Genomic DNA, 72,089 nt, shown 5'->3' on the forward strand with positions numbered 1-72,089 from the left:
ATTCCATGTCTGAAGACGAGCTGCAGGAGCTCAAGGAGTTCATAGACCTCAACTTAAAGCGCGGTTTCATCCGGGAGTCGAAAGCAGCGGGTGGCAGCCCTGTATTCTTTGTGAAGAAAAAGGACACGCCCCAAAAGAGGCTTGTAGTGGATTTCAGGCTCTTAAATTCAAAGACCAAGCCCACAGCCTTTCCAATGCCCAAAATAGATGACCTGCTTGCAACGGTGAGGAAAGGACGCGTTTTTACAAAGTTGGATCTGCGAGGGGCGTACAACCTGATTCGCATACGGGAGGGGGACGAGTGGAAGACTGCCATGTTCACGCCCCTGGGCACCTATGAATACAGAGTTATGCCCTTCGGTTTACAAAATGGCGCCCACTGTTTTCAAGCCTTCATGCATCACGTCCTGGCGGGTCTCCTCTACAAGAAATGCGTCTGCTTCTTGGACGACATCCTGATATTCTCAGAATCGGAGGAGACCCACGAGGGGGACGTCAAGGAGGTTCTGCAGCGACTGCAGGAGCATCGGCTATACGCCAAGCTGGAGAAGTGCCAGTTCGACAGGAAAGAGGTGGATTTCCTGGGCTACAAGCTGTCGGACAAGGGGCTCGCCATGGACAGCGCCAAGGTTCGCGCAGTGTTGGACTGGAAGAGCCCGCGCAATCGGAAGGAGGTCCAACGGTTTGTGGGGTTTGCCAACTTTTACCGCAAGTTCATCAAGGGGTTCGCAATGCACACAGCGGCCATTACCGACACGCTCAGCTCCAAGAAGAAGAAGTTCATCTGGACGGAGCAAGCGGAGCAGTCCTTCCAGAACCTTAAGCGTCTCTTCTCGTCCGAAGGGCAGCTATTGCATGTGAATCCCAGCAAACCGCTGAGAGTTGAGACGGACGCCTCAGACAGAGCCGTGGGCGCCGTACTGTTGCAGGAGGACCCACATGGGGACTGGAGACCGTGTGCCTTCTACTCTAGGAAGCTCAGCAAGTCAGAGCAGAACTACACCATCTGGGACAGGGAGTTGCTGGCCATTCATGCAGCATTCAAGGCGTGGCGGCACTTCCTCATCGGGGCCAAGCACACAGTGCAGGTTCGCACGGATCATAAGAACCTGGAGTACTGGCGCACGGCAAGGTTCCTGAACCAGCGGCACATCAGATGGGCAGAGTTCTTTGCAGATTTCGACTTCAGGATAGAATACATCCCGGGCGACAACAACATAATGGCAGATGCACTGTCCAGAAAGCCGCAATACCTCGAAGAAGCGGCACCAGCAGCAGCCAAGCACATTTTCACCCCGAAAGCGTGGGCGTGCGCTTCCGCAACCGTGGACCTGGAGGCGGTCCGTCGAGCACTGCAGGAGGACTCCTTCGCACTGGCCAAGATGGAGGAGGTGCGCAAGGGCACGGCGAAAGACGACGAGTTCCAAATATGGGACGGATTGCTCATCCGCAGAGGAGCACTCTATGTACCGGGAGACTACCTCCGTGCGAAAGTACTGCAGCAGTTGCACGACGCGCCCACCGCCGGGCACTTCGGCAAGGAGAAGACGGCAGAACTCGTTGCCAGAGATTTCTGGTGGCCCAAGATGAGGGGGGAAGTCGCGGAGTACGTCTCGAGGTGTGACACCTGCCAAAGGGCCAAGTCAGTGCACAAACCTCCGGCAGGACTGCTCGAACCGCTTCAGACCCCAAGCGAACCGTGGGAGAGGGTGGCCCTGGACTTTGTCACGGATTTACCCAGCTCAAGGGGTAAAACGGCAGTGCTAGTGGTGGTGGACATGTTCACCAAAATGGCCCACTTCATTCCGTGCGCGAAGGTGGCCACGGCAGAACAGACCGCCAAACTGTTCATAGACCACGTCTTCAGGGTGCACGGACTGCCACGGTCTATCTTGTCCGACAGGGGGCGCCAGTTCATTTCGAGCTTCTGGCAGAAGCTGATGGGTTTCCTGAACGTCAAGATCAACCTAGCGTCGGCGAGACACCCGCAGACCAACGGACAAGCGGAGCGCGTCAACGCCATCATGCAGCAGTACCTGAGATGCTATGCAAATCAACAGCCGACGACATGGGTGGACTACCTGCCGCTCGCTGAGTTCGCTTACAACAACACGAAGCACGTGTCCACAGGGGTGACGCCGTTCTTCGCCAACAACGGGAGGCATCCCAGAACCTTCCCGGGATTAGAGAGACTGGGGGAGGGGGAACCACAGGCAGCGGAAGTCTTGGCGGCAGAATTGCAGGAAGTTCACGAACAGCTTAGGAGGCAGTTAGAGCTTGCAAAGCACGCATACAAACTGCAGGCTGACAAGCACAGAAGGGTTGGGGAAGACATACAGGTGGGAGACTGGGTGTGGTTAGCGGCCCACGCAGTGCCGACCAGATCCTTAGCTAAGAAGAAACTCGGACATAAGCAGCTAGGACCTTACCTAGTTGAGGCACAGATCAATCCGGTGGCCTTCCGGTTGACACTTCCGGAGGGATCCCGAATGCACCCAGTATTCCATAGGTCGGTGCTCACGCCCTACAAAGCACCTCACCGATTTCAGGCGCAGGGCACGGCACCAGACCCGTATAGAGAGACCCCCCCAAGGAGGGAGTCGCCAAGAAGGGAACCCATCAACCAGGTCACAGAGATTTTAGACTCGAGATGGGGGGAAGAGGGAGTAGAATATTTTCTCGCAAGGGAAGGTACCCCGGCCAGCGCCAACAGTTGGGTGCCGGACTATGCCCTGGACGAGCCTCTCCTCAAAGAGGAGTTTCATGCCTTGTTCCCACACAGGCCCATGCCAGCCGAGTATTTCGACGACTGGCTTTTCACACCCACGCTTTCTACCAGCACGTTCCAGGGATTCACCTCGGACGAGGAACCAGCAATAGAAACACGTTCACCGGAGGGCTCGCCCTCGGGGTTTGCCTCAGACCGCTCGTTTTGGTGGGACAATCGAGGAGAGGAGAGGTGGCTGAGGGGCCCTTGGCAGGCAACGGACCCAGAGGGGAACGAGGGTGTGATGGACACGGACGTGATGGGGGAGGACGTTGGCTTCGAGCATGGCGGCACGGAGATGGAAGCAGAGGAGAACGAGGTCGACGAAGACATGGAGGACGAGCCGGATTTATCTAACTGGATGCACGCCACGGGGGACGAACTGTATCCACCATTCACCCCCACAACGACGGAGCACCCAGCACCCCCGCCGGAGGAAGGGGAGGGGGGAAGGGGGGGCTTCGAGGGGGGGATGGATGTCAGGGGTTCAGGAGCAGAGTCACAGGAGAGGGAGGAAACGGAGAGCGAGGGGGAGGAGTCCGAAGGAAATGTCAGCTACGACAGTAGTCCGAGGTCTCTGAGTCTCTCCAGTGACTCGGAGGATTCACAGAAAGGAGCCCCCATAGTCAGGGCAAGGGGAGTGCCCAGGGGGACACCTCGGGAAGAAGGGGCCAGAGGGGACTCAGAGAGTAGCAGCTGGAAATCCGGACCAGCGTCCCCCCCAGAGGGCAGTAGGGGGGAGGAGTCCAAGGCATCGGGATCAGGGAGCGCGCAGGCAGAGGGAGAACGTGAGGCAGGAGTGGCCACACCCTCGTCAGGGAGCGAGGAAACGGTCATCAGGAAAGTTAAACGCGCGCGCGCGCCAAGTTCAAATGTACAGGAGGGCGGCAAGGTGGGCAGCCCGGGTAGGGAGCCAGGTCCTAAAGCCCGCCGAAGAGAGGGGGAGGAGTCAGAGGGGTCAACGTCTGCGTCAGAAGAGTCCAGGAGGGAAGAGACCCCGGGGGGTAGTAAGACCCAGAGGAAGAGAGAGAGAAGGAAGAGGTGGAGTAAGATTAGAGTCTTAAACTGGTGCACAGGGGGCGGAGACTCAGACAGAGCTTCGCCGGTCTAAAGTCCAGACGTAGAGCTGGGACGCTGAGACTTGGAAATGGAGACTATTCTTCAATAAAGACTTTGATACTGTACTACCGGCTAGCGTGGGTCCTTGGTGAGCTGGGACCCGGAGCCAGCTCTGACAGCACCATTGACATTCTAAGAGAATGAGGGAGGTGTTCATGGTGAGTTCTGGCACCTCTTTTTATAGAAAAACATCACTGCTCAATGTCATTTCTTATAGTTGGCAGGCGAGCACTATAAAACTATTTACTCAGCTCTGGTTGTTGAAAAGCATCAGTCTGTATCTGAAAGGGAGCACTGTACAACTTTCAACCCTCAGCCGATACGGCAATGGATCTCAATGAACCTTTGCAGCATGGTCCTTCTAGGTTTTTTGGTTTTTTTAGGAGGTCATATGGTTTGTTAATGTTTCATAAGTCATTGGCATGCCCAGGGTGAGAGAGGTAGATCCACCTGCTATCAGTAATCCTCAGATATTATTGCAAGGTTGAGGAAGCTTAGGCTCAGGACCAAATATGGCGCTCCGTCTCTCAGCCTGGCCCTCAGAAGTCTCCCCAGCCACACTCACTCACCCCAGGCTATGCTCCTCACTGACCCTGAACTACATCCTCCTCAAGTGTTTTTGCCTGGCTGAAATGTGTCCTTGAATTCTGATTATGCCTCTGGCTTGCCTGGATAAAGGATACAGGGAGGACTGTGGGAGTGTGAGTAGAAACCAGCCTACAGTACCAAGGTAAAACTGGCACTCATTGCTCCACCTACCTTCATCTCTGGCCCTGCCCACCACTGGCAGGTGATAGCTCCCCAAAGGTTGCTCAGAAACGTATGTGACCATCAGATCTCACTGCATGATCACCTTAAGAGTGGGCAGAGTAGAGCTGTGGGCACATTCAGTAATAATAATAATAATAATAATAATAATAATAATAATAATAATAATAATAAAAAATAATAATAATAAATTTATTCATACCCTGCCCATCTGGCTGGGTTTCCCCAGCCACTCTGGACGGCTCCCAACAGAATATTAAAAACACGATAAAACATCAAACATTAAAATATTAAAAACACGATAAAACATCAAACAGGGCTGCCTTCAGATGTCTTCTAAAAGTCAGATAGTAGTTTATTTCCTTGACATCTGATGGCAGGGCATTCCACACGGTGGGTTCCACTACCAAGAAGGCCCTTTCCCTAACACTGCCCCCTCTAGGCCACACAACGCCTCCTTGTTCCTTATGTGACTAAACCTCTGCAGTGGGGAGCCTTGTGTATCTGTGAAATCACCATCTGGAGGAGATGGACTAGTAGTTTCTTGCAGACGCATATATTATGTACTTTCAGACTTCGATTATTTATTCACAATGCCAGTCGGTGGCCTACGAAGCACCTCATTAGTTGATAGTTGGGAAGCAACAATTAATCTACCCAGTGGCCTCGTGGCTTCAGCTTATTTCCCCAAACTGTTTCTCAATCTCAGTTTGTCAAAACCTGTCCTGTTCACTGCTCATCACTAGCCTGTGAATTCCCTTTCACATTTGAACACACATCCCCAAATCCCTCGACTTTGCCTGCTCAAGAATGCTTGTTTGTCCATTCTATAAGCAAGCCTTAAAAAAAAAAAATCACATCTCAATTGCCCAGATTATTTCGTCTGTGCTTAGGCTTGTAATATCCTGTCATCATTATCAGAATCTCTTGGCTAGCGCTGGGTGTTATGTCAATTAGGTACCAAGTGGCTTACCTAGGCTGGTAGTAAAATCAATGTGTTATAGCAGTTTCTATATATGATAATTTATGCATCTATGAACTTTATGCCAATAATTACTGCATATGTTATATGATTATTTCATAAAATTACATGGCACCATAAAATAACTGCACATGATGTATTTAATTTTCAACTTATACAGAGAAAAAATGGAAGTAGCTACAATAATCATTATTTTCAATTTTATGTAGTTAAGTGGTTTTACAAAAAAAAAAATTACCCTTCCAAATTACATAGTTATAATGTGTTAATGGTAGCATAACATGTCATTACATTATGCAACATAATTTCAGGGATATTATAGATGGCTAGACTTTAAAAATTTCTTGTCCTTATACTTATTAGAAGGCATTCATATTTCAAGCCACAGTTTGCTTAATGCACCTATTTAACCTTGATATTTCTACTTACCCCTGTGGATACTTGCAGAAGTTCATGTCCGAGGCCTGAGCCCAGAATCCATTTACTGGAATGCTAACTGAGACATTACTAGGGCTCCATCTCCTTGCAGTTTCTTCATGCAGCACCTAAGGTCTTCCCATTAAACAAGTCTGAAAATCCCATTCATTATTTTTAAAAAATGCATTGAAATATTCAGTCCTTATGGTTGTGGAAACAGATTTGGAAACAAAAGGCTCTGGGTGCTTCCATATCGGGACTTAATACTGTAAATGGACTGTTGGAATATCACAAACAAGTTGTCCACAACAGGTCTTATTAACTTATTGGATTTTCTTTGGAAAGGCTAAATCCAGCTTAAATGTGGGGGGAAATATGTGGACTGGCATTCTGATGCTAAACATATAATGTGGACACTACCAAAGATTTGCATGCATGAGGAGCATCTTCTGGAATCACCCATAAATAAAATTCAGATTCATCTCTTTAAAATCTAATGGATTTCTTTTGAAGAGATCATTTCAGGTTTCTTCAGGAGCTAACTCCAGATGTAACTTTGGAGTTTAGCTCTCCAGTTTGAATATATCATGAAATGGCATCCCATAATACGAAAAGCGGATCTTCAGTTGCAACTTGGCAAGTGAATCATAGAATCAAAGAATTGTAGAATTGGAAGGGAACATGAAGATCATCATGAATAAAGTTAATTACAGCTGTGTGCACACCACACGTTTAAAGCACATGGTTTAACCCAAAGAATTCTGGGAACTGTAGTTTACCACCTCACAGAGCTACAGTTCCCAGAAACCTTAGCAAGCTATGGCTTCTGAGAATCCTTGGGGGAAGCAATATGTTTTACATGTTTGGTACATATGCAAGTCAGGTATGGGTTCTTTTCATCTAAGAAGTCATACTCAGAGATCCAGTGAAATTAATGGGAATTGCTTACCTACGCCTATTGATTTTAATGGGTCTGCTCTAAATATGACTTAGATACACTCCTATGCACCTACAACAAATGCCATAAAATTTGTAAAATGTTTATACTCCTGATGCAAACAAGTTTAACCTGTTTATCCTCTTACTATGGATCAAAGCTTACTTCAGGTTTCTGTGGGTCCTGGGCAAGAAACCTTTAGCGGGCCTAAAAGACCCATAGGGTCATGGAAATGGGGTAGCCTTCTTAATCTTTATGGTGTTCAAAACTCAAGCTTCTGCCATACCCTGCTGGTACTCTGCCTTTCATGCCTTGGGCTCATCAGAGTAAGGAGACGAAACCATGTTACAGGCAGTGCAAGCTCCCTCTCGCAGTCAGCATTGGCTAAGGCAAGAAGGAAGGAAGGAAGTGTTGACATGCAGAGGGCCGGGAGGCCAGCTGGCAAGCCCCAGCTGTGCTGTCTCCATCCATTGGCCCGTGCTCTGACGTAAATCAGCGACCCGGGCTTCTCAGCCAGGGCAGGCTATCAGCAGATAGAACTGTGCACACAGAATAGGCGTGAGGCTTGTGAAAGCATACTACAACTACAGATTTATTCATCGTAAATCAGGACAAAGAAACGTGTCGTTGCTCTCTCATGTCATCTCAGAGAGAACAGGAAAAGCAAAAGCTATACACAAACGGAAGTTTCCAGCATACTGTGCTGGAATGCAAACAGACATGTGACACACAACAATTCCACATGCCTGTTCCTTAAGGTGGAACAGAATTCTCAACAGGAAGGAAGGAAGGAAGGAAGGAAGGAAGGAAGGAAGGAAGTGGCAGCTCACCCAGTCAGCACCATTTGGGAAGAAAGGAAGGGCAGTGGAGGAGATGGAAGCAGCAGTGACATTAGAGAAAGAGGAGGGCATTCATAGCCCCCCGCCAGCCACATAGGTTACTGGTACAATCCCAGTGACCTCAACTGCTGGTGCTTGGTAAATCACAACAACATTGGATTTGAGAAATATGTTATACCGGTCCTCCATCTTCTGTGCTATCTTGGAAACCAGAGGAAAATCACTGTCCGTAAAGGGAAAAAATAACATATTTTTCTAACGCCCTCTCCCTACCAGATATTCTTCTCTGATATATTATTTGTACATTTTTCTTTATATAAACTTAATCTTTCTTCGATCCACCCAGTGCCTTAAACTATCTGGATGCTGCTGCATCTCTAATTCGCCATCTTCTCTATTTATCCTCCCTCCCTATTTGGTGTCGTCTGCAAATTTTAATCAGTGTTGAATTAATTTTATCCCCAAGGTCAGTAATGAATATGTTGAATAATGCTGATTCTAGTACCAAACCCCACTGACCTCTCCTCCTAGTCAGATGCAGCTATATTCATAATCCCCTGTTGTTTTCTAAATGTTTGCCGGTAGTTTTCAATTTTATTATTGATTATTATCCAGAAAAAAATACCTTGGATAGCCGAACGATTTTCTTCCCCATAGCAAAAACATTGCTGACATCCAGATAAACTATCATTTGTCTGCTTCATTTCCCTTATCTATACCACCTTGATAATGCTGATGTATTAAAAAAAAAAGAGAGACTATCACATTACTATGATGCTAGTAACGCTTCTTAGTGCTTTCGGTGCCATAGCAGCCCTGGGTACAAGAGACCTGCAAAATGTGGGAACTTTTGAAGCCAAACTGAACCAATGTGGCTAGATTGTATCTTCATTTAGCTGCACATTGAAACCCACATTTTCTAGAAGTGCATCCTATTTATGCCTGCAGTGTGATAGATGTATCCAGAAGTTTCCACGTTGCTTGCATGCATGGATCTTCTTAGATCATGGTGACAGTCCTGAACCTTGGATTGCATGCATAAATGAATGCACCTGATTTAGCTGAAAAACCTCTTTGATAGCACCATCACCCCCAATCTACCCTCTCGTGAAATTTAGAACATGAAATCTGGCCCACAGCAATGGCCAGCAAGAAAAGGACAATCAAAAGCACAGGTGGCCTACTACATGAAGACTGGATTTTGCCCTGGGCGCTCATTAATGCCCACCATATTAAAGGCAAACCCTTATGGCGGCAGCCAGGAATGCATAAATGTGCTGCCAGAAATTCAAGCAGCGTTGCAGCATGTGTATAATTTCTTTGAAATCTGCCCAGTCCTCCAATATTATCATTTTTGGGACTGTTAACTTTCATGCTGCCCATGAAAGAGGCCTGACAGGCTCCATAAAGGACTGCTGCTGCTGCTTAACAGAGAGGGCTCCTTTTTTTAAACATTGTTTTTATTTTTTTATCTATGTCATTTCAAATTGTTATTGATACTAATGTTGTATTTTTAGTTTTAGATTTTATGATTTATGCGGAAATTGTTTTCCATTTGGTTGTGTACCTTTCGATGTCTTTTATTTATTGTTTATGACTTTTGTTATGTTGGTAATTACGTAAATCTTGCCATGTTGTAAGCCGCCTTGAGCATTGTTTTAACTATGGAAAGGTGGCATACAAATAAAATGATGACGATGATGATGCAAACAAATAAATAAGAACAACAAAATGAGTAAAGCCTCATAGTAGCAAATAAAAATCTCAACACGGTAAAATCTGAAAACAGCAGAAAACCTGTTGAGATGTGACAGGGCTGTGCACATTGGGCTGGGCTGCTGAACACAATGTCCCTATGTACACATCCCTGCAAATTATTATGAATCACTACTGTCTTCATAGGAATGCAATAATCTTTTTTGATCTGTACTTTCTGGAAACAATTGAATGCGTTTTTGCTTTGACAAGCTTTTCCAGCTAGATGAGAGGTATTAATTTTGTATTGTTCTTAGACCCATCCTCTCTTGTTTTTAAAACTATTTTTAGCTGTTTTTACTTTATGTTTGTTAATTACCTTGAGACATGAAATGGGCAATTCATTAATAATAATAATAATAATAATAATAATAATAATAATAATAATAATAATAGGTGGTAGTTAGATAAGTTTTACTCAGAGTAGCCCCACTGAAATCAATGAAGCTGACTCAATTAGATCCATTAATTGCCTCAAGTCTACTCCAAAACTTAGCTGAATGCCAACAACAACAACAACAAATGTTATATAACCAAATCATAGCCTCAAAAAGTGTATGCGTCTGCATGTGATAGAAATATGTTCAGAAACTAGACAAGGGTCCATATAGGAGATAAATGGGGACTACGGTGGCCTTTTGATTCCGTCCCCCCAATGGTAAAGTCATAAAAGTTTCTGTCGAAATTTTTATCCAGCTAGCTTCAATATTAATAATACACCGTGCCTCTAAATGCTTTAGAACTCCCACACTTCAAAACTCCCTCTTAATTATAAAGGAATGATAATTATAGTAATTAGCATCTGCACATCTATATTATCTTTCATCGGATGGCCTCAATCCCCACTGTTTATCTGTTGCATCTTGGGTTTTCAATGAAAAAGAGGGCATATTCGCAGAACTCCGGATACTGACAGTTGCAACCATAGATGAAATGTAGTAGATTTCCAAGTACATGCTCCATCCTTCCAGACTAAAGCCATGGCAATACTCCACAAGAGAATCCATAGTGAAGGCCATAATGCTAGGTTGGGGGTCTCTGCCCTTTGGAAGGTTCTACCTGTAGAAATTCAGCAGGAACCGCCCCCTGCCTTCTCCTAGACGTGTCTTGGAAACTATACTTTTAAGACAAACCCTCACAATATGATGTTTCCCCCCCTTTTTAGCCAACCAGTGTCTACTGCTGTCTTATTCATACTTTTCTGATTTTTTAAAACAGAGGTATCGATTGACTGATTTAATTGTATTTTATGTCATAAGCCAACGTGACCTATTTTATGAGAGTCATCAATATTCAGATACAATAAAACGTTGTTGTTGTTTTTTTTTAAATGTGAGAAAGTGAAGAAATACCTGCAGATGTGCTCAGAGCTGGGGGGGGGGGAGACATTGGGTGGCAGGAAACGAGTGACTGAGGAGAGGGACAACAAACAAACAAATACACCCAGAAACGTCCTGTCAAAGTCAGTCCACCGGTGTGGACAGGAGGAGCTAGGAAAGCAATCAGTATCCATGACTGAACACATGGATGTGTGGAAGCTCACAGAGAAGATTGGATGTGAGTCTCCCATTTGTGACATAAGGCCCCTGTTTGGAAGCACCCAAAGCAGTGAATGAGCAAAAAAGGCTGCTCCACAGAAAATTGGCTTCCTCTGGACAAAGTTGGCTTGGGAGAAAATGTTCCTAGAGAAGTTTCCTTCACTAATTAGGAGGCCTCTGTGTCACTGAGCCTCTTGCTGATCAGAAGGTCGGCAGTTCGAATCCCCACAACGGGGTGAGCTCCCGTTGCTCGGTCCCTGCTCCTGCCAACCTAGCAGTTTGAAAGCATGTCAAAGTGTAAGTAGATAAATAGGTACTGCTCCAGTGGGAAGGTAAATGGCATTTCCGTGCACTGCTCTGGTTTCGCCGGAAGAGGCTTAGTCATGCTGGCCACATGACCCAGAAAAACTGTCTGCGGACAGGCCGGCTCCCTCAGCCTATAAAGTGAGATGAGTGCTGCAACCCCAGAGTTGTCTGTGACTGGACTTAACTGTCAGGGGTCCTTTACCTTCACCTTTTAGTGTCCAGTTTATGGGGATTTTCTTACCCCCACACTCAGCTCTGCAAAGCCTACATACAAGGCCAGAGCTGCTAAGAGCCGTTTTATTTTGCAAACAATTCCCTTATAGTTTATTGATGGCTCTTTATTTAATGAAGTTGTTCAATCTGAAAAATTCCTCGCTGCTTACATTGACAAATATTTCTTATTTTGCCATTTGTAGCTTTGATCCTGCTCACAGCCGTGGCTTCTCTTTGGAGCTTCCGTAATCATCTCTATATGTGGTCCAAAATTGCAGGTCTATGTTGTTAAGGAAAAACATGAAAGAAGTTGCTTATTCAAATATTCCCGGCCTTCTGTTTCCTCCGTTTGTTTTGCTCACAAAAACTTGACGAATTATAGACATGAAACAGTTTCGGAAAAAGAAAGAAAATGGTTGGAGACCTGCACTTCTGTTTTTGGATTAAGTAAGAACTTGTCAGCTCAGGAACCGTAGGCAGATCATCTCGTTCGTGTATTCATGGGTTTGTCACAGGAGGTGGCAAAACTGACTTGTTTCTCACAAGTGAACCTCAGATGAACAAAAACTCTGCTGTGCTATCCGCCTTTTCTCTTTACTGTTCTAATGGGGTATAAAATGAAAGCAAACTCCGCCAACCCCTTTAATGATGTGCGATAATCTATGTACCCATGATCATTGATACAATCCACAAGATCATAGCAACAGCACTGCCTATCAATTTATCTCTGGCAGTGGCGTAGCGTGGGGGGTGCAGGGGGGCCCGGCCGCACCAAGCGCAACATCTGGGGGTTAGGGTTAGGGGGCGCAAATCCATGGGTTAGGGGGCGCAAATTACTTGCCTTACCCCGGGTGCTGACAACCCACGCTATGTCACTGATCCCTGGAACATTTTTGCACTGCCTAACACCAGAAAAGATTGCATGTTATGCTCTGCTTCGTCAGCCATACAATCCTCTTACAGATGTGGACATTCAGAAAAGCTCAAGGAAAAAGCGAGGTGAATTTATTCCAAACATTTGCACGTGGATTATGGCACACTCCTTCGGCACCATCCCTGGTGCAAAGCACCCTTGCGACATGAAGGGAGTCCTTTTTCTAATGCTCTGTCTGCTTCAGGACTTTTCTATCCAAACAGACTTTGGAATGAAGAATCAAAAAGCATATCTCAGCTGGTAAATGCACTTGTGGTTGGGAAGCCTTGCAATGAGCATTGTATGCATCAAGCAAAGATAGATTTTCTGGAAAGAAAGGGGTACAAAGAGAAAACATGGAATTGACTTTTTTTTAAAGGAAGGGAAATGAGGAACTTTCTGGATTCAGCCCTGGCACTGAAACCAGATTCCTTGGATGAGTGCTGGCATAATATAACGCTGAATGAGAGCCTGATCAGGGTGCTCCAGAGGATAGAAGAAAAAACAGATATGAAGAAGGATTGGGTCCCCTGCGCTGTAAATTTTGTAATGTTAGTTTTCCAAATGGCTGCTTCAGCATTCCATGGCATCAACTGTGGTTCATTACTGTTCATTAACAGTGCAATCTTATGTGTGTCTACTCAGAAGTAAGTTCCATTGAGTTCAGTAGGCTCACTCTCAAGTAAGTGGGCATAGGATTGTGGCCTCAGCCTTCTTAGATTTCATCCATTTGATCCCGCTTCATTTTATATTCCCATCACCTTGTCTATCTATAATATATTAGATTCTGAAAGAGCCCCTCCAAAATCCAAGCAAGAAATTAAAATGAAATATTAAGTATTTTTTTTTGCAAGATTACCAGAATCACCATTATGCCTTGAAGTGCCTTTATAGTACCTACTAAGATTTTTATTAGATTATGATAAAGCGTCTTCAATATTTCAAAGGGGACTCCTAGAAAAGTTAACTCTGTTTAAGATGAAGTATAAACTTCACATTACAGGGCTGCTTTTTCTTAGGGCAGGAAAAGTTGAGGTGCTAAAAATCTAGTACACAGAGGAAGTGAAGCCGCGTTAATGGGAGAATTGGGCAGGAGGGACTCTTTCTGAAGCAGCGCTGGGATTCCTTCTGCTGTGCTCCTCTCCCTTCTCAATGCCTCACCCACTTTCTAACTCCCCACTGTCATCCCCTCGTATGGAGAGGGGGCAACTCAGTGGCGTGTGTCCTCAGCAGGATGGCTCGACTACCAGCGCCATTGCTGTTGCTGTTGTTGCTACTGAGGCCACTGCCACTGCCTCCGCCTCCTCCTCCCACTCAGAGATGCAGGATTCCACTGCGCAAACATGTGAGCATCGCCCGGCTTCCTCACGCCTTGCGAAACACAAGTGTGCCTGCATGCTCCTTTCTCTCCTTGTCGTTGTCGCCACAAACTCCTTCACCATCTCTGTCGGAGCAGCACCAGAAACAGGACATTCCCAAATCCAATCGGAAGCCAGGGTGGCTTCTGTAATACCGGGATGTCCTGCTTAAATTGGGACGGCTGAAGGGTATGCAGGACTTTGGGATTGTGGCCTATGATTTCAGTTGGCTGACAATCCTCTATGAAATTAACTTTCTCGTGAAGTTTATATTTCATTCTGATGAGACGTACTTGGAATTTTGATGATCTAGTACAATGATTGGAAGGTGAAGACCTCATGAGTTGAGATGGGACAGGGTGGAAGGAATTGTTCTCACAGGAATTTATTTTTAAAATATCTACCATTGACTGCAATCTGGTACACATACCAAGTTTAATTTTATATATATATATATATACACTCTTCAGAATCATCCTCGTGTGCTTTAGTCACCTCAGTCAAGAATAATTATCAACAGCCAGAAAGGGCTGAACTGCTTTGAAGGGAAGGGAATAATTGTCTGATGGGTGGCAGGATTTTAACAAGGGTCTTTGGCAAGGCCTCCTGAAGCATAACACGGCTGTGCTCTCTGAAAAATTCCTTTTTATATGCTGAATTATAGACAACTCCTGTAATCCTGCCAAAATCTGAATAAGGAATAAAAATAAAATGTTAACTTGAAATGTGTGAATAATTTTGATTTGCTGATAACACCTTGTGCAATTGAAGCCACGTTCAGCTCTGACTTATAACACATTCATTTGATGAACTTCCACTGTCTTAAAGTTATCTTAAAACTTTTTAGGGGACATTCTGCTGTGGCGAAATGAGTTGATATTACTAGCCAAACTGAACTTTCCTTTTCATTTAACAGACACAAAAAGAGGAAATGAATGAGGGCTGTCAAATACACAATTAACTAAAATAAATGATTCCTAAAGAATGATTCTGTGGATTTGGATTCCGTTATATTGAACTGGTTTGATTTTCTAAAAAGCTAAGTGAACTCCCAAAGCACTTCAAAAAGCAAATCTGTCAATTTTGAAATTTCAAGGAAATTATACGCCCTGAAATGTGTGACCACGTGCAGTCAGTTGCAAATTGTTACCACAACCCAAGTATCTCCCAAGGGCATCGAACATGGATGTGACCACAGAGGTCTTGTGGTTCCAACAGCTTTTGCAGCAATGGGAAGCAAAAAGAGATGCTCCCTCTGTTGAATTGTGGATGGGGAAGTTTGTTCTTCCAAGAGCCCAATATAATTGCAATGCACTCTGCACTGCCCCTCTTTGCTCTGTTTGCCTCTTTGGTATGGCAAATTCAATATATATTTTCAAAACATTTTAAAGGAAAGCATTTTCACAACGTTGTTTTTTTAATAGGTGTCTAGATTCCACCATAGAAGAAGTTGTTGAAGTTTCAGAGGAATTCTCTAGCTTCTATCAAAGGATGGACACCAGCTTTTTCAGGCAACCCAAATTATTTGTTTTTCAATGTATCTCTGGAAGCAAAGGAAGGGCCCTGCTGAAGCTATCTAATCCAACAATCCGTTTCACACCGTAGTCCATCTGACACTTATGGAAAAACCAACGGACAGAATATCAGCACAAGACTTCTCTTCGCTGTTGTTCTACAGTGGCTGGTATTCAGAGACAAACTGCCTTTGATTTTGGAGGATAGATATGCAAAGAAAGAGAAAGAGAGGAAGGCATTGGATGCAAGGGATTGGTGGTGGCTGGCTGTATAAACACCACACATTCAAAGCACATGCCTTTCCCCAAAGAATTCTGGGAACTGTACTTTACTCTTCACAAAGATATAATTCCTAGCACGACAGGCTACAGTTCCCATGATGTTTTTTGGGGGACGCCATGCTCTTTGAATGTATGGTGTGTACGCAGCCATAGAAAACAAGAGCACCAAACTATACCGTTATGCTCTACGTGTTTCAGGATTAATAACTTCTTTCTACTGAAGTCAGCAAAGGAGAAAACACTGGCTCCCTGCACCACCAGGGCTGTCAATCAGGAGAGGGACTTACGACCAGTTTCAGCCATGCATAGTCACACTATCTGTAATCCTCCTGGACTGGGAAGGGAGGTGCTGGGCAGCCAATCCAGCTCAGCTAAGGGATATATAAATACTTGCATGCTTGCCGACTTCTCTCAGTCTGGAAATACTCATTGCTGAGGGAGACCACCCATTGTCTTCCCATCAGCTAGTCTGTCTTTGGCATGTCTGCCTGCAAAGCATCTGCCTCCAAGCTACCTGCTAGGCCCACCCTCAGGCCTGATTGCCTGGCACTTGTTTGCAAAGCCAGTTCAAAGACTGCATCTCAAGTAGGGCCACCCTTGATTTTCTCTAGTCACTTCTGAATCACAGGTGCCAAAGGGTAAGGGTGAGGGGCCAGCCTCAAGCTCTGTCCCCTGCTTGTGATGCTGTCGTCACTGCAGCCACCACTACAGTGCTCAAGTGTTTGTTTACACTCTTGGGAGAGTGAAGTAGGCTATCTTTCTCCCCTCTTTTAATCATGCCGTTGTACCTGTTCGTGAACTCTTGACAATAAAAGCCACTTAATGACAACAGTGCTGCCAGTGGAACAACTGCACGTTGCTTTACGTGACCTATAAAACTGTGATCAAACACTGTGGTCAGGAGAAACAGAGTGAAAGTTGATGGCGACGGGGCCTTTTAGCAAGATAAACTCTGGGAAAGAAAGACAGCCGCCTTCACCGCAACTATGAAGCTCAGCACCACTCTGTTTCGCATTATGTGCAGATGATGAACGTTGGCATAGACTTCTACGTATAGTATTACTTGTTCTGACCACAGGGAGTTTGTTCATTTTCTCTCACTTTCCCCAATGTACAGTTAAGGTCTCCTTAATTATTAGCTCAAGGTGGATCAGCAAAGTGATAACTAGAGGAAATGACAGATAACTTACATTGAATACAGACCTCTGGTTAGAGAACCATCGTTTACTCTGCTGTGTAAAGTATCATATACAGTGACATACTATGTGACTGACTACTAGTTTAGTAGGGGACACGGGTGGCGCTGTGGGTTAAACCACAGAGCTTAGGGCTTGCCGATCAGAAGGTCGGCGGTTCCAATCCCGCAACGGGGTGAGCTCCCGTTGCTTGGTCCCTGCTCCTGCCAACCCAGCAGTTCGAAAGCACGTCAAAGTGCAAGTAGATAAATAGGTACCACTCCAGCAGGAAGGTAAACAGTGTTTCTGTGTGCTGCTCTGGTTCGCCAGAAGCAGCTTAGTCATGCTGGCCACATGACCTGGAAGCTGTACGCCGGCTCCCTCGGCCAATAAAGTGAGATGAGCACCGCAACCCCAGAGTCGGTCACGACTGGACCTAATGGTCAGGGGTCCCTTTACCTTTTACTAGTTTGGTACTAGCAGTGTTCTATGCTGAAAATGTCACCTGCCCCCACTTAAAAAAACACAAATCCAAACCCATTCTCCATCAATTATTGAGAAAATAAATTGCATTCAAAACTTACAAAGTTGAGAGAAAATGTTGGAGAAGTTCTCTTGGGTGGGGTGGAGGGCTTCTTGTGCTTCCATTCCTTCTGAGGTTGCTAAGAGATGCTGGTGAGAGTCCTTTCTTTCATTCTGCAGATCATCACACTGCAGCCTTCCTGGGTGCCCACTCTTTCTTAAAACCCCATGGCATAGTCAGCCAGGCTATGCACATGGAAGCAGCTCATTGTTGTTTTTTAAAAATCTTTTTTTAAAAACTTTAAATGAAATTAGTGTGGCAATACTTTTTTAGAGTATAAAGAGAAGAACTTCTCTTGCTCGTGAGCTTCACATAGGCATCGAGTTGGCCCCTATGAGAGCAGGATGATGGGATAGGCCTCCTAAGGAGGAGGGAACTGATAGGCAGGGCCACTCTCTGGACTGGATATAAGCAAGAAGGCAGGCAGGTGGGGCTGGTTGAGGGCAGACTGAAGGTTGGTGGTACACTTCCCCATTTACCTGAATGGATTGGCCTCATGCACTGGTTGGAGAACAGAGCTGTGAGTGCTGTGTGGACACTCTGCTCAGCCTAAGCTAAATCACTGTCCTTAGATGTGGTGGAGAACTCTGTCCCATCACCACCTTCTGTGTGGATTTTTTTTGGGGGGGGGCAAAAGAGAAGCCATTTTTGTTCCTTGTAACCTGCCTAAAATGCTGCTTTCTTGTAAAGTGGGGGGGGGGGTGCAACATGGAATTGGCCCTTGGTCATTTGACAGACACCTTCAACTTGCTCAGGGCACTAAGAAAGTGCCAAGCTGCAACCTGAATTGTTCTCAACCGGGATGTAGGTGACGCTCAGGAGTTCATATTGACTCCTCCTCCAGCCCCTCCTTGGGCTCCTGCTATTATTATTTTCTAAAGGTTCTTTTCCTGCATTCTCTAACCCCTCTTAGTACCTCAGGTGCATACACCTCTGTTTTTGAAGAGAAAGATGGAATTGTTTTATTTCTTAGTCTGAAGCTCCGTGTCGTTTTTCAGCACCTGCCCACAGGGCGAGTTCAGCCTGGTAAAGAATATCAAGCCTAAAGAGGCAGATGATCATTAGCGCACAAAACTTGAGATGCCGTTCGCCTCGAGACGTTTGTTTGCCAGAGTCCGGAATATGAATGTTGTATAATCCTTGTATTGTTTTTAAAGGAGGCTTAAGGCCAGATGAGTAACATATATATTGTGTTATAGGCAGAAAAATAAAGGCTAAATGAGGCACTGCGGGCCTTATTCTGTTAGCATGCGAGCCCACTTTATATGCAATTTAAATGAGAGAGGTTTAAATTGGCTCCCTGGTTTGTATGGCTCTGCTCTGCTAGTCTCCTTTTCCCCATACATACATACATGCTGATTTCAGGCCCGTCCTGCTGAAACGTTGAGCATAGATCATGCAAAACAAGGGAGGGTTGAGGAGGGAACATTCAAGGTAGCAGGAGTGGGTGTGCTGCGGCTTCTCCCAGTAATGCAATGCTTATGTCTACTTCTATCCACAAAAGTAGCTTGCAGTTTTAAGCTGAGACGTGGATTCCATCCGACTAAGTTTTTAAGCTTTGCTTCCTTGCTTTGGCCCTGATCTTCCTTCTTGAGTGGTGCCAGCAGGAAAATAACAATAATAATAATGGGATGGGAAGTTCAGTAGGAGAAGCTTTTTTCACAACCACAGGATGGAAAGGTTCATCTGTGGAATTCCTGCAGGTGATGTAGCTGTTAAAAGATGCCAGAGCTCTGCTGGGGTCAAAGGTATCAAACCCAATTGTAGCAGAGGCGCTTTGGGAAATAGTTTGGCGCAGAGCTAAAAGGAATTTCTGCGAAATTCAAATGTTGACATCGGGAATCAATGTTCATCTGTTTAGATTGCTTAATATTTGGGCTAATATTTTGATTGGTTTATGAGTGAAGATAATATAGCATTTGCTACATGGCAAGTCATCTATCCAATGCTGTCAAATTTTTACAGCTATTGCTTATCACCTATCAAATATGTTCAGACATCGCAAAGTCAGAAGGTAAATGAAGATGCACAGTACCAAATACACTCCAGATATTTAGAGAATGTTTAAAGAGCTAGAAAAATAGCTGGAAAATATTCACTGAACAGTTTTTTTAAAAAATAGCCAATTTGGTTGTTGTTGTTGTTGTTGTTGTTGTTATTATTATTATTATTATTATTATTATTATTATTATTTCTAGTGCAATAAAATGGTCCTAATCATTCACTTAAGTGATGAAGCAAGGGAATGAATCAATCAGCACTCCTAAATACAATGTCAGGGTTTAAGGGCATCTTTGACATAATATGTCTAAACTGGAGAGATGAAGAAAGACAAGAATATGTATTTAAAAGCATCAAATGAGAGCATGAAAAGGGATGAGAATCCACCTCCAAGCAAGATTATATCCTTCTGCCCTGTACCTTGCCAGTATATTGGTGAATCACAGGTTTACTAGCTAGTCTTCCTTTTTTCAAAAATCTCTAGGCACTGTGAATTGCTTTTGAGAATTAGGGTGCTCTAGAGCACCCCCAGCCTACAAAACAGCCAGACCCAAAATACTAGAGGTGGGGGAAGTAGCACTGGCAGACTTGAGTACCATGAGGCCATGTGCAAGCCCAAAATTTGGCACCCCACCAACCATCATGTTGCCTTCCCAAGGGGGGTGGGTGTAAGGAGGTGCCCAGCATTGGGAAGGAATCACTGCAAAGCTGGGAAAGGAGGTGTGAGGGCACTGGCAGGGTCCTAGAGCCCTCTCTCCTTCCCAAAGCTGGGAAAGTGCTAACTAGGTTTTGGGAAGGAGGAAGGAAGACTCTAGGACCCTGGCAGAGCGTCACACCTTCCCAAAGGACAACAGTTCACTTACCACCCTCAGCTCAGTGCCCAGTGCTTGCACAACCCTAAATTCACCCCTAGAAGTAGGGTCAGTGAACAGTGGGGTCTGGGAAGAGTTCTGAGGGCCAGATATAGAGGACTGGAGGGCCGTGTTTCACCAAAGCAAACAGGGGTTGAGCCACTTGCACATTCTTCCCAAGTTACATTTTGAGCATGTTTCCATCTCACGCCTGCCACTCCAGATAACACTAAGATAGAAGAACCAATGGTCTAATTTCATATAAGGCAGCTTGCTAGGTCAAAAATGAAAGTGTTTTGCTCACACAACATGGTTAGGTTTCAAAACTGGTGATTGCATTTTGTCAGTTTACAGTCTTACTGATTTCATAACGAGAACATGTTGGCATAATTGTTCTGAGGCCATAAACAGATGTGCTTGGTGAGAATAACTTTTGCGTACACATTGATAGATGCCAAGTATGTGCAGTGAACAGGAGACCAAAGAAAGCTGCTATTCTGTGCATCTGAAATTCTTTTTCTTCCCTTTTTTCTTTTTCACAGTTGAAATTCAAGGGGACAGAAGACAGAGACGCACAGAGCCCTCTAATCCCAAATCAATTTGTTAGCCCTTCTCCAGTCCTCTTGTATACAAGCGATATCCTTTTGGAAATCCAAGAAACTGAACTGTAAGATGGTATCTGCTTGCCTTTTTGTTAGGATGAGCAGACCATTTTTGACAGTGCCACTGCATCAATTGTTCATCAAGACCCTGTAAGAGATTAGAATTCTTTTCTGAAACAGTCACAGAATGGAAAGTGCATTGCCATATTTATACTTCTGGTTATTCAATTTTCCGGTAGGTGCTTTGCTCAGGATAACGGGCACTGCTCTGCTCAGCAATGGCCAGACAAAAGGCTTTGTTTGTTTGTTTGTTTGTTTTTAATGCTAAAAAAAGTTATTTGCATTATGTGATTGGGTTACCGCAGAAGACAGCAAAGTGAAATTGCATGTAAAAAAACCTTGTCCTTGGAATAAAGGTAAAGGTAAAGGGACCCCTGGCCATTAGGTCCAGCCGTGGCTGACTCTCATCTCGCTTTATTGGCCGAGGGAGCCAGCGTACAGCTTCTGGGTCATGTGGCCAGCATGATTAAGCCGCTTCTGGTGAACCAGAGCAGCACACAGAAACGCTGTTTACCTTCCCGCCGGAGTGGTACCTATTTATCTACTTGCACTTTGCTGTGCTTTCGAACTGCTAGGTTAGCAGGAGCTGGGACTGAGCAACGGTAGTTCACCCCGTCGCAGGGATTCGAACCACCAACCTTCTGATCGGCAAGTCCTAGGTTCTGTTTAACCCACAGTGCCACCTGTGGCACTGAGTACAGAGTGTTAAATAACCTATCTGCACTGGTGGATAAGATCTAAGGCAACCTTCTGATTGGCAAGTCGTAGGCTCTGTGCTTTAACCCACAGCGCCATACTTCAACCAAATTGGACTATGCATTTTGTCGTCCGACTACAGGACAACTCACCAACAATCCATTGGGATCGTTTTATTGCATTTTCAGATAGCAGTCCACATCCTGTCTCTTCCAAGGCCTATGATTCTATGACTGGGACTGTTGAACTGGTGCCTGCAAGTAGTAAGGGGATTAATACAGGAGCAGCTTTTATGCTGCCATCCCCAAAGTTTGGGGTCACTGCTGTTTACCAGGCAAGGGCAGAGTGGCAGTGAGATTGGCACTGCACAGTTGGATTGACTTTGCTTGTAGACCTTACTGCTGCCCTATCCCCACACCATCCCAGTAAGCAGCAGCGATGTCACCAGGAGGGGTGTTAACTGGCTGTTGTTTTCTGAACAGGATTGCACAAAGGTCTGCAATCTCATGCTGTTCCTGAATACAATTTTGTCACTGAAAACCCGAGGAGGCTCATGCCACAGAGCACCTCTCATCAGCTATGGACCCTTTTGAGCAAATATAGCCTGTAGCACAGTCATTCACACTTTGGTAAAACACCAGGTGAAGCATTGCAAGGTGTTGTTTATGTGCATCTGCTTTTGAAAAGTATTCAGAAACAGCAGCTAGTCCAAAACATAATGACTAGGCTATTAACTGGAATTGTGTGAACTAAACATATTGTTCCAGTTTAAAAGAAACATATTGGCTGCCTCGCAATCTATTTTCAGACACAAAGTACCAGCTACTGACCCAAATGGCTTTGGATGCCTCAAGGACCACTCCCCACATGACCCTGCCCATGACTTAAGATCTGCCTTAGAGATCTTGTGGACTACACAAGCGAATTTGCAATTATTCTCATTGTCATTATCACCACTGCTATTTTTCTAGACAAAGAGGTGCTGGAACTCACTATGAACACTGAAGACATCTGAAGGCAGCCCTGTTTAGGGAAGCTTTTAATGTTTAATAGGTTATTGTATTTTAGTATTCTATTGGAAGCCGCCCAGAGTGGCTGGGGAAACCCAGCCAGATGGGTGGGGTATAAATAATAAATTATTATTATTATTACTATTATTATTACAGTGGTACCTCAGTTTTTGAACGTCTCCATTGACGAACATTTCGGTTTTCAAATGCCATACACCCAGAAGTTAATGCTTCAGTTTTCAAACACACCTCAGAAGTCAAACATGCCATGTGGCTTCCACTGAATGTAAGATCCAGAGCCTAGCTGTTGGCTATTGAGTTTACAGTTTTCGAACGTTTCAGAACTTGAACGGTCTTCCAGAATGGACTACGTTCAAAAACCAAGGTACCACTGTACTTGGCATTTATATGCCAAGGCACCCAAGGCATTTGACAATTTAAGCACTAAAACAAATATATAAAACGAAGACTGACAAAGTCTTCTCATGCTGACTGTGAGCTTTTGGCATGTGCTTTCCCTGGCCTGGCTTCTGCCTTCCTTCAAGGTATTCGAGTCTTAAGCAACCTCCAGGGAAGACAGGGGAGGAACTTCCCTGGTTGTCCTGTCAGGCTGTGGATGGTTCTGTGGGGAGCTGATGGCATGCGTGCTCCCTAGCCAATGGTTCACTTGCTTCTCCCTTCTCCCTTCTGATACCAACCCAGGTTGTAAAACTGAAAACACCTTTCCATTTATACACATTTCAAACAAGGCAGAATATTACATTTTAAAAGTTAATGAATACATGAAAGGAAAGGTAAGGAATAAGAAGATGGATAGCTTAGTGAGAGTACAACCCATTAGTTAAGCTTTTGTGCACATACTGTATACAGTTTCTGTTGCATTCAATGTAGCACTGAAGTGATCATTCTGCCAGCACAATTATTTCTGCTTTCCTGGTGTGCTTATCATCCCCCCCCCCCCCGCCCCAGCAGCCTGCATGCTGTTCTAGGGATTCTCCTGGCCTTCTGCAGTGAATTTGGGGAGGGTGTGAAAGGTGTGGGGAGAGCAGAGGGGAGAAAGTCCCATTGCACCAACAGGAATTGCTGTGCAGGTTCAATGGGTGCAGCCATTTAGTTGAATGCAGCCCCATTATATTTAATTGCTGTGCAAGCTGAGCCTCGTTACCTTAATTCACTAGGAAATCATCAGAATGAATCTGATCTCTGGATTTCCATGGGGTGTGATATATTGTCCCTGGTGAGGGAGTCCAAGATTTTCCCAAACCACATTTTAATAGTCTCCCCCTTGTGTTCTCTATTTGCCTGCCCAAGATTATTCTGACTAGCCTGGGATTGTGGTGGGTGAGTGATGGCCGTCAGTGATGGCATGATCCAGACTGATCTAACTTAGTGGCTTACACTCTCTTGGTTTGCCTGGACAAATAGCACTATTTCTGGTCCCTAATTTAGAGATAAATGGATCCAGTGCAGAGATGGATTTAGGGGAGCATGACGGTTTGTTTGCCCTGGGTGCGGGGCCTTGGGGGTGCTGCAGGGATGCCCCAACTACAATTCTGAATGGAACAAGACAGGGGTGGATTTTGGCATTGCACAAGATACTGCTTAAATTTGATACCTCAAGGTCCACTACTGTCCAGTTCTGTCACAACTGCTGGCAGCAATACTGACTTAAGAATTTACTGTGCTGACACTGAAGAATGTGAAGATCCAGCTAAGAATACAACGAAAATTGGCTCCCTCCCCCTTTTCCCTTTTAGCAATAGGTTACATGGCAGCTGTGTGCAGTCTCCCACTGGACAGTTTTGTTCCTGGCATACATCCATGATGGTATGGCAGAACATTGGAAGTAGCGACGCTCTTAAACGAACTTCAAAGTATGTGTAGTCATGCAAAGTGATGCTTTGTTTAAGAACCACCTACACTTACTGTAAGGTAAAAAAAAAAAAGAGATCACTATGGTTTCATTCACTGCCTGTTATTTTGGAGAGTTTTGTCCCCTGGTGCCATCTTGTGTTGATACTGAATTCCATCTTCTCTAGTTTTGAAAAAACCCACAACCTGTAATGTGGAGAGCTCTGCTGTTTTCTATGTCTGAGTCTGACTGCTAAAATAGTAAACTAATTTCTACAGTTACAGCCATCTGAAGGTGTGTGTGTGTGTATTTATATAACAAAATGACATTTCTGCTTACTTGTTAACAATAAATGCTTGCATGCATGCATACCAAGCCAAAACAGTGCACCAACTAATATTGCACACAGATCATACTTGGAGACCAACCTGCAAAATACCAAATGTTTTCTGGCATTTGTGGGGGTCTGCTAATTAGTCGCCCCCATTTGTCACCAGTTTACATGTCAACAGCCCATGCAGTCACATATGCTTCTCACAAAAAGGCCCTAATCCTGTATTAATGGAACGTTTTGAATATATCCAAATACCAGGGACAGGCAACATGTTGCTTTCCAGTGTTGTCGAACTACAAATCCCATCCGCTTCGGCACTAGTTGGGAGCTGTCGTCCGACAGCATGTGCGGAGCACCATGTTGGATATCCCTGCCCAAGCACATATCAAGGCACACTGAGTGAATGGGCAGTGCATGATGGGAATTATTTTAAAAAGTAAATTGAACTGAAGTGGCTGCAAATCCAGCCACCAAGCTTGAGGTGAAGGAACACATACGCATCCGCCGGTTACAGAATAAAATACTGAATTGAATTGAATGGAAGTGGCTGCAATTTCAGCCACCGAGCTTGAGGTGAAGTCACATATATGCATCTATTGGATACAGTATAACGAACTTTGGAAAGGCAATGCTGTAGGTATGTTACTTGCCCTCCTGCCTGCATCTACACTTCCTTCCATGCTTAGGACCCAACTCCTAGGGGCCATGGGGGCTTTGCCCACCCCCACAAAGTTGATGGGCATTCCCTGCATCATGTGATCTATTATGCAGGGTGGGGGGGCTTACCTGGGCCCCACAATATTTTATTCAAGTTGACACCCCTGCTTCCATGGAAACTGCAAGGAACTGAGAAGAAAGGTTTATGAGGGGGAGCAGAAGGCATTAATCCTACTGTTATTGCATTTGCACACTGTTTTCCTGCCACTCGAAGCAGCTTACAGTCATATATAAAAGGTGAGATCTAATTATGTCCCCGCACTTGCACCGCAGAGCCTAGGACTTGCCAATCAGAAGGTCAGCGGTTCAAATCCCCACGATGGGGTGAGCTCCCATTGCTGGGTCCCTGCTCCTGCCAACCTAGCAGTTTGAAAGCACGTCAAAGTGCAAGTAGATAAATAGGTACCGCTCTGGCGGGAAGGTAAACGGTGTTTCCGTGCGCTGCTCTGGTTCGCCAGAAGCGGCTTAGTCATGCTGGCCACATGACCCGGAAGCTGTACACGGGCTTCCTCGGCCAATAAAGCGAGATGAGCACCGCAACCCCAGAGTCGGTCACTACTGGACCTAATGGTCAGGGGTCCCTTTACCTTTACCTTACTTGCACAAAAGGAACTGCATTAGAGCAACATGGCTTCCAGTTTCTCTCCTACATCCTCTAGCCCCTATTCCCCCCCCCACACACTTAAACCTGCAATTGGGGTGGGGAGGAGTTTCCCAAATCTCTGGAGCAGATTTTGATGGTGTATAAGGAGCTGCAGGGAAAGAATGGAGAAGGGTGGTTTCTCTAGGGAATGTGCACTTGTGCTACGCTGAATCACACCCACACCATTAAAAAAAATACAGGTCAATTAATAAAAAATCATGCAATATCCATCATAAAGCAGCAACCCCACCCCAATTGCATTTGAATTGCATTTGCTTTTTAAAAAATAAACACGCTAACTAGTTACTGTAACTGTTGCAACATGTTGGTTTGCAACTAAATGGAGCCTTTCTGTTACCTAGGAGCATAATCCAAAATCTTTCATCAAGTAACGGATAAGCCTTTTGCACTGCACGTTCTATGTTTATGGACATGGGAGTTTAATGGGTTTGATTTTTGCTTACCTTCTCCTTAAAAGGCTAGGAGGAAAAATGCCTTTTGTAAGACTACCGTCTGGACTCCTTTGAAAACTGGAGGCAACGTGGTCAATGCTCAGAGATGATAGGAGCTGTCGTTTGGCAACATTTGGACCCCCCACTCCTGAGCTGGATGAAGGCACCCTTGTCACCCCACCTAAACAACTGATTGGTGAGATTTTAGCCATTTTCTATGAGGTCAGTGTGTACAGGTTAAGTGACTGGAGAAGCAGGAGGCTCTGCTCCAGCTGGGATATGTACATGGAAGCCTGACGGAAGCTTAAGGGCACAGCACATTTCAGAAATGGGGTCCAATGGTTTTAAGAAGATGAGAGTTCCTCCACAAGACTGAAACCAAGGCCACAATCTACCCCAAAATTTAGCACATTAAAGTCCCACTGCTTCCTGTGGAAAAGTTAAGCAGGAACCTAACTCTCTCCCTGTTATGTTAATATGAAAAATGCTTAGCTGACTGGTGCCCCAGATGTCTTCACTCTTGGGCTGACAGGCATAAATATTCATAATTTGCCACAATAATATATGGCCTGTTGTTTCACATTTAGAAGCCTGACCTCCAAACCCAGATGGTTTCCACCCCTCCTCCAGTCAGTCCATTCTTTCCTTTATGTTGATAATCAAGATTTTCAAGCCAATGTGTTTGCTTGGCATGCTACGGATTCAATTTTGTACATGTAGTCTATAAATGTATTAAATTCAGATGCCTTCTTTATAAAAAGGCATATTTTAACTTTTTTTTTAAACAGAAAAACAAACAAATCTAGTTTAAATTTAATAGTTTGCGTTTTAAAATATTCCTATTTTTAAACACCCTGTAGCCTATATATGTTTTCGCTGAGCAAAGACTGAAGAGGCTATCTTACTTTTAACTCCCGTGCAAACTCCTTGGGGGGCTGTTGTGCAGTTGTGCAGGGCAACAGCATTTTGCATACATGCGCATGGTGACACGCTGTTTAATGTTGCCATATGTGTCTGGTAGAGTGATGTACATACGCAAATTGTGCGATGGTCAGCCCTGTCACCTGCATTATGCAGATTCCTTTAGACCCATTTTCATCTTTCCATTAGGCTGCTCGCTTTTGTCATCCCGACTCCAGGAAGGAAGCGATTAAGGGGCAAAGAAAAAAGAAAAAAAGAAAGAAAAAGATTGGGTGAACTCTGTAGAATAGTAAACTATGACTTGCAGAGTCGGAGCTTTTTGACTGACCGGCACTACACCAACGACTAGTACTCATAAAGGGTTTTAAACACAGACACAGACATTGACAGTAAGTTGAGAAGGAGAGTGGCTCAGAGCTTAGGCCTATCGTGTGTGTGTGTGTGTGTGTGTGTGTGTGTGTGCGCGCACGCGCGCATACTGAGGAATAATGTGATGTGCACAATCCAGTATGGAGAAATAGGGAGCCAAAGCAAACAGACTAAGGGAGCGCAGGTCTAATGAGCCTTTGGAGAGACAGGGAAGACAAAGAGACTCCAAATGAAAGAGTGGCCGAGCAGAGCAAGCTAAAAGTGGATCAGCCACAATGTCACTTGTCTGATCCAGAGTTCACAGACCATCAAATTGCTTATACACAATAGCAAGGGAGATAAATGTTTGCAAGCTCAGGCTCCTCGAAGCTCTAGTGTTGGTTTTTGACCAAGGGGTGGGAGGAAGGAGATAGGGACCAAATCAATAAAGAAACAGAAATCCAATGCCTCATCTATTTGGAATCTAGTAAGTATGTTTTCCTTTTAAATACAGAAGATTTCAAGTGCATTGTGCCATACAATCAAAGCATTGCTGACATCCAAAAGAGGTGAGCGTGCAAACATGTGCACAGACATTTTTGGGGAGCAAATGGAGAAACTTCTTCCAAAATTCTTCTGTAACACAAGCTGTGCCTGCATACAGATAAAGCAGGAAAGGAGCAGAAAGTGAAGCCTGTTCACTCCTCTCCCCCTTCCTCTGGGCCACTGCAATTGGTGAAATTGACTAGACTGATACGGAAGCATATTCTGGAGCACGCTGTTTTTTAAACAGTTCAGAGCTGACTTCAGATTCAGGGATGTTGGATTATTAGTATTGTTGCCAATTTAGTTTCATTTCAGAATCACTTCCCATGAAGCATCCCAAAGTGATTTGCAATATGATGTTTCTCATTATGGGCACTGCCCAGTAGTTCCCTGTGGCAATTACACTGCAGTGCTGATCAATCTGCTGGGACTTAGGAGTTTGACTTCCCCCAAATATTATGCTATTTACAAAAGTCAGCAAAACCAGTTTGACATGAAATAATATAAAATAAACATGTAACAAAGTCTGCAGTGGCAGCTCTGCAATGCCTTCTCTGATAAGTTCTCCAGGTGTATCATAGACATTGCAGAGCAGGCTTAGGCCAACTCGGCCCTCCAGATGTTTTGAGACTACAATTTCCATCATCCGTGACCACTGGTCCTGTTAGCTAGGGGTGATGGGAGTTGTAGTCCCAAAACATCTGGCGGGCCGAGTTTGCCTCTGCCTGTTGTAGAGGCTCTGCTCAGGGTGCCTATCCAAAAATAGGTGTGTTGGTGTGATGAACAGGGCTTTTTTCAGAGTGGTGGTCTTCTCTCAAATTGCTTTCCAAATGACACTTGCCAGGCTAATCCAACTGAATTTTCTTTGAAGGTTGGTGAAGTAATTGATGATGATGATGATGATATGCACAAGCTTATAGAATTAAACATAGTCGGCAAGAAAGCTACAGTTTTCTGTTTGTTGTATAAGCTAATGGTTTGATTTTTTTTTTATTGCTGTATTGTACCTTGGTACCCAAAAGCCTAGTAATGTAAGAAGGCACCATTTCCTACTCTGCCCTGTTTCCATTCTGCTGCGGTTCTTCTTCTTTCCATGCAAAGGAAAGGCAATGCAAATGAGGAGGGGGGAAACATAAGCAGTTACAAATTCTTTCCAGAGGAAACAGCAACAGCAATGGCAAATACCAATTGCATTCACTGGACTGATTTCTGTTCTGGGCATGGGACAAACAAGCTGACATCAGCAGTTTCCACTCCTGTTTCCATTGGAATTATCCAGCATCCCTATTTGCACCCACGTTTCCTCTCTTCTCATCCAAAACTCAAGCCATTATCATACACCCCAGCTCTTACTGCTGAATATTAGCTGGCCAGCTTATTCTGACCTGTAGAACGCTAAAGAAACCCATATCACTACCTGCAATGGTTGTGAGAAATCGTGTCCTCCAAATCATGGAGAGCCACATGTTGCGGTGAGATCACCAAACTGCCTTCTTGTTGCTGGGGCGGGCCCGCTTGGATGACCTCCTTGCCTCATTGGTCGCCCCTTTGTTACTGGGGAAAATTTCTGTCGGTTGAGGTTTGGCAACTAAGGGGCTATTTAAGGGGCTGCACGGGGCTAAGTACTTCCTCCTTCACGTCGTGCAGCGGCTCTCCCTCCCTCCCTCCCTATAATTTAAGGTTGTGTTTTTGACCCTGCTATGCCTGTCTAGGGGTTGTCTGTTTTTGGAGCAGGGGCCAGGTAGGAATTTTGTCCATTTGACTGATTGGCTGGTGCCATTTGGTTTTTGCCTACCGTGTAGCCAATCGTCACAACTTTGTAAGGTTGGCGGTTAGGCATTGGTTCATTCTTTGGTGGAGGGGATTATGGATTGGCTGTGCCTGCACCTCATTTTTGTTGCCACTGCTAAGGAATTCCGTTAAAGGAATCCAGGGGCTCGATTTGCTCTGTCCTATCCCCTCTCAGGGGTAGGGCCATGCTAGAGTTCCTGGGAGCATCTGGGGTGAACTAAGAGGCAGAAATCTGCCTCTGTGCTGCCCCAGTATGTTTTCCCTTACTGACCTCTGGAGGTTCCAGTTGTCAGATCTGTTCCTGCCGGTGCAGGTTCAGGTAGTCCGAACCAATGCCCAAGCAACCACTCACATGCTCTAAACAAGAAAGTTGTGGCCAAATTAATGCCAAAAATCTTAAACAAATATTCTGTTTCCTGTGTGATTTATTTTGGAGGGGGTTTGGGCGTCTTCACACGCAAACAAGAGTTCCAGAGATTACAGAGATGCAGAAGTAAACAGAGGATACTTTGGGGAGTTTCACAACGAACACTTATGAACAAATGCACGACACCAAAATAATACTGTCACTGAAAGCAAATCCATTCAGAAGGCATGCAGGAGGGTTTTTCCACACTCATCACAGTTATTATTAAATCCCCACCCCCCGCCTTCACCTCTGCATCTAACTATTTAGCAAAAGCTGAGTCCGAGCCTATATTTTGAAAGCCTCTCTGTCTCGTCGTGATGCACGCAGAAGACATTGTCTGTTTGTGGCAGGTTACAATATTTAGACACCTCGGCACCTCTGACTTGGTGGACTTATTTTTGATAAGTGGCACTTAAAAGTGTTAGTGTGAAGCATAAGTAGCTAATGCAAATATGTTACCGACCCCTACCAGAGTCAGCAATTATGCAAATATCACAAGCCTTCATCTTTTATAATTAGATGTAGCTAGCTTATAGAGAACTCCAATTTTCTAGCTCACTCCTTGTCGAAATGTTCCACCAAAAAAATAATAATAATAAAGGAAAGGGAATACGTTTGAAATCAGCTAAATGATGTGTTCTCTAAAGGGACTTATGGGATGGTCTGCATTATTTTTTTTTAAAGAATAAATCTGGGAGGCTTTTAGCAATTTTTGTTTGTCATGTATGAGAGATGTATGAAAAGCATGGAGACACTGAGACTAAGATTGCAGGAAGGTGTCCTGGCAAATTCATCTCAAGTGTATTAAATGCTAATTAACTTTCCCCCTCCCCCACAAAATCCTAAGGGCATATTTTGTTAGAAGGTAAGAGGCAAGGGATGGTTAGCAAACAGCAAAATGCACCCATGCAACATCCTTCCTGAATTTACTGATTCCCAGAAGTGCATTGCAACATATCAGGACCTTTTAAAAAAATGGGTGGGTCAGGTGATTTGCATATAAAAGCTGGGGCAGGGCTAACACATGGGTTCAACAAAGCATTGTTTACAAAGGTTTATACTCTGCTGCATTAACATCACACAATAAACAAAGAGTACATCTTTATTTTTTGAATGTATAATTTTTCTGCACAAGGAAGAAGACAGATGATGCTAACTGCACTCTGGCTTCCTGCAATTCCCCAGTCACAGAATTCCTACCTATTGCCCTGGAAATACATGCGTATATTTTCAGAATCTATTCCCTCTCATCCCCAAGTCTGATTTGATACCAAAATATTCTGAGTTGTATTCAGGGTTCCCATTAGTAGAACTCTGGTCATGAGTAGGGGCGCGGGGTGTGTGTGTGTGTGTGTGTGATCCAGATTCCATTTAAGGGTGAACCTACCAAATATGCTCTTTCTGAAAGAAAATGTGAACCGAAACACAGCTGCCCTTTGAAATCTGGCGCCTCTGCAAATGTTTGCCATGCGGTTCTCCAGCCAAGTTACGTGTACAAAAAACACATGTAAAGTGTGCATATAAATGCACACAGTAGTGAAAATAACATAGAAAAATGCATTATATTGGGAAATTGATTTGCAAAAAGGTGTTTATTAAGAAAACTGCATACCAAAAAATGTGCAGATGAGAAATCCATGAGGACTTTCCTTTTTAAAAAAATCACAAACTGATGTGGAAATGTGAAGAATCACATTTAAGATGAAAATGAAACCAAAATTGAGATATTCATCCATCCCTACTCATGAGATACCCTCTACAGGAAGAAGAAGGGGGGGAGGCAATATCTGCTTATTCTCCTGCCATTACCCGTGCCTCTTAAAATATGCTCAAACAGTCTGGGAATTGGTTGAGTGGCTGTTGAGGGGGGCGCTGAGGGGACTGGCAAAACTCATCTCTTCCCTTCTTCTCATCCACTGGATTACAGCCCCTTCCACAAATGAAAGGAAGCCTTCCGTTCGTGGAAGGACAGCTCTGGATCCAACTGTAGCGTTTCAGGATGTCAGAATTCAACTTCTGCCAGTACAAAGAATAGTGACATGCTATCGGCTTAGATATATTTGAAGTATGTTCAGGAGCAGCTGGGGAGGTGGCTGATTATTTGTGACCACAAGGAAAGTGGATTCTTGACCTTGCCTCCGAGAGTTTAGAAGGCAGTGGGGGAATGCTGGAACCAGCTCTGCGTGAGTGTTGGGTACATAGCCAGACCAAAACATGTTGTTGCCTGAGATCAAGATGGTGCCCTTCATTTGATATACAAAAGCCAACTGAACTGGTAACTGACTCCTACTTCAACCCCAAAGGTGGGGCAGAGTGCCCTACTGTCCCTGAGGACAGCAGGCTATCTCTGCCCTCTGATAACCCCCTGCTTCTCCCCAGGCCTCAGCATTTGTTGATAGAGGCAGCCACCTCCCTCTGCCTAATGGCAGAGCTGGCCCTGGCTGGATAATTCCTTTTGTGGAAGCTTTGGGATGTAAAGATACCTCACTGGTTAACTACCTGTTAACTTCCTGTACATTCCTGCCAATGTGGCCAAATCAAACCAAGGTGACTTGGGCTGATGGGATTTGAAGTCTCACAAAACCTGGTTGCGGGGGCACAAGTTTCTCAATCTTTACTCTAAACCATGGCATGCCCGCCATATGTCAAGAAGCTCAAGCCAGGGCATGGTTAGCGTAAACCATGGCTTAGTGAGATATCTGAATTGAGTCAGTGACTGGGCCAGTGTTTTCTTGGGAGCATAGATGCGTATTGAAACCCCCATTTCCCCAGTCTTGGACCACCAAAGGCTTTTTAGACTATTACAAGCCCAGATTCTGCCTGGTTTTAAATCAGAGCAAGTGACGGGTGGTTTTCTTTTCATCTCAACTGGATAGTTTCCCCTCCCTCCATTCTGAACCTCAAGGTCAGGTGAATGGTAATTTTAAATTAGCATGCATTTAAATAAAATATGTAAATGAGCTAACCCTGCTTTTCTTTCCTTTTTTTCCTCTCCCCCCCCCCTTTTTCTTCTTCTTCTTTTTGGCTGCTTTTCAAGTGACGGAGTAATGTGGCCATGCCATATCTGACCATCTTTATAATGATCCTTTCCCACCACACAATGGTTCTCTGTGGTCAATTAATTAATGTTTGTGAAGCTTATTGTGGCTCTCAGATGAAAGGAGTTACAGCCTGTAAAGTAATTGTATTACGCTGATGATGACTGATGCCGTGTGATAGCACAAAGCTGCTAACCCACTGCAAGTGCCAAAGAAGGTCAAAGTTCAGGGCTGGTTTATGTATCAGATTAATTTGCCATTAAAAAGTTGATTTCAGCTGGGGAAATGAGGAATGGGGGAAAGGTGTTTCTCTTCAAGAGTGAAGCATGCCAGCCCTCCTCCTCAATCCAGCCAAAGTTAAAGGTTGCGATCCAGCTCACAGTTAAGAACACTTCAAGCTATTCTTTTCAGTGAGTTTAAACATGCCTAATTCCCTTCTGGATTCTGGCCATCTGCTTTGAAGTTCCATTGGTTTCGAGGAGTAAGATTAAAGCCAATGCTTAGCTCTGCTGTTTATAGTCCATGGGCTGTGTCCAATGTTGGGCTTACTCTAAGTAGATCCATTGACTAATTTAAGTCCATTAATTTCAACAGCACTCTGAGCAGAACGTAAGTCAGATACAAACTAATAGGATTGGTACCTTTGATAGGAGCTTCTGTGACAATCTTAGCAAGGAAATTATCATCAGGACTTATTCTGAATTTAGTATTTCCTGAAAAGATAGTGTTGTAAATAGGGAGTGATCAACCTATTTCTAGACGTGTCACTTTCATGTGTGTTTTTATTCTGCCATTTAAAAAAGACTGACCAAAGTTCCTATTTAAAGTACATATTTAAGTACATATTTTGAGCTTTTCATTTTTTTGCTTGCCACAAAATATGGATTTCTATACATTTTCGCTCTCAAGATACACAATTTGAAACACCGTGTGCTACCTGCAATCCGATCACAAAATTAGCAGAAGTAGGAAATCTGACAGATCATTGCATTAGATCCATACATTAATTGAGGGCGTTCAGGTCAGGTCTGTTCATATTGGTAGTCACAAAGAACAAGTTCCTTGCGCATCCCTCTTTCTGAACTCCAAAAGTGCCCATGGTCTGAAATGAACACACTAAGATGCCCTTTCTCTATTGCCTGCTGGGATTTTAATGCTGCATATTCAAAGCTGCCCCCACTCGCCCCTGCCAGCCCGATCCCAAAGTGAGTGAGAAAGGAAAGCTACTCTGCTGCTTCTCCTCCTAAACGGCGGGTGTACGATTGCATGCGAACGATAAGCTTATAGTTCATGACCTAAATCTAATGGTGACTTTTGTCATCTGCACTGGACAATTAAGTGACTGAGGAGTGAAACTGACATTGAGGAGCAGATTTTTGCCTCCCAGCTGCTTTCAAGACTTAGATTTCACTGTATCATGTTCAGAAAGGTCAGCGCTCTGGCCAGATGACCAGCATAGGGGTGCAGATGGCCGTGTTTGTCACCTGACTGCGCAGGGCCTCTTCAACCTGCTGCACAGGGCTAGAGTTCACTGAAAGGTTACGGGCATCTACAAAACGTAGCGTGTGACTAGCCCACGAGCAATGTGGCATTCCTGTTACTCAGTCACTCCCAAACGCAGATCAGGGCAGCACAGCAGCTCTGCCCAAGCAACCCTGAGATCACACAGAGGAGAAGAGCAGGGTGGAAGTGCTGCCACTCAAAGAGAAGAGCTTTGAATCCTACCCGATACATCAATGGGGAAGCGGGAGGTGCAAGGGACATGCTTCACTTCTTAATGGGACAAACCCCACATAATACAATTTTCACAAATCCAGTTTCATTCCAGTTCTTCCATCGGCTGCAGTGTCAAGGCGACCCAAGCTGCCAGATGTCTGCTATGTTGAAGATACGCCCCTTAATTCAGATTAAACCGTGATCCATAGAAAGCAACAGACATCTCTCTTGTTTCAAAACACTCAGCTTCTGTGCTGCTTCACATACAGCAGACGCTTCTAAGCATCTCTTATTTTGAGCACTGTGTCCTTTGGGTCAGATGGAGCCTCTGCTTGACTTTGTTGTTGTTGTTTAGTCATTTAGTCGTGTCCGACTCTTCGTGACCCCATGGACCAGAGCACGCCAGGCACGTCTGTCTTCCACTGCCTCCCGCAGTTTGGTCAAACTCATGCTGGTAGCTTCGAGAACACTGCCCAACCATCTCGTCCTCTGTCGTCCCCTTCTCCTTCTGCCCTCCATCTTTCCCAACATCAGGGACTTTTCCAGGGAGTCTTCTCTTCTCATGACGACTGCATGCTTATTTATTTATATCCCATTATTCATTATATCCCATTCTTCAACCCAAAAGTTCCCAGGATGGCACACAGCAGTCCATAAAATGCTCATATCAATACAGAAAAAGTGTGTGTGTACAAGCCAGACCACTCCCTGCTGCAAGGCCCATTTCCACCTGGCCTGGGGGGCGGGGAGGCCAAGACTCACCCTGAACGGCTAAAAGAGGCTCCTGGGAGGCCACTGGGACATTGCTAGAAGAACTCTTGGTTTGTGGCAAGTGGCTAAAATGTATTAAAATGTTTTAAATGGTTCTAATTTTGGTTCCTCTGTTTTGTTTATGTTGGGTTGGTGTTGGTTAAATGTTTAGTTGGAGTTAGTGGTTATTTTAATATGGGTATAACTGTAAACTGTTTGTTGTTGTTGTTATTGTTGTTTTCTATTGATTTATTGGTTTGTTTGTTCCTTATATATGATATTTTGTTTTTTAATGTTTGGTGTTTTGTTTTGTTTTTATATATGTGTAATGTTTTATTTCTGACTATCGGTCGAATAAAGGAAATTGATTGATTGATATATGTTGTAAGCCACCCAAAATGGTTGGGGAATCCCAGCCAGATTGGGGGGGGATATAAATTTTAAAAATCATTAATAATTATTATTATTACAAAGATCACAAGCTGCCATAAATATGCTGAAATCAATAGAATCCATTTAATACATGCAACTGTCTAATGCACTGGTTCCCAATTAGTTAAGTACTGCAGATCCCCTGTCTTTCAAAAACCAAGCCATGGATCCCCTACTTTGGATATCTCTCTGGTAGTTTTTGTTCTGTGAATGGTACCATGCACCCCCTGGGTAGGTTACGTGGAGCCCATGGTGTCCACGGACCACCAATGGGGAACCACTGGTCTAATGACACACTGCCTTGATACTTTCTGGCCTATGGTCAGTAGTATATAAAAATAAACAGTATTTCCTTCAGTATTTTGGTGAGTCTCTCATTGCACATAAGTAAATAATTGAAGCTCTCATCGTACATGATGAAGAGAACACTGTTGGCTGATGTTTGATATTGCAAGAGGAGGAGGAGGAGGTGTTCTAACAGATCCATACTGCAAAATTCCCAGAACTAGTGACTTGCTGGTTAAGCTGCTTACGTCTTGTGCCTGTTTAACTGAAATACATGGCAATCACATACACTTTACTGTGACACTTGTGCCCTTTCACTTTCCCCTTTAAGTCATGGGTTAATGTGTGGTTTTGACACCCTGGAAGTTGACACAATACCTCGTTTCTTCATTTTTAACAGCAACACCCATACGTATTTACCATCCCTTATTTTGCATTGTGCTGGATAATATTGGAATTCAATTTAAAATGCTACTGGGCCTTTCTCTGTCTTTCTCTTTTAAAGAGTTACCTAGCTAGACCTCCCACAGCTGATTTTGCATTTAGCAGCAAAGGAAACTGCCTCCAATCCATCGAGCTCAGTATTGTCTACTCTCCACTGACTGGCAATGGCTCTCTGGAGTCTTAAGCAGGGGTCCTTCCCAACCCTAGTGTGACATGCCGGGGATGGAACCTGGGATCTTCTGCATGCAGAGCAGATGCTCTAACTACGGAGCTACAGCCCTTCTCCAGAAATGAGATGCTGATTCCTATATACGCAACCCTAGATTGCCCAGACAGCATCCATCCTTGGCCATGGATTTCTGCTGCATTAAAACGGCACACATATAAATCCATGACCATTGATCCATACATGGCACCAAACGGCATCTAACCTTGCAAGGACTTAGTTTGCAGTATTATACAGACTTACCTGGACGTAAGCCATTTGAATCAACTTAATGCAAAACAGACATATACAAGGATCACACTACATATTCTTTCCTGGCACAACATGCTTCCAAATTGGACCTTGGCCAATTTTGCTTCCTTTGTTTGTACTCAAGGAAGTAACGTTTTCTGGTTTGGTAGACTTAGGTCCCTAATGTAATACAGTAGACAAATGGATAGTTGCAGAAAGTTTGGTTGCTATTGAAATAAATATACGGAGTACAGTGCCATCTAAGGACCAAACCAGGTCATTACACCAAAGTTCCTTTACCCCTGAAATATTATATCTGATAAGACTATGAAAAAAGATAGATGAAGCTGAACCTTGTTGATTTAGGTTTAATTACCCTTGCGAGATCAAAATGATTTCCAACACACACACACACGAAATACAGCTGTAACAACTAATCAGCATGAGGACGATTGCTATGGTATTAAGAGGGTGGATTTTTAAAAAGGAAAGAACTAAGTTAAGATATGAATTAAAGATGGAGAGAAATTCAATCCCATTTGCATTTAAAGGTGAAACTTCCTAATTTGCATCTTCCAAGACAATAAGCAAACTGAAACACAGCTGTCCAAAATTTGCACTTCTCTGAATTTTGCAAAGCAAGCCTGCATTCAAGTGATGCACAACATGACATCAATACCAGGGAAGATTGTGACATCAATACCAGGGAAGATTCTGGAGCAGATCATTAAGCAAACAGCCTGTGAGCACCTAGAAAGGAATGCTGTGATCACCAATAGTCAGCATGGATTTCTGAAAAATAAGTCACGTCAGACTAACCTGATCTCATTTTTTGACAGAATTACAAGCCTGGTAGATGAAGGGAACGCAGTGGATGTACCCTATCTTGATTTCAGCAAGGCATTTGACAAGGTGCCCCATGATATTCTTGTAAAGAAGCTGGTAAAATGCGGTCTTGACTATGCTACCACTCAGTGGATTTGTAACTGGCTGACTGACCGGACCCAAAGGGTGCTCATCAATGGTTCCTCTTCATCCTGGAGAAGAGTGACTAGTGGGGTGCCACAGGGTTCTGTCTTGGGCCCGGTCTTATTCAACATCTTTATCAACGACTTGGATGATGGACTCAAGGCCATCCTGATCAAATTTGCAGATGACACCAAACTGGGAGGGGTGGCTAACACCCCAGAGGAAGGATCACACTTCAAAACGACCTTGACAGATTAGAGAACTGGGCCAAAACAAACAAGATGAACTTTAACAGGGAGAAATGTAAAGTATTGCACTTGGGCAAAAAAAATGAGAGGCACAAATACAAGATGGGTGACACCTGACTTGAGAGCAGTACATGTGAAAAGGATCTAGGAGTCTTGGTTGACCACAAACTTGACACGAGCCAACAGTGTGATGCGGCAGCTAAAAAAGCCAATGCAATTCTGGGCTGAATCAATAGGAATATAGCATCTAGATCAAGGGAAGTAATAGTGCCACTGTATTCTGCTCTGGTCAGACCTCACCTGGAGTACTGTGTCCAGTTCTGGGCACCACAGTTCAAGAAGGACACTGACAAACTGGAACGTGTCCAGAGGAGGGCAACCAAAATGGTCAAAGGCCTGGAAACGATGCCTTATGAGGAACGGCTAAGGGAGCTGGGCATGTTTAGCCTGGAGAAGAGGAGGTTAAGGGGTGATATGATAGCCATGTTCAAATATATAAAAGGATGTCACATAGAGGAAGGAGAAAGGTTGTTTTCTGCTGCTCCAGAGAAGCAGACACGGAGGAATGGATCCAAACTACAAGAAAGAAGATTCCACCTAAACATTAGGAAGAACTTCCTGACAGTAAGAGCTGTTCGACAGTGGAATTTGCTGCCAAGGAGTGTGGTGGAGTCTCCTTCTTTGGAGGTCTTTAAGCAGAGGCTTGACAACCATATGTCAGGAGTGCTCTGATGGTGTTTCCTGCTTGGCAGGGGGTTGGACTCGATGGCCCTTGTGGTCTCTTCCAACTCTATGATTCTATGATTCTATGTATGCTAGGACAAATCGAGCATTAAAAATGCATGTATGAGCAAACACACACACATGCACCATGTTAGGATTGCTTTGCACAAATGTTAAAAGACATTCACACCAAAATGCTGGTGAATTATTATGACGACTTTTTTTGTTTTTTGTTTTAATGCAAATGCATATTGAAATGTGGAGAGCTGAACTTAAGACTAGAAAAATGAGAAATTGAGAGAAACCAAATTCACCCGTGAGGTGACAGATGCGCCCATCCTTACCCCTAATACAGGTTCAATTTTACTTCTGACACTCAAAGATGCGTCTCATCTTCCCTGTCTCAATTCATCTGTGTGTGTTTACACTTAGGAGAAGGTGCTCCATCAGATCTCTGGCCTCTTCAACCTGATATAGTCTGCTAGACACGGCGAGCTTTTTCATGTAGAATAGCATTCGAAAACATGATTCCTTCACCTGTATTGTGAAAGGTTATGACCCAGGTTTCCACCACCTCCATCTTTAGAATGCATTCATTGCCTGCTGACTTAAAATGCCAACTTGATTCACCCAACAAGCCCCTTTCACCCGCGACTAGTGCAAGGGTCCAAAACAGGGGGCTCTAGCCTTGCATTTTTGCCCCACCCTATTCCCACATGGCTCCTCCCACTCTGTCCACTCGTGAGTCTTGCTCATGGTTCTAGCTGACACGGGGCTGGCAGCAGGGCTGGCCCAAGACATTTAGGCACCTGAAGCAAACCATAAGATGGTGCCCCGCTCCCCACCAGAGAAGAAGCGGGAAAGTGAAGTGAAATATACTTGGAGCCGAGAGTGGATTTCATGCTCTTTATTCAGCTCATAGTGGTGAGGAGGAATGTGTATGTTCCCCCAAAATATCTGCTTTATATACATTATTTACACAATGGGCTGCACGTGATTGGCTAATTCCAGGATTCTCCTGTAGGCCAATCAGGTTGTGGATTCACTTCCACCTGGAGCTGGATCGGGTGGCTCCTACGGACCAATCATACTGTTGCATTGTTCTAGAACCAATCAGACTGCTGCATTCTGAATCCTATTGTTCTAGGACCAATCAGACTGCTGCATTTTGGATCCTGTTGTTCTAGGACCAATCAGACTGCTGCATTTTGGATCCTGTTGTTCTAGGACCAATCAGATTGCTGCATTTTGGATCCTGTTATTCTAGGACCAATCAGACTGCTGCATTTTGGATCCTATTCAACTCAGTACATAACATGACGATTGACATCAGGAACAAAGGGGGAATACAGATCTATAACAGTATCTGTTACCCCTGTGGATCCTGCCATCCGAGGAGGTTGCCTCACTTTGCTTCATGGGTAAGCTGGCCCTGGGTGGCAATAACACGAAGCAGGTTAAGCACTAAGAAATGGCAGTCTCACAAATCTATTTAGTATGAGCTGTGTTGTGAGACCTGTTGCCATTCTAAGGGTCTTGCTATTAAAAAGAACTCACACTCGGTCTCATGGTAATTAGCACCACACGGCTGATGATCACTATGGTAACAATATATTTTTATTCCACCAACTGAAAGGAATTTTAAAATGGAAACGTTTATTATTATTTAAGGGAACGCTGTCCCAATGGCCCCAAGGCAGCAGCAGCTTCCCACTGGAATCCTGTAATTTTTCAGACCACAAATGTTCCAGCGGTGGTGTGTGTGTGTGTGTCCTGCTTCTGCTGCACTATAATGCAAGAGTGCCCTTCCATATGGTCATTGGGGAAGCATCAATGATGTGTGGACTGCCCAGTATAAATCCACATCTAATGTACTCTGGAGGGAGGCCCAAATCACATAGTGAGTGTACACACCTTGATGAGGTTCTCCAGTGCAGACCTTTACCCCTCCAGGCACTGGGCAATAGGAAAGCAATCAGAGCAGCTGCCTGTTCCACCGTCACTGAATCACCAGGATACCCAAAGAGGCCGGCAACCATACAAGCCCCAATTTACAATCTCAAGTGTTACACTTGAGAAATAGGTTTCCAGAACATATCTGTATGTTATTTACAGAGCGAGATGTAGAATGCTGTTATTGGGAATCTCCCTAAGAAGACAACTTTTTAGCAGGAACCTCTCAATAGCCCTTTGGGGCTTAGGGCCCTTGTATCTACGGGACCGCCTCTCCTGCTATGCCCTGCAGAGGACCTTAAGTTCCATGAATAACCATAGTTTAGAGGTCCTGGGCCCTAAGGAAGTCAGACTATCTTCCACCTGGGCCAGGGCCTTTTCAGTGATGGCTCCGACCTGGTGGAATGCTCTATCCCATGAGACTAGGGCCCTTCAGGATTTAACCTCCTTCCATTGGGCCTGTAAGACAGAGCTATTCAGCCTGGCCTTTATTTTGAATTCAGCCTGATCATTTATTTCCCTTCTCTTCCCTCCCCCTCCCCGTTTTTGAAGATCACCCACTCTGAGACCCCACAGCTAATTCTCCCTGGCCTCCTCACTGGCCCAAGTAGGACTAATTCAGCCAGCTAGCCCTGGGAATTATCTAATGCTTATTTCCCCTAAACTGATTTTTGAATTTTATTGTTATTCATGTTTTTATACTGTATTTTATGCTGCTTTTATAATTAAGTGTTTTAAATTTGTTGTTAGCCGCCCTGAGCCCGGTTTTTGAACTGGGAAGGACTGGGTATAAATAAATAAATTATTATTATTATTATTATTATTATTATTATTATTATTATTATTATTCTGCTGTTCCGAGAGATAGCTCAGTTGGTAGAGCATGAGACTGTTGGTCTCAGGGTTGTAAGCCCCATGTTGGGTAAAAGATTCCTGCATTGCAGGGAGTTGGACTAGATGGCCCTTGTGGTCCCTTCCAACTCTACACTTCTATGATTCTATGAAAGCATTCTCTCTGTTTCGGGCTGGAGGATTTACACACACACACAAGCATGGCACAACTGCCATCTGGCAGCAGAAGCGCCACCAGGCTGCCTTAGTGGGAGAGATGGGAAGCAGGACTTATTCCATTTCTGCTCTGCTGAAAGACCAGCTCTATCAGTCACCTGAACTCTGGCTGCCTATGAGAAGGACTACTGTTTGAGTTTGCTTTTTTTCCTCTTCTCTCCTTGCCCCCCCCCCCCCGGTCTTTTTTTTAGATTGTAAACCTGTGGGCTGGGGCTGTCTTGTTTTAATTCTAAGCTATCCTGGGACCCTTTTTTGGCTGACAAGCAGGGTGCAAATGCTACGAACAAACAAACAAGCATTTTTGTCTTGTGAACCTCTTAGTTCTCTAATCTCCCAAAGGCTTAAGGCCTTAGCAAAGCATAGCAGAGGCAGCCATGTTTGCTCATTCACAATACTGACATTTGTGTGTGAAGGGGTCTGCTTTCTACAACAAAAGGTGGACAGTCTTCAGACACTTTCCCCACAAGGCAGCTGGATTGGGGGGGTGGGGGGAATTCAGAAGCAGTAGTCTGTGGGGAGGTAAGTAGAACAAAGGGGGTGGTGATTCAGCTCCACTCAGTTTATACACCTTTGCTGTAAAACTTAAACTCTCCCACCCTGCTTTGTATGTCAAATGGGCAGGCAAATGCACCAGGGGAAGGGGGGGGGATAGCTCAGTGCTAGAGGATCTGCTTTGCATGCAGACAGTCCCAGGTTTGATCCTATGTGTCTCCAGGTCAATGAAATCCTGGAGAGCTGCTGGCAGTCAGTGTAGGCACTGCTGAGCTAGATGGACCCATCCTGTTCCTCATTCCTGTTGACAGTTGTGACTGTGAAGGCAGGGACCAAGGCAACTGTTCTCCCTACTGGATGTTTCATATGGGGTGTTGTTAGGGCATAACCCCTCCATATCAGTTTGCATGGCGAGCATCTCAGAGTCCATCTATGATGACCTGGGATTCAGACTTGGATGCTGAACCTGAGGGATCCCAGCCTGCACAGGATTCCCTGCCTCCAGAACCAGCTGAGCCAGGGCTGGGACATGAGCCTGAAGGGTCCTCACCTGTGCTGGATCCTTAGGTGCAGGCATCAGCTGAATCTGCTCTGGCTCCTGAGGTGATGGAGGACCCATTGCCTGCAGGTGCTTCACTCTCAGCCCCGTCAGAGGAAACTGAGGATGCCTCTGGGTCCGGTAGCCCTCCAGCCTCTTCTGAGCTGCAGAGACTCAGGGCAGAGAGGTGGAGGGAACTAAGTTCCTGCAGGAGGAGTGCTTGCCTCCAGGCCAGGAGAGGCGAGTCACCAAAGGATCGGGGCTACCCTATGCCTCAGGGCAGATAAAAGCCAGCCAGCCCCAGTGGGAGCAACATTGTTGGTTGCTAGTTCCTGCCTGAACCCTGCCCTGCTTTTCTGCCAGATCTCCTGACCCACCCTGGCTCCCTGCTTGCATGCCTGTTCCTGACTTCACCCGACTCCCTGCCCTGCACCCAGCTTCAGCTACTACGTCCTGCCTCCACGTTGCACCTTTGACCACTTGGACCTTGCCTCTTGGGTAACCCACAGGACCAGCACACCATCAATCTCTTCCATTTCTCCCTTGCTCACTCTGGTTTTTGGAATTGCAAATTAGGGATGCAGATGCAGAATCTGGGATACTTTCCAGTTTCCTTTTTTTTTCTTCCAGAAATCAAAGCTTGAACTGCTGTGGGGAATCCAGTCTTCTCCATCTGTCACAAAACCACCCTCTGCACCAAAAGAGATTCTGAAATGAGGAGCAAAATTGGACCAAAGCTCTTGTCGTTTAGTGATGATATATAATGAATGTGGCTCACTCCGACATCCTTAAGCAAAACCTGGATAGCCAGAAGCAACTAGAAGAAAAAAACAAGTTTCTTTTGAAGCTGGTGGGGTTGAAAGGCATAGTTAGCAGAAGTTAGGGCAGGGAGACTTGTGTTCAAATGCCTCTTCATTAGTGAGGGTTGCTGAGTGTCCTAGAACTGGTCACTGTCTTCTCCATGTAACTTCACTCATAAGGTTCTTGTGAGCATAAGGTAAAGGTAAAGGACCATTAGTTCCAGTCGTAACCGACTCTGGGGTTGTGGCGCTCATCTCGCTTTATTGGATGAGGGAGCTGGCGTACAGCTTCCGAGTCATGTGGCCAGCATGACTAAGCCGGTTCTGGCGAACCAGAGCAGCACACGGAAACGCTGTTTACCTTCCCGCCAAAGTGGTACCTATTTATCTACTTGCACTTTGACATGCTTTCGAACTGCTAGGTTGGCAGGAGCAGGGACCGAGTAATGGGAGCTCACCCCGTCGTGGGGATTCGAACCACCAACCTTCTGATCGGCAAGCCCTAGGCTCTGTGGTTTAACCCACACATGATACTCTGACCTCCTTGAATAAATCAATAGAACAGTGTACAGTAGAACTAAATAAACACTTTGGGTGATATCAAGTTGTGACATCCCACTTGCACAACAGCCATTCCACTCCTGGGCTCCTCGTTTTTGGTGTAGCACCGTAGCCAAACCCAATGGGCATCTTTCACTCGTCAAATATGTTGTGCCACCAACAGTCCTACGACTATGATGATCGTTGGTGACAGCTCACCTTGCATGCTACCATTTGTGCTTTCTGCTCGTACAACAATGTCAGTTCTCAAACATCTTTTGCCAGCTCTAGATCTCATCTCTTGCAATAATAATACATAATACATAGCTTCAGCTATGGTGCAATGAGAGCAGAAAGAAATGATGGGGGCACTTGGCTTCTTCTTCTTTTATTTAGTAAGATTTCTATATAGCTTAATCATCAAAAACATCCAAGTGGTTGACATAGAACAATACTAACTAGTTTTTTTAAAAAAGCAATAAAATAAAATGTTAAATCGTTGACCTAAAATTTATCAAAATATAAACAAAGGCAGCAGTTCTAAAAACAAATATGCTCAATAAATAATATACAGCCCAGACTATGCTTTTATTTCAGTGACGTTAGTTCTAACCTAAAAAAAGACACTTCATCACTTTCTTCTGCTCTGCTTTGGGATGACTGAGTTCTTGTCATCTTTCTTTGTTTCTTCTCTTCACCTGCACTGGAGAGATTGGAGTCTCTTCCCTTTCCTGGGATTATATCAAGAAGCTGATGCCTCAGAAATCCTAACACCACAGGAAAGTTTGTTCATTCCAAGAGATACTCTTCGGAGAGAGAGCAAAAAGATCTGGGCTCTTATGATGCCGTAGGGAGCTGAGAGCAGAGAGATGCAGATGCACATCAGGTGTTCTTGCAGAAGAAGAAACAGGTTAGCAAATTTATATGGACCAAAGAAGAGGATTTCTGACCTAATTCATACCTCCCAGACTAATATACAGATGGGAACTTAATTATCTTTCAGATTTTGCATTCCTCTGGATTTTGCTACACAGTTCTTTGCTTTAAACCCCCCCCCAAAAGTGTTTTAAAAGTGTATATTTTAGGTTAATGTGCACACTGAGTTGCAATTTGTTTATAACTAGTATTTTGTGATGCAGTACATATTTAAGTATGCATTCAGATGCATATTGAAATTAGAATTTTCATATTTTTTAAGGGAAAAAACTACCTGCAGGTTAATGTAGAAATGGAGAGGAGTGGACTTATGGTTCAAGATTTGCAAAATCGACATATCCCTAGTCAGTGGCAAGTGTGTGTCTTTGTGTGGGCTTCCCATCTGGTTGGCCACTGTTGGAAGCTGGGCGATGGACCTGAAGGGTCTTTGGCCTGATCCAGCACCCAAGCTCTTCTTCTGCTCTTCCATCAGGAAAGGTGAGGCTGTAGGGGAGTGGAGCTCTTTGGTTTCTACAAATGAGACAGCACTGTTGCTTCAGCCTAGTGCAGTATTATTTTTGCAGTGAGCATGACTAGGTTTGTGAGACATGGAAGCACAGGACTGTGTTACAAATGCCCAAGCAAAACATATGCATGGCAATATCACGAGGCTGAATCTGCCCTTTTGAGGGGAATCCGAGACCAGTAAGTGTCAGATCCCTCATAGATAGATTGCGGGATGGGTTTTGAGAGATGCTTCCACTTCTGACACCAATAGTGCCCACTTCGAAAAGTATTTAAAGGTTGATCTCCCCTCCTGAATGCCATTGAGCTTAAATGTCAAAAGAACCAGCCAGCTCTTGCCTGTGAGCTTTTGTGGAAACTAGAATAACTGGAGAACGCTGATTCACAAACACAAAAGCCTACTCCTGTTTTCAAATAATTGTGCTGATTATTCACTTGAATTTGGGCGGAGGGAGGGAGTTCTATTTTTGAGATAGCACCAGCAGGACTTTGGGGCAGTTGTTCATGGCCCCACTCAGCAGGCAGCCCCCCCAAACACAACTTGTTGTTGTTTAGTCGTTTAGTCGTGTCCGACTCTTTGTGACCCCATGGACCAGAGCACGCCAGGCACTCCTGTCTTCCACTGCCTCCTGCAGTTTGGTCAGACTCGTGTTTGTAGCTTCGAGAAGACTGTCCAACCATCTCATCCTCTGCCGTCCCCTTCTCCTTGTGCCCTCCATCTTTCCCAACATCAGGGTCTTTTCCAGGGAGTCTTCTCTTCTCATGAGGTGGCCAAAGTATTGGAGCCTCAGCTTCAGGATCTGTCCTTCCAGTGAGCACTCAGGGCTGATTTCCTTAAGAATGGAATGGTTTGATCTTCTTGCAGTCCATGGGACTCCCAAGAGTCTCTTCCAGCACCATAATTCAAAAGCATCAATTCTTCGGCGATCAGCCTTCTTTATGGTCCAGCTCTCACTTCCATTCAAACACAACTAGATTACCATATTTTAAAATAATACACCTTACTGTCTAAAGAGCTGGCCGCATTGAGTACAGAGTGTTAAATAACCTATCTGCACCGGTGGATAAGATATAAGGCATAAAGGCCCCCAACAAAGTTGGAACGCTTTGCGGCTGGGTGATGAGAGGACAGCACAGTACAGGAAAGCTGCAGATTTTGTAACCATTTGTTATTCTGTGATGCAACACTAGATGGCGGACAAGCCCTCCCTTCTGCCAATGTCCCATTTTCCAGGTAGGCAGGCTAGGCTTAGCAGAAGACAGCAGGGTAGAGGCTGCTCCTTTGCCCCTTTGTTCCATCTATATTTTAAGGCAGCTTCTATTTTAAAAGGTTTTTCTCTTGTTTTATGATAATTGCCTGCTTACACAGTAAATATTACCTTCAAAGCGGATGCGGGGGGTGGAGGTGGGGTGGAGTGGGGTGGAGAGAGAACCCCCCCCCCCCGCTTTGCAATTATGTTGCTGTTTCCAGATTTATTCCGGTTACCTTGCTCAGCACAATGAATCCCCTATTACTCATTAAACTTTCAAGAGTGCGAAGGCTTTTCAGCTAAAGGAGCAGCAAATCCACGCTGCTTTTCCTGGGGAACAGCTACAGTGCTTTACAAATGGATTTCTTAGCACTGGGACACTCCCCAGAATCTAAACCACAGGGGACAGCCTTCCCTGCAGAAAGGAATGCATTCAAATGTGAGAGCTGAAACCTTACCTCCCCCCACTGTAGCCAACGCTTTAATGTGCATCTCACTGAATTTGCCCACAGCCATCCCTTGCTTTCCTACACAATAGGATCCAGATCTGCCATCCTAGTCCAGATATTTTGGACTGCAACTTCCATCAGCCCCGCAGCCAGTCCAAATATCTGGAGGGCACCAAGGTGGGGGAAACTGACCTAAGCCGACTACATAAAGACATTATAACCAAAGAAAATTGGAAATGGAATGGAGAGCTAGTAGGTAAAAAGTAAAGGAGCCCTGGATGGTTAAGTCCAGTCAAAGGCGACTATGGGGTTGTGGCGCTCGGCTCGCTTTTCAGGCAGATGGAGCCGGTGTTTGTCCACAGACAGCTTTTCCGGGTCATGTGGCCAGCATGACTAAACCGCTTCTGGAACAATGGAACACCGTGACGGAAACCAGAGTGCATGGAAATGCTGTTTACCTTCCCGTCAGAGTGGTACCTATTCATCTACTTGCACTGGTGTGCTTTCAAACTGCTAGGTTGGCAGGAGCTGGGACAGAGCAATGGGAGCTCACCCCATCATGGGGATTCGAACCACTGACCTTCCTATCAGAGGCTCAGTGGTTTAGACCACAGTGCCACCTGCTTCCCAAGAGCTAATAGAGAGACAAGACTAACAGTTCTTCCATCGCATCAAAAGGCAGCTAGAGTGGTACTGGATCTCTTGCACCAACATAATGCCTGTGTTCAAGGACTCTAAGCTGACAACAGACCTGAAATTGGAGCCCTGTTGTCTGAAGCAGTCAAACCTAGCATTGGTGGCAGTAGGGCGGATGAGCAAAAAGCCAGACAGTCTTTTGCTGTTGGGAGAAGGATAGGGTTGCCGTATTTGAAAAAGCAAAAATCCAGACACATAAGATGTTGAGCTTATTTTGCAAAAGCTCAAAAAAGAGAAGTTTTTTGAGATATTTTAAAGGAAATTCAGCAAAATCTAGACTTCCGACATTGGCTGCCATACCTCTGGGTTTCCCCAGACATTTTTAGCGATTCCGTCCGGACACTGTTTCCAACTGCCCTATTCCAGCTATGTCTGGGAAATTCTGGATGTATGGCAATGCTAGATAAGTATGACCTTGTTGGTGTTTCTGGTCTCCTTTCAGGTCCCTCTTTTGACCAGTCCTTGATCATAGCATGCAGAGGCTCCATTCTATAGCTCCCCAAATCCAGGGCCTACTGTGGGATCTAAATGTGCCAGAAATGCAACGAGTTTGACAAATCTTTCTCCAAGCACACAATGGGCCCTGATCCATAATAGCCCTCTGATTCCAGGTCAGCCTCTATGGGAAAGTAGGGCACTGCATCACCAACCTCCAGCCTGTCTTCTTACTCACGTCTGGTCCATGGGGTGGCACTGACTATCAACTTCCTCTGTCTTACTCTCCATGTTGCCCTTGTAGAACTTGGCAGGGAAGAAGATGAGGACAAAACTAGGATTAGTTGCCTCTGGCTCCACCTGCTGTTAGTCTCCCTGCCTTCCACCCTACCAGTCCCAGTGGGCACCAGCCACCATTGGTTCTGTGTTATATTTGCGCTCACCCTTAACTTTTGACACAGCAATGAAGTTAAGCAGGTCTGAAGGAAGAGGGCCAGAAATGTGGTAAAAGAGAGGCTGTAGAAAAGGTAGCTCCTATGTGTCATTTTGATTTGCAAGCTTTTGTGGTTGTATAATATAAGACGTGCTGGATTTATTCATGTAGCTGGCGAGAACCTTTCCTGTCATTTTCAGAAGATGTGGAGGCTTCTGGGTGGTTCTCCCCTATTCCCAATTAAATGCATGTTAGAAACCGACAAAGTTCTCCTACCCATCTGCTATAAACTGTTCAAAATGACCCCGATCAGCATGCAGAATGACAGGCCACGCACATCCTCGTTTGATTTTGTGATACAGTCTAAATTACTCTACAGTTTCAAACATGTTTTCATTTTTTTTCTTAGAGCAGAAAGACGGGATGTAGTGTTGATTGATGCTGTTGCTGACGGTGGTGATGGTCTTCTAACCACATTTACTCATGTTTCTTCTTCATCACACCTTTGTTCCGCTGGTGGAGTAAGGGATGGAGTAGTGTTGAATGCAGAAATGGGAAAGCCAAATGGATGCATTGCAGGGGATTGGACTGTCCCTTCCAACTCTACAATTCTATGATTCTACACACCAGGATGGCTTCTTCTTAGCATGAGCTACTCGGCTATGTGAGTAATCGTTGTGCATAGTCATTGGACTAGAGTTGAAGACGTAAGGGATCTAACTGCGTAGCTGTGACTCTTTTCTCCTGTACCAAGTTGGCCCTGAAAATAGCCAGAGCCCACCCACTCTAAACACACATGGTTAAGCACTGAAGAGGTGGTGGCGGGGAAGCTGTGTGTAACTAAAGTTTGCCTGGGCAATATTTGTCTCATCTGTTGCTGGAGCGAAATGCTTTGTTTAACCATACAATTAAAATATACTAATATGCCAGCTGAGAGCAAAATCGCGTTGTGAAAAGCACACTGCGAAAATGCTTGATAAAGCACCCAGAAGGCATCTGTTAGCAGAAACAGAATTCCACCTGAGAATGGGACTGAGAATGGTTCCGTCTTGATAGGGATGCCAACTCAAACATCCTGGTACCTGGATGGGGTCTAGGTACAGAACCAAAGGTGGGTTCTGCAAGAGGAACTCAGCAGTTTTGAATGGATCTGGTCATCACTCACCATAAAAAGCCATATGTATTAACCTACAACTTTTAAGGATCATGGAGAGGGAAAGGGAAATCCATCCTTGGCCCTTGGTTTTTTGGTAATGGATCAGACACAAATACACACACACACACACACACAGAGAGAGAGAGAGAGAGAGAGAGAGAGAGAGAGAGAGAGAGAGAGAGTTAAGCGTACTGAGGGTTGTTAGGATATCTCTATTCTCATTGAAGAAGTACAGTTCCCAGAGTTCCTTGGGAACATGGATTGATTGTTAAGCCCTTTTGGGAATTATAGCTCTGGGAGAGGAATAGGGGGTCTCCTCGCAACTCTCAGCACCCTTAATGAACTACAGGTCCCAGCAGGGGCAGATTTAGGTCTTTCAAATTTCAGTGTGAGGCTAAAATTTGGCACACACACATCTTGCCTCCTGTTATGCTAAATTCATCACGTCACAGTTGCGACACCCTATGGAGCTCCCTGAGCTCAGAACACAGTGTGGCAGAACTTGTCGTGCTGCCCTAAATCTACCTCTTGTCCCTGGATTATTTGGTGCAAGCCATGAGTATTTAAGTGACATAAGGCTGTTTTAAGGTTGCATTGGAGAATAGATCTTTGCTGGTTCAGCTCTTGCAGTGCCACCTTGCAGCTTTCCCCATCTGTTTGTGGGTGTCCTCTTCACCCTGTTCCTTGCCGCCCTTTGTAGCTGTCTTCCAGCAGATTCTCCTTTTTCGCAGAAACCAAAATTTACATCTGAGCCTTAGCGACTTCTATTTTTTGTTCGCTCTTGCTAAACTCCCACAGTATCAACCCCCCCTTTTTATAAGGGGGGGGGGAGGCTTTTCAAAAAGAGCACAACTGCATTTTCTATTGTGGCAAGGAAACAGATGGTTGGAAATCAAGAGATTTAATTCCCCAGGTCTCCCAGTGAGGCAAAACTAAAATTAACATTGTCCCCAACTCAACTTTTAGGGACCTGATGTCTTTCTTATCAATCCAGTCAGCCGCTGTGATGGGAAAATATGGCACAGAAATCAATGCTCTGCTATCCCTGTGGGCTTAATTTCCTTGTTGTGGTTCCCTGGATGAAAATGTGTGGTAGAGACTTGCCCATTGGGGGAAATGGGGCACTGCCCCACCAAACCTGAACCAGCCCCACATGCCTGCCTTCTAACTGCTAGTCTAGCATGCAGCCCTGGCTGCCAGCTTCCTCCTCCTTGACCTTGCAGAAATCAGCAGGGAGGAATTCTTGTGTCGGACACCAACACAAATTGAATCCATGAAGGTGCAAACACCCAAAGTCCGATGTCTCTGTTGGTTTCTGAGTGTTGCCACTGTGCAGTGCTTTGGAGTCACAAGAATCTGTTTTGCATTCCACACATTCCAGGCTGTTGGAAGTCTCACGGGAGACGGATGTGACCGGATGTGATGTTACTGGTTTCCTGTTCCTTTGTTCTTTCAGTTGCTCTCTGCTTTCACAGAGAGAGGATGTATTTCTTTTCTGTCTGCGTAGCTAGAAAATAAACCCTTGCGATTTAGCTCATAAATCTCATCACTTCTGCTGCTTTGAAACTCTGCTGAATGGGAACGTGCTTGGAGCCTTATCAAAGGCTCAGGTCGTTAATCACGCCGGAGGGCGATTCCGGAGAAGTCGCTAGGTCAAATGCAGGTTCCGACAGTCACACCTAGGTGCTCCATCCCTACCTGTAAATCCTGCTTATTTTTGCCACATTACCATGTACATTGGCACGTGGTTGTATGGAGAAAGGTTGGTGCCAGCCAGATGTTACATACAAGAGTGTCCTCTGGCCTACCAATCCAGTAGAAGGTAGGATATCCAATTATGCATTAGCCCCAAAATGGAAGAAGAGCGAGGTCCCAGCTAAAAAAGAATGGCAATCTAAGCTGACAGAAGATTCATGGATTTATGTTATGCAAAATGAACCATGGAAAGAGAAGAATGGAAGTTATTGATATTTTAAGGATGTTTAAATGAGTATTATAAATTGTAAAAGAAAATTTAATAAAAATTATATATTTAAAAATAGAAAAAATGCACTGCTGCAACAAGAGAACGCCTTTTTGCCTATGCTAATTTATACCTACAGATGCAAATAATTAGTATAATTTCAACAGAACTGCACACCAACTTATTGTACCAGATGAAAACTGTGATTTGGGGCTCCTCAAAATGAAAATTCTAGTGTGTATTCGTGACAATTTGTGTTATTGATGATATTGGGACAGTCATACTCACTTTTAATATTGGTTATGCCTGCAAAGTATTCCAGTCAGTGTATGTCCCCATACCTTCCTGCTAAATTTCGATTGCATGAATGTTCTGGTTTGCGGCAGTTGTTCTGCTTTCATTGTGCTATAGCTCAAGATTGCCCTTCCAAATGGCAATAATGTGGTAACATTGGGTAAGCATCACAGAACAACTAACAAACCAGAATGATGTGTGGATGCACTATTATTGCATCAATGTTGCAGAATACACCACCCAGAAAATACCAATCTGAAGGAGACTTGCGCTCCTGTTTGAAATTCTAATTGTAGATCTTCAAGACCTGCCATGGTCTCTTCTTAAGGTTCTTCATATTTAAACTGGACTTGGATAGGGCAGCCCTTTAAACAGAGTGTGCCTTCAAATACAGGACTTTCCTGTGTAAGTAGGACACTAAACTGCTGCCAGGTTCTTCTGGAATACTGGCTAGGATCAGGGAATGGATTCATCATATGCTATGTGCTCCTCTCTGAGATTCCTGCAGCTGTGATTCCCAGCCAATAAATAATTGGCATATGAGGAAGAGAGTGAACGGGAACCCACAATCGCTTTTTCATTGTGGTGCTTTTAAATTGGAGACCAAAGGTGTAGACCTAAGCAGATGTTTGAAACACTGAGATCGATGCAACTCCAAAACAAACACTTTTCGAATGGGCAGGAGCAGTGTTATTGTTCCTTATTCTTCCTTGGCTAAAATCCAGCCAGTGCATTGCTCCTGTGTTTATATTAGCCCCATTATGCTGAAAGACAAGTAAGGGAATGATTTAAAATTACTGCCTTCTAATTTATAATCTGTACCCTGTTCCACTAAGCAGTCGTGCTATTAATTTAATACACACCGCTTGACATTCTATTTCCACTCCTATCCCAAAAATGACTTTTGAAAAGGATCTGTAATTTATAATAATTAATCATAGATACTGGGCATGAGGAAGATGATTTACTTCCTGTTCTAATGGCTAATTCAGACTCTCCTTTCAAAGTACTTTGGGAATGGAAATTCACTCTTAGAGAGACAGCTGAGCAACCTTTTTACCAGGTGGCTTTTATCGGTGTAGTTCCCATAGGCAAATAAGGGATTCAAGAAGAAACGAAGAAGTAATGGTAGTTACCTTGCCAGCAGCACGTTATCTCCACAGAGCTGGGTCAGGGGGCACAAGCCAGTGATGGATGGGGCCAGAACCACAATACATGCTAATTTCCTCAGGCATCCCTCTCTATCCTCCATCCAGGCAAGGAAGAGCCAGTGTGGTGTAGTGGTTAAGAGTGGTGGACTCGTAATCTGGTGAACCGGGTTCGCTTCCCCGCTCCTCCACATGCAGCTGCTGGGTGACCTTGGGCCAGTCACACTTCTCTGAAGTCTCTCAGCCCCACTCACCTCACAGAGTGTTTGTTGTGGGGGAGGAAGGGAAAGGAGAATGTTAGCCGCTTTGAGACTCCTTAAAGGGAGTGAAAGGCGGGATATCAAATCCAAACTCTTCTTCTTCTTCTAACCAGGCCAAAACACTCAAGAGACTATGAAGGAGAGCTGGTGAAGGGTGTGGCTGCAAAGGGGGAGGGAGTGGCCTGGGAGAGCCTCAGGGGCCAAATAGAGAGGCCTGGAGGGCCACACTCATAGGAATCACAAAATAAATAAATAATGTTCTTGCTTAAAATATCTGCACGCCATTTTCACCAGTTCCTTTGAATGGCAACATGTAAAGATGATGACCCAATCCAGCCATTCATACTCACCTTAAATGAAACTTTAAATCAAATTAACAATAAAGCAGTTCTTACTGCTTCCCCTACAGCCGCTGCTGCCCTACTTCTAACTGCACATATATCTTAGACAGGGAACTTGATACATTAATTCACACTGCACAGCAGTGCTTCTCTCTCTAAGTACTCAGATGACCTCTTATTATTTTCTATTACTGGATAACATTTCATGACTACAAACCGTGGTCTCTTTGAATTTGCAAATATTACTGTCCAGTATGTTAATGCTACCTTGACCCCAGCTGCAGCTCTCCTCATGAGGCAGCTGAAATGCTGGCTAGCAGAATTGTCCTTTCGCTTGGTTTCGTTCAGTGCTTTTCACAACACGTTCTGTGTAAAAGTCAGTTAAGATGAGAATCCGGTTCTGACACATCCACACACTTGTGATCAGTCCCGACACAGGACTTCATTTTGTGAAATTGACTCTCCTATTCATAATCAGTGCTGACCTTGTCCCCCCCCCCTTTAAAAAAACAGACAAATGCAAATACAGTGGTACCTCAGGTTACATACACTTCAGGTTACAGACTCCGCTAAACCAGAAATATTACCTCGGGTTAAGAACTTTGCTTCAGGATGAGAACAGAAATCGGGCGGGGGCGGCGTGGCAGCAGCGGGAGGCCCCATTAGCTAAAGTGGTGCTTCAGGTTAAGAACAGTTTCACGTTAAGAACGGACCTCCGGAACGAATTAAGTACGTGACCAGGGGTACCACTGTATGGCATCACCACCCTCATTCCCCATTCTGGTGGTGAGATACAGGCATGGAGACTGGAAGCAGGAAAATGAAAATCCTTTCTGAAACTACCATTCCAAAGTTCTACAAGCTGCTTTATGGGAAGCTGCTGGTCCTGTTCGTAGTCATCATAGTGATGTAATAATAGCTACATACTCCCATGAAATGTGTTCATGTAATTGGCTTATCAGTAAAAATGGACTCAGGCCAACAGGGAGTCAGTGCTGTGTTAGCTTTAGGTAACAAGAGACAGAGAGTGGGAAAGCTGTGTGCAGACACTTGCAGGCAGCAGCATGAAGATATGCATAGGGGGAAATAAATCAACCACAGGAGCCTTTTGAGGGGCAGATGCTCAGCAAGGAGAAAGAGTAACATAAAAGTCACAGGAAAGATCCTATCCTATAGGACACAGATTGCCAGCAGCAGCAGTGAGTGAGGGGATTTTTAAAATTAGTATTTCATATTATGTATTGTAGAGACATCACCTTGCCAACAAAGGTCCGTATTGTAAAAGCTATGGTTTTCCCAGTAGTGATATATGGAAGTGAGAGCTGGACCATAAAGAAGGCTGATCACCGAAGAATTGGTGCTTTTGAATTATGGTGCTGGAGGAGACTCTTGAGAGTCCCATGGACTGCAAGAAGAACAAACCTATCCATTCTTAAGGAAATCAGCCCTGAGTGCTCACTGGAAGGACAGATCCTGAAGCTGAGGCTCCAGTACTTTGGCCACCTCATGAGAAGAGAAGACTCCCTGGAAAAGACCCTGATGTTGGGAAAGATGGAGGGCAGAAGGAGAAGGGGACGACAGAGGACGAGATGGTTGGATAGTGTTCTCAAAGCTACCAGCATGAGTTTGACCAAACTGCGGGAGGCAGTGGAAGACAGGAGTGCTTGGCGTGCTCTGGTCCATGGGGTCACAAAGAGTCGGACACGACTAAACGACTAAACAACAACAAAAAATCCATTGTAGTCATCTCCCAAGCCTTTCTCAAAGGAGGTACCCATAGAACGGCCTCAGATTAAGAGCTAAGGCTACAAGTAGGTCTATATCCCTGCATCCTTATAGAATTGAGGATCAACAAACAAAAATTAGTCACATTAAAAAAAAGGCCATTCTGAATTGTGCTTGTTCTTGGGGAACAGATGCATTGGACATCCACAAGCTTCATCATTTGGATTCATCCCATGGCAATTGAGGACCCAAGTACCTAAAAGTGTGCCTTCCCCAATATCAACCATCTCAAGTCCTACAATCGGCAGGGGAGGCCCTGTTGGTAATGCTGCCTATGGCTGCTGCCTGCCTGCCTGCCTGCCTGGTGTTGACCCATGACAGGGCTTTCTTGGTGGTGGTGCTCCATTTGTGGAATGCCCTTCCTGGCGTGGTATCTCTGTCTCCCTCACTAATAACTTTCAGGAGGGACTTTAAAACATTCCTGTTCTCCCAAGCATTTGGTGGCTGGAAGATACTGTTCTTGGCAACCTTGATTATCTCATTTGTGAGAACAGATTGTTTTGGATGTATTTAGATGATTAATTATTTTAAGGTGTTTTTATTTTAAACTGTATTGTTTTGTCACTGTTGTGTTTGCTGCCTTGGGCTCCTTTGGGAGGAAGAGTGGAATATAAATATTAAATATAAAAAATATTTTTTGGGGGGGAGGGGAAGTGTCACTCCAACCTAAGCGTTTAAGCACCTGCTTTAACCATCCTAAGATATGCCACACCAGAAATAAGTGCTTAGGAAGTCAAGCAATAAGTAATGAGACTGTCAGCTCAGCCAAAAATATTACAGAGAACCTTTTCTAAGTTGCAAGAGCCCTGTAAGGTAGTCTGATATTATATTGTTCCATATACTGCGGATGATGCTGGGGAGGAAGCTGAGGTTGAAAGCACAGTGGGTTGCATAATGCCATTGACGAAATGTGTGGCTGAGATTAAATTTCTCAGACTTCACAACTGCCCAGGGCTGGATTTAGGTTTGATGAGGCCCTAAGCTACTGAAGGTAATGGGGTCCTTTATATGTCCAGCTGCCCTTTGTCAACAACAAAATTGTTGCTGTTTTTTGTGTTCAATATATGCCATATGGTAATTTATGGACCTAATATGTATCTAAAGAGCCAGCGAGGTGTAGTGGTTAAGAGCGGTGGACTCGTAATCTGGTGAACTGGGTTTGCTTCCCTGCTTCTCCACATGCAGCTGCTGGGGACCTTGGGCTAGTCACACTTCTCTGAAGTCTCTCAGCCCCACTCACCTCACAGAGTGTTTGTTGTGGGAGAGGAAGGGAAAGGAGAATGTTAGCCGCTTTGAGACTCCTTTGGGTAGTGATAAAGCGAGATATCAAATCCAAACTCTTTAAAGCCATTTGCACATAACAAAATATGTATTTTATCAAAGTAATTGTTGAACTGAAATACAATTAAGAAGTATATTAATAGTGAAATACAATTAAGAAGAAGTATATTTATAGTGAAATAATTATTAAGCTCTAACTTAAAATGATTTTTTTCTTAATAACAAACTTAATAATGCAAACACGTTGGCATTTGGCAATAACAAAAGTTCCTTTAGAAACACAATTTACAAAGACTCATAATCTAATTCTAGAAACTTGTGATAACATGAAATAATAATAGCAAACCAGTGATATTTTAGGGAGCAGGCTTGCAGGCGGGGCCCATTACTTACATTATAGGAGCCTACACATCACAAAACACTGTAGCTGTATGTAGGTTTTATTTTATTTGTTTTTTATCTTATATTTTGGAAATGTACATCCATTTTTTTTTCTTTAAAGTTTTGGGGGCCTCCAAGAAAGTGGGGCCCTAAGCTATAGTTTGTTTAGCTTATACATAAATCCGGCACTGCAACTGCCTGCTCCGCTCAAACCAACCTTGGCTGTGGCTTGTGGCTGCTAAGCTGCCCTTCCAGCTGTCATGACACTGTCACTTACAAGGTCCCACTTGTGGGTTTCCAATGGGCATTTGGGAGGCCCTTGTGAGAACAAGTTGCTGTACCAGATAGGTCATTGGCCTGATCCTGCAGTCTTTAGGTGCAAAGGAAAAGAGGCACATTTTCTTTCTTCTGGGTAGATAGGTAGTAATCTACACTTGTTTCTAGGACATTTATCCTCTTCAACTGCGCGGTGACAATGCCACTACCTTTGTTAAATGTGGTCCTTGACAGCACACCACTTACAGATGCTTCAGAATTCTGCTTTGCAGGAGAGAGGGGTAGAAACACAGGAGACTCATCTGTTCAAATGTTTCTCTCTTTCCCCTGTGGATTTATAGATACCTGCTGCAATTGAAGACAGCTGGTCAATGAAAGAGCTGCCACTCTCTGGGGACAGTCGCTGGGTTTATCGCTCCCCTGCAGAAAAAACATGAGAATTGGGAACATACCTTCCTCCTCACTCCATCGCCCGCAGGTGGAGGCAGGAACCTGGCAATATGGTACTGTCTTACCTTGCATTTGTTTTCTTTGAAGGTTTTCATTTACCTTGTCAGTCCAACAACAGAACCAATTCCTGACGGAAACAAACAGCTATTCCTAGAAGAACAATTCCCCTCCTTTCCAGAAGCAGTACAGCTAGGAACAATACGGAAAGTGTCAGGTTTTTTTCCCTTTTGAAAAACACACACATTTAGCTGAGTTAAGAAAGAGAAAGATGAAGGCTGCAATCCAAAGAACCTGCACCACTGCCAATTTCAAATACACCAACTCCAGAAAAAGGCTCCGGCAGGCAAATGGATGTAGCTCAGTGCTAGAGCATCTGCGTTGGGTGTCGTAGGTTCCAGGTTCAATCCCCAGCATCTCCAAGTAGCCTCTCTCACCTGAGGCAATTGCCCAACTCCTCCTAACAGTGGGACCGGCCCTAACCGCAACAATCTGCTGCCTCAGTGGGAGAGGGATTGTAGGTGGGAGGTTACTTACCCATAAGGCATTGCTCAGTCAGAGCAATTTTTTAATCCAAAGGTCAAGTCTAGAATGTCCTTAGTTCCCATACAGATAACAAGGACTGGCTTTGATCCAATGATACATTAAGATTTTTAATATTATAAAAATTAAAACCAACATCTGTTGCAAGTTAATTCCTCATCTCTGTACCTGCAGAGCTTGCCTGGTTGGTATGACTAGGCAGTCAACCCCACCATCTTTGTGCCATGTTCTTCTCTCTCTCTCTCTCTCTCTCTCTCTCTCTCTCTCTCTCTCTCTCTCTTTCTCTCTCTGCCACTCACTCGTTTCCAGTGGTGACCTTCTTCCTTCCTTTCCCTGCACCGAGGCTTGCAATGTTGTGCACCTCGCAGCAGCTAATGTTCCTGACTTTAGCACTTAACAGAATCCAGAGGGGGACTTTTGGAGCACCAGCAGCCCGAATTACTAAAGCCGCAAAATCCCAAGGAAGAGCAAATGTGCAGATGTCTACGTTAAGTGCCGTAGTTCAAATGCAAGCCCACGGAAAGTGCTCATGAAATATTCATATCTTAATGTCCCCAAAATATCGCTTAATTTGGTCTGCAGAATCCCAGCTCCGGCAGTAGAATGTCCCATGGCCACACAGATTGCTGAAGTAAGCAGGATCTGCCAGGTATCCTTTGTGAGGGTGAGAGTCTTTTGGCCCAGCAACATCGGTGCAAGGAAGTAACTAGTCATGACACCCCAGTAGACGTCCTGTAGTATCTCCTGGAAACATTTCAGATTGTTCCTTGACGTTTCTTAGGAAGGGGAGCAGTTTCTTTCGTCACTGACCTTAAAAACAGAAGTGCAAAGCTCGGTGTGCTAACAGTTCTTCACAGATAAGTCGTGAGTTAATGCTAACTAATAACTCTGTTCATGGCAAAGAAGCAGCACTTTTTGATTCCTCCAACATATGGACTCCCATTAGCACTGTTGTCATCATCACCCACTTACAATAACAGTATGTATTCCCTCTTCAGACCCTGACACTAATTAATTTATCTGCTGCTTGGAATGACACCCTGATAAATAAATTATCACCAAAACACAATTGATTGCTGCCACTTTCTTTTCTAATTATATTCTGTTTCATAGCATCCAGGCTCTGAAAACTTTCATGTCTCTCCCCTTCCCCTTTCATTGTCCTTGTAGGCTAATCCAATGTGTCAAGTCTGGGTCTATGCCAAGAACACACACACACTGTGTGTGTGTGTGTGTGTGTGTGTGTGTGAGAGAGAGAGAGAGAGAGAGAGAGAGAGAATATGTATTATGTTTGTTTTCTTACATGTATACCCCACATTTCTTCCATCAGGGAACTCAAGGTGATAGTCACATATTTCTCAAACAATCACCCATCCACCCAGACCCAGGCTTAGTTTCAGCAGTGTGTGGGCCTCTTGTGTCTTCAGACCCCTGGGACTGTTGTGTGCAATGGTGGCTCTTTGCTAGTAGGACACACTTCTGCTTTCTTCAGCACAACACCCAGATTTCACCAGTCACCACCTACTTCAGTCTTCTGCACCTTATTATCTACTGTTCCAAGCTTCACCCCACTCAAACCTTCAGGGGAATACTTTCAGGCAGTGGTGTTGCTTGGGTTGCCGGTACCCCGGGGCCATGCAGAGAGGTGAGTGGATGGGAGGGAGGGAATTGGATGGAGTATGCATGTGCATTCAGCTGCCTAATGGCATCTGAATGGAGAGTGCAGCCACAGAGCTAAGAAACGTGGAGTCATTTCATTGTCTGGAGAGGTTACTTTCTGGTTCGCATGGAGAAGCTGTTTTCAATGAAGCCCGGCAATGGAATCATGCAGCTGAATTGAGGCAGCACCAGGTGTTGGAATGCTGTGCCCCTAACAATTTTGCACCTGGGGCAACATCCTCTACCCCCCCCCCCCAATATGCCAATGCTATCAGGGATGCAGTTGACAGGATGGATTTGCAGAAACCAAATGTCCCACCTGGTCCAAGTGGAAGTGTTTCCCACTGTTGCAAAGCCATCAGTGGATGTACACAAACACACACAGAATAGTCTGTCTGGAGTTTCTGTTCTGCTTCATGGCCTATGAAAGACCTTGCCTGCACAGGCAATGAAAAGACACCCAAGGCCTGTCCCTGAGGGTGACAGTTTCCTTTGTGATGAACCAGAGTCACAGCTTGTTATGAAAGACTGCGGCGGCGATAAAGACAAAGGCATCATTTTCGTAGCCGGGTACTGCCTATCAGCACATGACAAGACATGCTATCTCCGCTCACACATGCTGACATCTCATCATGCGTTGCCTCAAGTGCGGGACAAAAATAGCCCCTCTACTCATTGCCCGTGATAACATGATAGCACGCCGCTTATCGGCGAGCGAATGAGCGAGAGGGAAGGTGGGGGGCAACAATTTGAAGTGAATACTTTGTCACTATTAATATTGCAGATGAAAGCAAAGGGCTCTTGGCCCATTCAGGGCAAAATGCAAGGAGGGACGGTGAACAGAACAAAGCCTTCAGTAGGAGCAAGCAAAAAATCTTAGTAAACTACTTATTCTATGACACTCATATCCCATGTTCCTTTTATTGTGGACTTCAAAAAGGCATTCAGGGGGTTCCCAGAAATTCTCCTATCTGATCAGTGATCTTCCTCAGACCCATTTAGCTTCAGCAAGGTTGCAGCATGAGGCTAAACCCTAGAACCCATGGGTTATACAGAGCAAGAGGTCTGCGAATCTTGGAAGGTAGCTTACCAAGGTGCCTTGTGGTTTTCGCTTTGTCCCTATAAAGATATTTCAGATAAAAATAAAGTTCAACTTTTTTTTATTTCTGAGGAAAATTGGCAAAAACGACACTGCTGCCATGGGCTGTGATACGTCCGGGTATTTCACTGATTTCTGCCCAGATAGGTCCAGGAAATTCCAGACGTATGGCAACCCTACACCACACTGGAAATGAATGCCAATCACATTTTATATATTTGATGAAATGAAGGGGTGTTTACACTTCCATTTGAAAAGAGTGATTATGGTAAGTTTGCAAAATTAGTGTAAAGAGCTTTTTCAGTCCACTCTCCCATTATAGCACAGTTCCACTGGCAGTATTTATGGCAGTAGGTAGCATTTACTCATTGCCAAACTGGCATTTTAAAGTGTGTTCACAACTCCCTGTGTGTAGAAATGGCTGCACAGCGGGTAGATAGATTTATATCAACATGAATGTAATCACTGATCTGAAATTTCAAATTTAAATCGTGATTTAAGTCAACAAGAAAAAGAAAGGCCTATTTAAAACACTGATATAAATTAAGTTTCTCAGTATTTTTATATATTCCTTAAATAACCATGCCAATCCTGTTTAATTTTAGATAAACAGTATTTTTACGCTACAGGAAAGATTTTATATATAAATAGATTTGAACAGGAATGGACCTTTAAAGAACTTTGGAGTAGCAGACAGAGGGAAGTGAGTTATAATCCTTGAGAACGTATCAGCATGGCTATTCTTAAACCACAGATTATAAATGATAAACAATAGATTATAAAGTTTTGTTCCTATTGATTCACAATAATCCATATTAATTGTGTAGATACTGTATTTATTTTTCACCTTTGTACTTGTACTTTCAGTAACGTACCAATATAAATGAATGAGTGAATGCATGAGTAAATCAATAATCAGTACATAAAACACTGCATTAGTTTTAGTCAACAACTGAACAGCTTTAAAAGTTATGTCATAAACTGATTACATTTAAAACAGTCCTCCTGAGTTTTCCGGGCTGGTTTTAAAGCTCTATTAGCAGGCATGAAAGACAACAGCAAAGGCTGCCTTTAAACTTCTAAAATTAGTCAGTTTTATCCTCCCTGCTACAGAAATACAGGGGGCTTGCTACTTTTTCAAGTCCTAGTCAGTTTCTTGATTTTCACTGAACCATCCCAAATGTCCTCTCTGTGTCTGCAGAAGAAGCAATGGATGCTGCAAGCTAAATGACTTTCACCAGTTGAGGGGAGTGGCTTTGTTTAAAACATCATATGCAAAGGTGTAGCCTTTTGCATTAGGTCTTCCTTTCGGGCTTCACATAAACATGCAGTTGGGGCACTCAGGATGCTGGACTAGACGAGCCAATGTGTTATGTACTGAGTTGAATAGGATTCCAAAGGCAGCAGTCTGATTGGTCCTAGAACAATAGGATTCAGAATGCAGCAGTCTGATTGGTCCACAGGAGCCACCCAATCCAGCTCCAGGTGGAAGGGAATCCACAACCTGATTGGCCTACAGGAGAACCCCGGAATTAGCCAACCACGTGGGGCCCATTGTGTAAATAATGTATATAAGGCAGACATTCGGGGGGAACTTCCATTCCTCCTATGAGCTGAATAAAGAGCATGAAATCCACTCTTGTCTCCGAGTATATTTCACAATGTCTGATGCAGCAGAGTTCTTTTTATGTTCTTATATCCTTCGCCTCCAGCCCTGATGTTTGTCATAGCTGTTTAACAAAGGAGTGGTTATTAGACACCCATGCAACAGCAGCTGCATCTTCACCAGCTCTCATATTTGGTAGTGAGAATCTTCCATATATTTTAAAGACAAGACTACCTCTTGCTTTCCTGAATGGAGAAGTATGTGGTGGTGGGGACCACCCTAGGTTTTGCACAGCTGGAATGGAGCCAACGGTAAGAGTCCCATTCTTTGCTCTAGCCAATTTTGCATCTGACCCCGACCAATGCAGCCCCTTGTCAGGCTTCAGGGAATCCGATCCCTCCCCCAGTGGCAGCCCAGAAGCAGATAACCAAGGAGAGTTCTTACCACGTGATTTATTCAGTATTCACAGAGAGAGGCAAAGGAATGCAGTCTCTACCAAATAATGGTGTTGCTCTGAGTAAAGTCCAACCCCCTCCGTCTCTCCTATTCGACGTCAACCTTGTGTCAGCTAATCTGAGCTTTCTGCCTTTGAGCTCTCTGTTCCGCTACCCTCAGTGCTTGCCTGGTCCGGGGGTGGTGGTCAGGAATGCTCTTCAAAGACACTGAGTCTGTCAGCTCTCTCCCCCCTGGTGCTTCTTCTTCCTGCTGTTGCTCTTCCAATATTTCCCAGCGTCTCCCCTCTGCAGCCTCTGAACTATGACCTTCTGCAAACCACTGTTCTAAATCTATACTGTCCTCCTGTTTCTGGGACGGTTCAGGAGAAGGGAGGAAGGCTCCCACCATTCCTCCTCAGTCCAGCCCTTGACACCCCCAGAAGATCTCCCACTCCAGCCCCAGGTGTACACCTCTGTATGTGAGATAAGGCCCTTCACACTGTAACCATGGGGTGGGATGTGTGGCTGATGTAACACATGTTAATGTTAAGGGGTCATGGCCATTTGGCACAATTCCACCAACGTATGCATTTGATATTTCCTTTTAGCTTATTTTTAGACAACTATTGAAGATTATTCTGTTGCAGCCAGCTTTTAGAGTTTAGCTCGCTGCTGCCAGCTTTGTGGTTTAATGATCTGTTGTTAAGTGTGTTGAATTTTCATTTTCATTTTTTGTATGTTTTAAAAATATTTTGTTTGTAAGTCACTTTAGCTATTACAACTAAACATCAGGAAGAACTTTCTGACAGTAAGAGCTCTTTCGACAGTGGAACGGACTCCTTCGGGAGGTTGTGGACTTTCCTCCCTTGGAGGTTTTTAAGCAGAGCTTGGATGGCCATCTGTCATGCACGCTTTAGTTGAGATTCCTGCATGTCAGAGAGTTGGACTAGATGGCCCTTGGGGTCCCTTCCAGCTCTACAGTTCTATGATTCTATGAGTCTATGATACTTCCCACAGTAAAAACTGGGGTGAAAATAATAAACTCAACTTGACCTGACAGTAGTAGGTCTTGTGCACTAGGGTTGGCCAAGGCTAGAATCCTGAGCCAAATCAGGCCTGTTTGGGTGGATCCAGCCCTTGTTGGGTTAAGAAAGCCTGGCAGGTTTTGTTGAGCATCCGAGAGCCATACGGGGATGTCAGGAGACAGGACAGCAGAGGCAGGTGAGAGTGAAAAGAAGGAAAAATGGCACAAAAAGGAGGTACCTACTGATTTGCTGTGAGAGAAGGTATGTGTGCACCATGCTTTTCCTGCTAGGCCTCTCCTCCTTCCTGCACCACCCAGGATCAGGTATATAAATTGTATGAAGTAATAAACAAATCAATAGTATTATTTGGCTAGCTGAGCAGCTGTAATACACTTCAGCTTGCATATTTATATGCAGCTTTGCAACCCAAATTTTTACACCGTACCCTGAAGCAGCACCACTCAGAAACAGTTTTTACCATGGGGTGCACTCTTTATATGGTCTGGAGATTGCGTTATTCTAAATGTTCCTCTGGTGTGAAATATACTCAGAGTTGAGAGTAGATTTCATGCTCTTTATTCAGCTCATAGGAGGAATGGAAGTTCCCCCAGAATGGAAGTTCCCCCAGAATGATTAGGTGGTACTCACATAAGTCTTATTACTGTAAGAAAACTGGCTTTCATCAAAAGGGCTACTGTGGTTAGTTCAGCACAAAGAGTTCCTGAGCTTCTTTTCCAGTGGGAATATTTACACCACCTTGGTTCATGGCCAATATATAATTAATTCAGGAGAGATCTTGTTAGAGTTCACCAGCAAAAAATATTTTTAAGACCCTCTATCTCTGGCTTTTCAAGTGCTCACTGCTTGACCTTTATATTTATGCTGGAGCAATCCGACTCACCTGAGAGCATATCTTCAGCCTCAACTTTACAGAGACATAAACTGTCTCTGCCCTAAGGCACACACAAGAAGATGCATTGTTTTCATGTGGATTCTAGCCAGCATCTGGGGAGCGGGGAGGAAAGAGCACAAGTCCTACTGAGCTCAATGAGGCTTTCTCCCATGTGAGTGACTTTAGGATTGCAGCCTTAGTCTATTCATTAAACTGTGGGTATTGGTTCACTCTTGGCCAACCCAACTGGCAGTGATCTGTGGCTTCTAGCTTGGGCCTTGGCTGAATCCAGAGCACAGCTCTAGGTAAAATTAGGTAAAATTTGCATCCATTGTTCTGCCCACTTTTGCCAGCCTGGCAGGTCGCCCCTGGAAACTTGCCTAGAAGGGAATCTGGCCCACAGGCTGAAAAAGATTCCCCACCCCAGTTTAATTCATATCTGCAAAGTGAAAGCAGGCAAGGTGCTTTTTATTCAATTTTCTTGGAACACGAGAAAGAGAGAGAGAGAGAGAGAGAGAGAGAGAGAACACACAACATTATTAAAATATGTAAAAAGCTAGTGTAGTAAATTGGTCGACACTGGCAGCTCTTATTCATTTGAAGGGACTGAAAACTAATAGTGGCATTATCTTGATATCTTGTTAGAGGCAACCAGCTTTCCTCCACTATTATGTAAAGGATTGTTTCATTGGGTGCCATTTATTTCTAAAAGCTCTTGCTGCTCAACATAAATTATACTGTGAATTGTATGCAAAAGAAGGCAATGACATTTTTCTTTGTGATTTGCTACCATCTTCCTTTAAGTAAAAAAAAAAAAAAAAAAAAAATAGTCAGCCCCAGGGCTGTCTGGAGTTATTCATGGCAAATGTTCATTTCAGCAATCTGTGAAAGTATTCAGAGTTTAAAGTGCACCAGAGCCTTAGGGTGCCATCTTCTATTAAGCTTAATCTATGCAGGTCCACAGCTGAGTATTGGTGGTGTTAGGATGGCCACTTAACATATCTGCACAAAATGGAGCAGTGGCAAAAAGAGGATTCATGTTTGCATATGCTAGTCTATATCTATAGATGCAAGTTTAGAAAGAATTGCTGTCCTTCAACACAGTGTGATCAGGTGACCTGTGTGCCTGTTCTGTCTGCTAACTAGGTGCCTCTCTTGCTCTCCATTCTTTGGGTTCTTGATCTCAAAACCAAGGTTGGACTGGACAGCCCTTCAAATAGAAGACTATCCACAGTAGACACTCCATAGGCAGTGTGTGCATTTGGTGATGCAAGAAGGGCAGTACCAGTACCATTTTTTTTCTCCCTGACAAGGATATACAGATGAGTCGTGTCTGCAAGACTGTCTTCCCTTTGATTTGCAAGGATGTGAATCAGGCAAGGTCTACACATTCAGGAGAGGGAAGTGATAGAAATGCAGACAACACCTTTTCAGACTTTAGATGGGAGTGGAGTCACATTTTTCAGCGATGACATTTATTTTGACAAGCATTTCTCAACCTCCCTCTCATGTAAACGCAAAGATTCCTCAACCCCGCAATAGAGTAAGAGCAGACTCCTAGACCACCTGATGCTATGGTAGTGGTGCGGGCAGGATGATACATAGCTGTCAGCAAGAGTCAGCACCCAAAATGGGGATGTGCAGGGTCAGGACACTAGAGGCGTTGGATCTGCACATCATGCTTGCCAAGCTGTCTGTCTGAAACAGATAGGACTTCAGATAGGGAGGTTCATCCATCACTCCATAGCTTGTTAGGACTGCTCTGTCTGGGAAGAAGCTTAGATATACTTTCCATGTGGACTCAGCGCTTGCTGTGGCACAGGTGTGCTTTGCAGGTAAATAGCACTTGCACTAGGTTCAGAAGCCCCTCCAGCTGGAAGCTATGACACCACCTGGACCTGGAATGACCTTTGCCAGCCAGTGTGTGAAATTGTAAGAAGTGATATGCAAAAGGGGTTTCAGGCTTCTTCACTTAACAAAGGAATCCTGGGAATTGTAGTTATATGATGGAATAAAGAACCCTACCAAGTCATCCTGTCATCCTCACCCAAGCCCAGACCTTACAGTTGCTTGATGCAACAATTCAGTGAGTTTCAAACATGCTTCAGGTTGATTAACATCTGCAGTGAAGATGGTTGTAGCAAAGATGTTAGGTAAGCTTCTGCAGGCATACGAAGCTCAGCTCATGCCTTTGTTTGTGCTGTTGTGGCTGAAATGGCTGAATGGGGTCGCATACCGGATATTGTTGCCTTTTTTAATCATTGAGGAGGTTAGCACACAAGGCAGCTGTTAAGCTTGGCTAATAATTGTACCATATGCTGACAGAGTCCCAGATGGCAGGCACCATAAAGTTGTAAAAATAAGCATTTGCAAGGCCACGAGGGATGGTTTTTAGGTTGCTGGGCTTTCTTTCCAAAGCAGAAGCTCAAAAGTGAGACGACTGAATATCAAATGCTTTCTGTCTCACCCAGGGCCGTCTTTAGCATATGCGCTGCCCGGGTGCAAAGATCCGCCCAGCGCCCCCAATTGGGGGGGGGCAGATCAAAGTTGTTCAGCTTTTGGGGGGGCAGCTCAAAAAGCTTTTTTTAGTGGCACAAGTCTAAGTTGCTCAGCTTTTAAGGAGGGGAGCAGCGAAAACTGCTAACATCAATAAATAAAAAGTGGCAGTGATAGCTCCATCTTCCAATTTTGAGACCATGCGAAAATGAAAGACACCAGTAGGGGGCGCCACCAGATACATTGATTCTGCAGGTCTTCCACAAAAGGGAACGGAAATGACCCAGCGATCGACCGCCGAAATCAGTGCCCGGGTGCGGGCACCCCTTGCACCCCCAGGTAAAGATGGCCCTTGTCTCACCAACAGTCAACTTCCTATCTTCATAACTGAAGAAAGTTAACGGTTACACAAGGATGCAGTACGGGATGTGAATAAAGATATATTCTTTATAGTGATGCAGTTTAATAATGCTGGACTTCTGGACTTAATGGTCTTATGGTGTGGTGAGAGTTATCCTTGAATGATAATATATTGCTACAAAAGTTGGTGGTAGCAAAATTCCAAGGGGAACCCAGGGTCTGTGTTCCTTTGGAGAATTTAGACATGGCAGAGACTGTTGTAGCTTTAAGAAATATGGTTTATTCAACTATTTACACCTTCATGGAGGGAGTCCAGACCTTACAGCATGGTCATCACAAGCAGGGCTTCTTCCCCATAGCAGTGGAGCACTGAAGTCAAAGGCATCTCCCCCAGACAGACTTCAGCCCTCCTGCCCAAGACGGATCTCAAGTATTTATTCTCCTCTTCTTCTTCTCAGCACGCCCAGGACCTCACACCCAGTTTCCCTGGCAACCTTCTGCCTTTCCAGGCCCAATGATTCCTCTTAGATGGGCCATCAACACCTTTTGTCATGTTAATGCCTCTACCCCAGGTGAGCTCTGAAAGAAAGCTTAGCCTGTATTTTTCCACTGGCCTGCAATCTTCCCTTCAAATAATCAAAACCCTACTATTTATTAATTTCTGGGGGGGGGGGGTCCCCTCCCGAAATCTATATATTACTTACTGTTCAAAATGGGGTAAACCAGCTCTGCTGTGTTTGCCCATCCCACCCTACTCATTCGGTTAAGTGGAACCCAGGACCTCTACCTCAAAATCCTAAAAAAAGTAGGATGCCCAAATGGGGGCAGTGGTTTTTGTTGGCACTGGGATACTAACCACCGTTCCAGCCAAGAAAAAGCCAGATGTTTCTACAGCCTTTTCTAAATATTACCCCCATTCAGCCAGATAAATGGGAGTGCCACAGTTCAAGCATACATTCCGGCCAAAAAGGTCTAAAGGGGTATATGTATTCAGCCCTTACACTGGCGATTTCCTACTTCTGTGTTTCAGAAAAAGGTCTTTCTCAGCTCTACCCAACCAAGCAGTGAACCTGGGATCTTTGGCATTCAAAACATCTTACTACTGAACAATGGCTCTTCCTTTTCAGGTGTTATGTACTGAGTTGAATAGGATCCAAAATGCAGCAGTCTGATTGGTCCTAGAACAATAGGATTCAGAATGCAGCAGTCTGATTGGTCCTAGAACAATAGGATCCAGAATGCAGCAGTCTGATTGGTCCACAGGAGCCACCCAATCCAGCTCCAGGTAGAAGTGAATCCGCAACCTGATTGGCCTACAGGAGAACCCTCGAATTAGCTAATCACGTGGGTCCCATTGTGTAAATAATGTATATAAAGCAGACATTCTGGGGGAACTTCCATTCCTCCTCACCACCATGAGCTGAATAAAGAGCATGAAATGCACTCTCGACTCCGAGTATATTTCATCAGGGAACCTCTGATTCATTTATCAAGTCAAATAGGATGCAATCAGACATCCCTGCCCTCATTGTTTGGCAGCCATGCTTCATCTATCTGCAATACCACCTGAGATCACTGATGATCGACTTGATTTGTGCATGGCAGGATCCTGTTCTATAATACAAGGAGGGCAAGTTAACTTGCTCCGTAACTCTTCATTCTGTATTTCTTTGATCCGCATTGGCCAGTGGCTTTTCTCTCTTCTGCATATCTTTCTCGGTAATCTGTTCAAAATGTCAACAGCCATGTTCTACAAGTTGTTATCATTATGCCACCCTCTCAAAATTAAAATATTGATTGACCCAAAAATGAGGTCAGGGCATGTGTCCAGATGTGTTGGCCTACAATCTGTTTCCTTGGTCTGTAGCCCAGAGGAAGTTGCCCGTTCTCTGCCAGCAGTATTGTGCTTACTAAAGACACTGTGAGTGGACTTCCAGCTAAGTTCTTTCCTATCGGAAAATGGCTGTTAGAAAATGCATTCTACAAGAACAGCTGCCCTACTTGATAATGAATTGTTTAGCGACTCATGCCAAAATTCGTGAAACACATGATGTAGGCAACACTACAGGTTTGGTTCAAGTTCTTTGAATATTAAAATTTTTCAAAGGGAATTCACTTCCTCCAAAACAATGGTGTGATCCTCATAGCATGTTGATAGGCTTGCAAAATTGCCCACATGCATATTCAGAAAGGGATCCTAGAATCTCCAAAGAGCAATCCTAATCTATGGGATGCTGTGCTCTGTTTTTTTATATCATGCTGGGTTGGTTGGTTGGTTGGTTGGTTGGTTTGTTTGTTTGTTTGTTTGTTTGTTTGTTTGTTTGTTTGTTTATACAAATTTGTAGACCAGTTCACAGCATAAAGCCATCCAAGTGGTATACCCAGCAAAAGCAGAATAAAACACAGGAACATGAGCTCCGAAAACAATTACACAAACCATAAAGCTATCCATACAAACTCAATAAACAGCAAATTATATGGCAAGATGGTGCTTTATTGGTGCTTGCAAACCACCAGCTGAATGGTGGTGGCTGTGGCGGAGAAAGTACTTTCTCATTTTTTGTACTGAACAGCGTAACTGGTCCCATGACCATACTTGGATTCTCCTCAGGTTTCCCATACAACATGTGGCATTTGCAGTCTTGTGAATTCACAATGAAGTGCAAGTAGGTGTGAATAGATGTTGAGTGAAACCTTCCTCCTTGCTTTCTGTTTGGCTTACGTAACTGATATTAACACCCTCCTAGTAACAAGCACAGGCACATATAAACTGGCCAATGAACTTTCC

The sequence above is a fragment of the Podarcis tiliguerta genome, assembly GCF_965153285.1.
Source record: "Podarcis tiliguerta genome assembly, chromosome: 1".
Lineage (NCBI taxonomy): Eukaryota > Metazoa > Chordata > Lepidosauria > Squamata > Lacertidae > Podarcis > Podarcis tiliguerta.